The 72,089-nt window shown below is 40.8% G+C and overlaps 3 protein-coding genes and 1 long non-coding RNA gene across 5 annotated transcripts; 2 read left to right on the top strand and 2 right to left on the bottom strand.

Moving 5' to 3' along the window:
- Positions 1-25,066: 25,066 nt before the first annotated feature.
- LOC121984152 (protein argonaute 1B-like) lies at positions 25,067-38,200 on the top strand. 2 transcript variants are annotated; one of them, XM_042536959.1, is made up of 23 exons: positions 25,067-25,214; positions 26,451-27,169; positions 27,263-27,468; positions 27,573-27,722; positions 27,805-27,938; positions 28,953-29,062; positions 29,285-29,391; positions 29,485-29,623; positions 29,868-29,984; positions 33,808-33,915; positions 34,036-34,107; positions 35,627-35,749; positions 35,862-36,027; positions 36,172-36,293; positions 36,358-36,495; positions 36,577-36,719; positions 36,818-36,880; positions 36,946-37,009; positions 37,083-37,218; positions 37,345-37,418; positions 37,521-37,615; positions 37,703-37,734; positions 37,822-38,200. In XM_042536959.1, exons 2-23 carry the CDS (start codon positions 26,459-26,461, stop codon positions 38,034-38,036), a joined length of 3,225 nt encoding a protein of 1,074 aa, XP_042392893.1. In that variant the 5' UTR covers positions 25,067-25,214; positions 26,451-26,458; the 3' UTR covers positions 38,037-38,200. The 2 variants fall into 2 exon arrangements, with proteins under 2 accessions (XP_042392893.1, XP_042392894.1); XM_042536960.1 differs by having other exon boundaries at positions 25,126-25,317.
- On the bottom strand, positions 38,161-42,296 carry LOC121984153 (sucrose synthase 7-like). Its single transcript, XM_042536961.1, has 16 exons — positions 42,203-42,296; positions 41,866-42,111; positions 41,651-41,783; positions 41,432-41,586; positions 41,152-41,344; positions 40,959-41,077; positions 40,648-40,864; positions 40,464-40,559; positions 40,197-40,370; positions 40,013-40,129; positions 39,782-39,948; positions 39,492-39,716; positions 39,093-39,414; positions 38,788-39,032; positions 38,568-38,706; positions 38,161-38,495 (listed from the first exon to the last, which is right to left on the bottom strand). The coding sequence occupies exons 1-16, from the start codon at positions 42,268-42,270 to the stop codon at positions 38,343-38,345; spliced, it is 2,769 nt and encodes a 922-aa protein (XP_042392895.1). The 5' UTR covers positions 42,271-42,296; the 3' UTR covers positions 38,161-38,342.
- LOC121984154 lies at positions 40,736-42,256 on the top strand. The gene is made up of 2 exons (XR_006112796.1): positions 40,736-40,875; positions 40,993-42,256. It is a non-coding gene; the product is annotated as an uncharacterized LOC121984154 (long non-coding RNA).
- Positions 42,297-43,501: 1,205 nt separating the features above from the next.
- On the bottom strand, positions 43,502-55,244 carry LOC121984150 (tobamovirus multiplication protein 3-like). Its single transcript, XM_042536958.1, has 11 exons — positions 54,860-55,244; positions 54,642-54,732; positions 54,496-54,548; positions 54,319-54,411; positions 54,159-54,230; positions 52,635-52,707; positions 52,507-52,552; positions 46,416-46,479; positions 46,290-46,343; positions 46,109-46,186; positions 43,502-43,946 (listed from the first exon to the last, which is right to left on the bottom strand). Exons 1-11 carry the CDS (start codon positions 55,007-55,009, stop codon positions 43,854-43,856), a joined length of 867 nt encoding a protein of 288 aa, XP_042392892.1. The 5' UTR covers positions 55,010-55,244; the 3' UTR covers positions 43,502-43,853.
- Positions 55,245-72,089: the final 16,845 nt, after the last annotated feature.

Below are 72,089 nucleotides of genomic sequence, written 5' to 3'. Positions count from 1 at the left end.
GAGTCTAAGCTTAATTTAGCCAACACCGGGACTAGTGCTTCACCGTCGTATCACACCAGTCGCCTCCTTCGGGATCATGCGCAGGGCCCATAGGATGCTAGGGAGTTCGTTGACCCCAGCTGCTTCTTGCGTGGTCGAGCCGAGCTCGCTATCCTCTGAGAATCTCCCGATTGGTGACTTCCACCTGGACGTTGCTTTGGGGGTAAGCCACTGAGGTGAAGGCCTGCTGGATATCATAGCCTTCGCACCATTCTTTGAGCCTCCAATCAGTGAATTACCTCTCGTTGTCTGAGACGAGCCGTCGGAGGATGCCGAACCGACACAAGATATTTTTCCAGACGAACTTGATAACCATCTATTCACTTATCTTTGCCAACGGTTCGGCCTCCACCCATTTTGAGAAGTAGTCTACAGCGACGAGCAGGAACCTCTGTTGACCGATTGCCATGGGAAATAGTCTCACGATGTCCATGCCCCATTGGTCAAACGAGCAAGATGCTATGGATGTTTTCATTTCCTCGGTTGGTCGATGCGGGATGTTGTGATATTTCTATCACGGCAGGTAGTTGGCCACCATTTGTGTCACGCCCCAGAGGAGTCTCTGTCCGAAGAAATTTCGGCAGCATCTCCCCTGTACGGCGGACAATCTGAAACTTTCTACATACATAAATACCTCAGCCACAGGCGGCTGGAATAATAACAGTAAATAAAACTAATCACCACGCAGTTTATATAAGTATTCAGCATCCAAATCCAAATATAGTCAAGTGAGAATCAAAAACAATACAAACGATAGCAAATAGCTAGAGGTCTGCAGGGGACTAGCAACTGGAACTCCCTCCTGACAGCATCAACCTGAAAATAACAACAATGGAGGCGGGGTGAGTCCAACACTCAGCAGGTACAGTTGATATGCAAAGTAAGGAAATAACACCTAGCACTAATCATGCGTACAGTCTCCTGATGAATAAAGGTAAATACCAAACTGAAGTAAGCAGGAGAGAAACTGTACTAACCAGGACCCGGTAAAAGGACAAACAGTCCGAAAGGTATAGAAGACCTGTATGCATGTTGATCCTGTCCGAACCAGGAGCCAACGGACACTGGGCACGTGGCACTCCCTGCTGAATCCTCGAGCGCTCCGGCGAACCTGCAGCAAAACCGAGCCGGGAGGGGTGTCCCGGCGACGGCCCTCCGACGCTCAAGTCAGGCGAGGAAATAGCAAAGAAGTGGCTTTTAAGTAGGAGACCCTCGTACCTCCGATGAAGAAATGGAGGCCTTATATAGACCTCTCGAAGAAGCCTAGGCGCACCAGTCAAAGCAACCACCTGCCTTCGACCATGCCCAGGTATGGGTCTGTCAGAAGGGCCATGCCCAGATATGGATATGTCAGGAAGACGTCCAGGAGGCCATACTACTACTGTAGCAACCTTCCCCTGATGTGACGGCAAGATCCTCCATCGTGTGACCTTGTGTACGGCCTAATCATCAGACATGCTTCTGCTGACATCCCATAACCCGTGCCGAGCGCATAGGCCGCTCGGCCACCTTTGTACCCTCGCCTCTATCCTGGCCGAACGGACCACCCGATCGGCCCTTCGGTCCCAGCCGAGCGGACTTCCGCTCGGCCCTTCGATCTTCCTGCCTTGGCGTCGGAAACCCAAGCCCATGGATGGGTTATCTATAGCTCCGCTCGGACCATTATTCGCTGGGCCAGCCCTCCATCCTTCCTTAGGCTGGGACCCTTCAGAGGGTGGGCCCTCCCTTCTTACCGCCGGATCACTTGCCTTCCCTTCAAGTCTAGTAGAAGGAGGCAGTGAGTCCGACTGACTGGACTATGTGTCTGAGCGGGCGTTCGTCGCCTTTCCGTTGCTTATAATATTCGTGGGGCCGTTCGGCCCTTCCTCCAAATTCAGCCGCTCGGCTCTTCGTTATGGTGGTCTTGTCGCTCAACAGGAATGTTTGCTTGTCTAAATCTTCTTGAAAATCACACAAATCCTCTCCATTAAGTCGAAGCATGCGCAGTATGGGCGCATTAATTGCGCTTGGTGACAGAGCGCCACGTGTCGACCATTGTGTGACGGCGGCGTCACTTACGATGGGACGCCTCCGTTTAAAATGGACGACCCGATGGCGTCTTTGTTTCCCGTGACCTGGATCGGACGGTGGAGGCCCATCGACTTCGGCCGTATAAAGCCTTAGCCCTCCTCCGCCTACGCATCTTTGCCCGTGCTTTGCCCCCCTGCCTCTTCTGTTGCTGCGGCCTCCGGCCATCCAGCTCCTGTTCTTCGGCAGCTACCATCTCACCGGCGATCTTCTCCGCCCATCCCCTTCTTAGTGAGCCTTCTTTCCTCGCTTACCAGGTATTTCCTAACCGTTTTACCTCTCTTTCGTTGCTATCCTTTTGTCTCTTCGAGATGGCGAGCTCTTCTGACCCCTCTACCCATGCTCACGGTCCATGGTATATGAGTATGGAGAGTCGGTTTGACGAAGAGGGCGCTCGGCGTCTGGTTCGGACGTACGAGATCCCAGATGACCATGAAATAATTATAGTCGGCCCAGCCGATCGGCCCCATGACCCGCCGACCGGCACCATTTGTTTCTTTCTGGACCAATTCCAGGGCGGCCTTAGGTTTCCCACCCATCGATTTATTTTGGAAGTTTGTAACTATTTTCGTATCCCGCTCGGCCAACTTGTGCCGAATTCCTTTAGGCTGCTGAGCGGGGTGGTCGTCCTCTTCAAGCTGCATAGTATCCCCCTTAACCCCAAAATATTCCACTTCTTCTTCTACCCCAAACAATCCGAGCCGGGCACCTTTATCTTCCAAAGTAGAATAGGCTTTAGATTTTTTGATAATATGCCGACCTCCAACAAACACTGGAAGGAGTTTTTCTTCTATATCCGACTTCCCGAGTGGCCAGCATTCCGAACCAAATGGCAGACCGCTGTGCCGCCTCAGCCGGAGCTAGGCAAGTTCAGAAGCAATCCAGCTTATCTCCATGCGGCGAACTGGTTGTCCGGTCAGTGATACAAGATCGACCAGTTACTGCTCAAGGGGGTGTTGTATATTTTCGGATTGTCTCCCGTTCGGGCAAATCTACCCTTCCGCATGAGTAAGGATTCTTTACTTTCTTACTCTTTTTTATCTAACTGATTTTAATTTCTTTTACTGTAGCTGAAGTCATGTGGCGCTCCAAGGCTACCGCTAATTTGAAATTAAAGTCCGTGGAGATTGAAGCGGCCACCAAGAAAGAGCTCGCCGAGCGGGGTCTTATCCCCAGCCGCCCGGCAGATGCAGGAGAGGGGGGAGCGCAGTCCGCCCCTGAAGCAGAAGCTGCCCCATCCGCTTCAACGGAGGTTGAGGCGGATCCTGTTTCCTCAGCCCCCGCCGAGCTAGGCGTTCCCCCGGTCGGGGATCCCCCATTGGATGTTCGGCGGAAACGTCGAAGAGACTCCAGCCGTCCGCCGACCCAAGAGGCGAAAACACAGGCGCCAATCGACGTGACTTCGCCGGATCGCACGCCATCACAGATCGGGACCCCTGTGGTTTCGCCCACCGCACAGTCCTCCGGCTCTCCTCCCCGAACTCGCCGCCGCTTACGTCGGTTGGGCGAAACTTCCACCATAGGGGAGTCCTTGCATCAGGCGGCCGCGACTGAAGAGGCGCCGTCCAGCCATCCGACTATCAAGACTACCCTCCGATTCCCATCGGAGGAATATTTACTATCAGCCGATCGGCCATCGAGCCCTGTCCACGAAGTAACCCTGACGGGTCCACTCGCCAAGCTCTTTGAGGACGCTCAGATTCAAGTGGCCCTCATGACGCCCAAGCAGCTCGGCGACAACAATATGCAGCAGGCCACTCAGGTAAATTCATTTTTCTTCCTGTACCATGCCACTGTTTGGTTACTGACTTCATTATTTCCTTTACAGCGCTGGGCTGAGCAAATCGCCACTAGCCATCGGCTAGCCGAGTTGGAGGATCTCCTGGAAAAACTTCAAGTATCGGGAGGTCCCACGGCCGAGCGGGAGAAACAAGCTCTTGAGGCCGAACAGAAGAAGGCTGTCGATCTGGCTGCAGAGGTGGCCCGACTCGAAGACTTGGTGAAGAAGCGGGACGGGGACGTGAAGCACGCCAATGGTCGGAAGAGGCGAGCAATTGCTGATCTAGATAAAATGAAAGTCGAAGTCCGTGCGCTAGATCAGCGATCCAAGGATCTGGAGGCCCAGCTGAACGCCGAGTGAGAGGACCGTTCGGCAGAACACACAAAGGCTGCGATGGACTTGAAGGCCCTCCAAGATTCCTTAATCGCCTCCCGGGCGGTGCTCAAAAAATATAAAGAGGGAGAGCCGAGTCGCTTAGCAGCAGCGCGCTAGGAATACCTCCATTCGGAGAGGTTCGGCGTAAAATTCGGTGGCAGCGTCTCCTCTACTTTCGCCGAAGCGGTCAAGGTCGCCATGGCGTACTTCAAGAGGGGTGGCCACATTCCTGAGGGAATGCATATTCCCGCCTCCGACCTGGCGGCCATGATCGATGATATCCCGGACGCCTTTTTTAATTTTGAAGACCCTGAGTGAGGCGAGTTAAGTGCTTTCTGTATTTCATCCGCTCGGCGGATGCAAAATTTTTGTACGTGCCGTTCGACCTAATTTTTCCTTTAATGCAACGATGCCCATCTGCTTTTGTCTTCTTACTCATTATCCATAATATTCTTTTGTTTGCTTAACGTGTATGCTTAGAGTCAGTCATGCTCTTAAGCGTTCACCGTCACGCGTCCGATCGGCTTGGCCCATTGCATAAAGTCCGAGCGGGGAGGCCTACTCGCTCTGCACGTATCTTGCATGCGTGAAGTTAACAAACGCCGAGTATCGAAGGACCAACCCCCAATCGGGCCTGAATGTTTTAATATTTGTAGTTTCCGCGGTTTCTTACTCTGATGTTCGTTCGTCTGTTCGGGGTATTTATAGTCGCCGGTCCGACTTGATTTTTAACGACGGTGCTCGTCGGCGCGGATGTTTATAGCCGGTCGGCGCGGCTCTCGATCTTTAACGACGGTGCTCGTCGGTTTTCCGCTCGGTTTTTATAGCCGGTCGGCGCGGCTCTCGATCTTTAACGACGGTGCTCGTCGGTTTTCCGCTCGATTTTTATAGCCGGTCGGCGCGGCTCTCGATCTTTAACGACGGTGCTCGTCGGTTTTCCGCTCGTTTAACGACGGTGCTCGTCGGCGCGGATGTTTATAGCCGATCGGCGCGGCTCTCGATCTTTGACGACGGTGCTCGTCGGCGCGGATGTTTATAGCCGATCGGCGCGGCTCTCGATCTTTAACGACGGTGCTCGTCGGTTTTCCGCTCGGTTTTTATAGCCGGTCGGCGCGGCTCTCGATCTTTAACGACGGTGCTCGTCGGTTTTCCGCTCGGTTTTTATAGCCGGTCGGCGCGGCTCTCGATCTTTAACGACGGTGCTCGTCGGCCTTGAAGGCTAACTCCTTACCAGGTCGAGCGACCTTGGCCTTCATAACTTATCTCGCGTTTGGACAGTCTTTGTGCCCGGCCGAACAGCACGGGTCATTTGCTTGCGAATATAATCGGCTGGGGGGGCCTTCGCTATTCGGGCGCCTGGCTCGGATAATCCATATGCCCCTTCTACCCAGCTTGGAGAACGTACTCCTGGCCGAACGGCTCAGGGTCTGCTGCGTCGAGCATTTTGGCTCGGATAATTTACCTCCGTCCGAATGGTACGGGGCCTTCAATTTTCGAGCGCTTGGCTTGACCCACTTACCTCCGGCCGAGCGGCTCGATGCCTTCGTTCTCTTGTTGGCGATGTCTTATTTGTTCTCTTGATTTTTCGTTTCCAGATGATCATCCGGGTCCGTTGTTCCGTTGTACTCGCCGATCGTCGGAGGCACGTAGTGCTTGGGTAGAGGGTCTCGTAGAATAGCCTCCGAGAATTGGCGATTGATCCGCTCGGGAGATGAGTCCGCCCGGGGAGCTTTCCCTTTTCTGTCATCCCGCCTTGGCATCTCGTCTGAAGATGATCCCCTATCTCTTCGAGCTGGTACGGCTTCAGGGGTGCGAAACAAGGCTCGATGGAATGCGACGGTGGCGCTCGGCCACCTGACGCAGATGTTGCTTGTTGCTCAGGCCGCTCGGCTGCTGCTTTCTGTTTTTGTTCCACAAGTTTGGCGGCCCTTATCTCGACCAGAGCTTCGAGTTCTTCCGTCGAAAGCGCCACCGTATGTTGTCGTCCAGCTTCGTCCATTGTTTCCAGTCGGATGCAGGAGCGTTCCCACAGACGGCGCCAATTTGATCCTGTCCGAACCAGGAGCCAACTGACACTGGGCACGTGGCACTCCCTGCTGAATCCTCGAGCGCTCCGGCGAACCTGCAGCAAAACCGAGCCGGGAGGGGTGTCCCGGCGACGGCCCTCCGACGCTCAAGTCAGGCGAGGAAATAGCAAAGAAGTGGCTTTTAAGTAGGAGACCCTCGTACCTCCGATGAAGAAATGGAGGCCTTATATAGACCTCTCGAAGAAGCCTAGGCGCACCAGTCAAAGCAACCACCTACCTTCGACCATGCCCAGGTATGGGTCTGTCAGAAGGGCCATGCCCAGATATGGATCTGTCAGGAAGACGTCCAGGAGGCCATACTACTACTGTAGCAACCTTCCCCTGATGTGACGGCAAGATCCTCCATCGTGTGACCTTGTGTACGGCCTAATCATCAGACATGCTTCTGCTGACATCCCATAACCCGTGCCGAGCGCATAGGCCGCTCGGCCACCTTTGTACCCTCGCCTCTATCCTGGCCGAATGGACCACCCGATCGGCCCTTCGGTCCCAGCCGAGCGGACTTCCGCTCGGCCCTTCGATCTTCCTGCCTTGGCGTCGGAAACCCAAGCCCATGGATAGGTTATCTATAGCTCCGCTCGGACCATTATTCGCTGGGCCAGCCCTCCATCCTTCCTTAGGCTGGGACCCTTCAGAGGGTGGGCCCTCCCTTCTTACCGCCGGATCACATGTCAATCAAGGTATCCAAGCAATGTGCAGCATATAAGTGCAACAAACACAAACACAAACAATAAATGCATCATGCATATGATGCCAATGTCATGGTCACCCCTGACGCCAGTCAGCCGACTCACAACAACAGTGGGACCGAGTGGGTAGGGCTGTAACGACCGTGCACTTTGCATCACTACTCCTGATGAGTGACCGAGTGGACGGGATGCTGTCGGAGTACATACGTACTCCTACCCCAAATCATAAATGGGGGAGCACCATGCTCTCATCTCCCGGTACACTGTGACGGGGAGGGATCTCTAACGTGCTACACGCTGCGTCACACTACCCATGAGCGGACCAACGGAGCACCGGAAGAGCCAAACTGACGTGCTACCACGCTGTGTCCCGCTACCCATGAGCGTCACAACGGAGCACCGAACAGTGATGAAACTGGTAAAGTGCTCGACAATAAAGGAGCAATCAATCACTCAGCATGCAATCATACGAATTGTGCATGTCACTAAACATGGTAATATACTAAACCAATCTCTGGACATATTATAATGTGCACCAAAGCGAATGAATCATCTAAGGTATCAAACCTAGGTCCTGACATGGTAAAATATGGTTATATCACTACCCATGAGCATGTGGAATCAGGTACATATCCATACAAGATGTAAACAAACAATCAATCAACAGGTAGCATGTATTGGGCAGTGATTAACCGAAACAAGTAAGAAACACAATTAATGCATCTTGTTAATTTAATTACTAAGCATATCAAAGACAACAAGTCAAAAGTACCCGCCTCCGATAAAATAGAAAGGTCGTATCCAAAATAGATCCCTCGTCGAGACACCGTCTCGAGTCAAAGTCCTGTGATATCAAACAGATAAGGTATTTAGCTATATAGCTAAATAAAAATCTCCAAACCTATTTAATAATCTTATCCATTCCTTAATTCAACACGTATACTTAGGTTAACATTAGTTATTAACCTATTTATCAATCATCAACAAATGATCAAAACCCAAATTCACTCAAACCACATATCATATCACGATTATGTAGAATTAGGGCACCCTAACCAGTCCACAACAAAAATGAAATATAGTACATATACAAAATTACCTCTACAACTTGTCCAAATCTGATTGGAAACGTTGCTTCTGTAAATCAACAGTCAGAGCAAGGTTAAATTGCCAATATCCCAAACAGATAAACCTAAATCACAATTAACACGACCAAAATTAATATCAGACCCAATTCCTCAAGGATCACACCCATAATTCAAACAACTTACCCTAATCTGAAATTTCTCCAGAATGAACTAGATCCAAGTACTATTTTGGTGAACACAAAACTCTTCCTCTTGATACCGAAGAGGAGAGGGTGTCTCAAAGGTTCGTCCCTCGTTGAATCTGGAAGAAGCCTCGTAGGAGAAGCAGTGGCGTTGGCCGTTGGCCGTTGGCCGGCCGGCCTGGCTTCGGGCGGTGGCAACACAGAAGTGAGAAGGCGTTGGCTAGGGCAGCAAAAGTAGCAGCCGAAAGTGAAAGGGACTCGGTTGCCGGTGAGGAGGCGTCGACCGGAACTAGGGCACGGCTTGGCACCCGATCTCCCGGCGAAGAGGGCTCGGCTGTGGCGCGCAGTGGCCGGCGTTGGGCTGTGCTTGACGTCGCTGCTGTGGAGAAGAAAAGGAAGGGCGGCGAGGAAGAAACCGCCGGCCCGGCGGTTAGGGCTCGGAGGAGAATCGGGCGGCGTCGGGGAGAGAAGAGGGGCGTGCGGGGGGTCTCGGCGAGGATGAGATGAGGGAATTCGGCGACACAAGTGAATAAAAAGAAATAAAGGAAATAAAAGGAAAATATATATAAATATAATCTTTTCCTCGCTTAAATGGGGTAGCCTAAACAGACTTTTCCGGGCCCCGTTTTTATCCCCGTTAACTCGTCCGTACGAGCTCCGAAAAATTCCCGAAATTTTTTTAAAAATTCCGGAAAATTCTCTTATTAATATTCGTCTATTTCCAGTATTTTACATTCTCCCCCACTAATAAAAATTTGGTCCCCAAATTTCAGTATCCACCATCAGCAAGTACTAATAACAGGTAACAATAATAAATGCTGAACGGTAAATAAAATCACATAGCTCAAGTGAAAAGATGGGGATATCGAGCTCGGATAGTATCCTCGAGCTCCCAAGTAGCCTCCTCGTCTGAATGATGCTGTCATCCGACTTTAACCAGCCGGATAGTCTTGTTCCGCAACTGACGCTCTTTCCGGTCGAGTATCCGTACCGGAACCTCCTCATATGTAATGTCAGGCTGAACTGGAACTGGAATATCTGCCAGCACATGCGTCGGGTCGGGCACGTATCTCCTCAGCATAGATACGTGGAATACATCGTGAACGACTGACAAGGACGGTGATAGTGTCAGTCGGTAAGCTACCACTCCGATCCTCTCCAAGATCTCGAAAGAACCAATGTACCGCGGAACTAGCTTACCTCAGAGACCAAATCTCTTCACCCCTTTCATGGGTGAAACTCGCAGAAATACATGGTCACAAATGGAGAACTCTAAGAGTCTCCGACTCCGGTCAGCATAACACTTCTGGCAGTCTTATACCTCCAACATCCTTCGTCTGATAGTATGGACCACTCTGCCTCACGATGAGCTCTATGAGGTCCCAACAACTGGGTCTCTCGGATTCTCTTCCTGATCGACGACTGAGCAACCATCGTAACAAGAATACCCTGCTCTGTCTGTCCCTGCTCCTCAATGTCTAACTCAGAGAAATCCTGAATCAAATCTGTGACCACAACTCGCTGGCAAGCTAAAGTCCCTCTGGACCTCTAGCTAAGTGCATCGGTAACCACATTAGCTTTTCCCAAGTGATAGCTAATGGTACAATCATAATACTTCAGGAACTCCATCTATCTCCTCTGTCGGAGATTAAGTCCCTTCTAACTAAACAGATCTTTGAGACTCTTATGGTCAATGAGAATCTCAAATGTAACGCCATATAAATAATGTCGTCAAATCTTCATGGCAAAAATAATGGCGACTTACCCAGATCATGCACAGGGTAGATCTTCTCATGCTCCTCCAACCGACGAGAAGAATAGGAGACTACCATATCGTGCTACATCAGAACAACGCTCAAACCCTGAATAGATGCGTCGGTGCAGAGGACATATTCGTCCTCTCCAGATGGTAAAAATTCAAAATCGGAGCCAACACTAGTCTCCGCTTCAGCTCCTAGAAGCTGGTCTTGTCATCCTCAGTCCAAGTAAACTTCACGCCTTTCCAGGTCAGGCGTGTCAGTGACATAGCAATCCGTGAGAAACCCTCAACGTATCTCCGGAAATATCGAGCCAAACAAAGGAAGTTGCAAACCTCTTTTATAGACTCCGTCTACTCTCAACGGTAATAACCTCGATCTCCTGTGGAACTACGGTATACTCCTACTGGTGACCGTGTGTCCCAAACATCATAACAAAAGACAATCCAAACCAGCACTACTGATAATCACATATAGATGTTCTCGTCGAATCATCTCTAGATCTATGCAAAGGTAGTGTACATGACTCACCTCGGATCCGTAATAGATCACAACATCGTCCACAAAGATAATGGACACCTATCCAAACATCCTCGACATACCAGGATCATCGAGTCCCTGAAAACATCTAAGGCACTGTGAGCCTATATGGCAAAAACCAATACACATAATGTCCGTATCGCAGACATTCCTATCCATAAGATCTCCAATAATAAATCAAAAAAAAATCTGATCATCAATAACATAAATCACAACAAAATAAATCCTCCAGGGTGAGAGCAACGCTCCATCACAGGAAACACCACATATGTGGGAGCAACGCTCTACCACAAGAAATCCTCAATATGTGGGAGCAACACTCCACCACAAATAATCTGAAATATGTATCTGCAATAAATATAGGAGCAATGCTCCACTACCAGCAATCCGTGATATGTGGGAGCAACGCTCCACCACAAAACAATACCTAAGTACCCCAAGGCACCTAACTATCCAGCTAGAGGCTGTACAAGATCTCCCTACCACAATTCACTGTGGTTAGCCTAGGCTATAACAACCTAGTAACTAATCAAATCCATCATCAACTCTATCAGCATCCTAGTGGGTCATCCACTGATAGGAAAATTAATTGATGGTTAATTCAACAAATGACATAATGCAGTCACTCCACATTCTGCATTCAGTATAAGTAGAATCATCATACTGCTACCAATGTATACACCTAGCACACATGCTCACACAACATATGTATGATCAACAAAATCCTCCAATTATTATACACCAAACATACTCACAACTCAGGTATATTCCGTATGATACCTCTAACAATACATACCGAACACGTGTGCAAAATCAATGTAGGTAAAATCAACAATACACCACAAACAACACTCACATGACATATCTTCACCTATGCCAAGAGTATAACCAACATATACTTCCAATAAAGCATACTAAACTCAGGTGCACTCACAAATCAAACATAATCAAAAAGATACCTCAGATACCACACCAAACACATATGTACATATCACAACTCAGATTAAATCGACAAAATGCCTCCATCAAAACACCACCGAGGTACTTATACTACATCTCAGACTTAATCGACAAGATATCTTCAATCATACATCCAGATACATACACCGAATTACATATCTATGATCCACAAGGAAACTACAAATCATATCAGAACATGGATACATATACTATTTACAAATGGACAGTCTACCACAGGACTCCTACAACACATAACAATCATAATATACATCCAACATCAGCATACCAGCTCAATCAAAAAGACCAACCTTATGCTACCAACACTCATGGGTTACCGGTATATCTAAACAAAATTCATGCATATGTATCAAGCATGAATACATCAATCAAAGGCAACCCAAAATAAAGCAGTCTAATCATCCAGTAACAACCCTGCTCTAGGTTCAAAGGAACTGGTATCGGACAAGAAAAATATACACACCGTGGTATAACATTGCCAGTCAATGTCATACACTACCAAGACTATATCCAATGGGAAAAATTTTATCATCATAAATCCAAATGTACTCTCCCAGTTTACACTAGTAGCGATTGTATCTCATAAGTGTTAAGCAATTAGCTCTACATTTCCTTACACCAGCGGGGTCACATAACCCAACGCACCCTCTAAGTTATCCCACCAGGTATATACAGTCCACGGTCAAAGTCTTCATGGAATAGGATACATCGATCCTTTATAAACCATCCAAGCTGAAAATGATTTCTGACTAAATCAGTCCTTCCCACGTCAGTACAAAAACATGTACTCAAAGGTGCTCTAGATACATAACTAAGCACAAATAACCTAAAGGTTCAAACCTCTAAAAATAGAATATGGCAATCCTCTACTGATCACCCAACAAAACTAAATCATTCATCTACTAACTAATCAAGAATACCTTAATCCTCCACAAACAACTAAGGTATATCCAACCACATAATATCATATGTATAAATGTGTACAACCCAAAAGAAAAAGTCAATATTTAGGAACATCAAGACACTCTCATTTTCATCCTCAAAAATATCAGCCCACATAATATCAGATGAATCAGTCTCTACTCCCCATGAGGGCAAGTTAGCATTCAAAACATCAAATCATTATTTATCCACGAAGTCTAATATCAGAGGAAGCAATTATCCATTTTATCATCCTTTTAACTAACCACAATTAACCAGATTATTAAAATCTTATAGGCACACTCAACCATAAACTCTCTAGCACCCAATTTATAATCTGATCACCAACCATAATCATCAAACCTGTGAATATTATAAATGACACTCACTATGTCACCATCAATGACAACCCAAATATAAATCATCAAAATAGTTATCCACTAATAGATCATCAAAACAAATATCTAATAATGGATCATCAAACAACCACATAACATTTACTCTCATAAATCATTAGAAATCAACACATCACAATATCTGATCTTCCAATATCCCTCAACCTCAAATCATTCTCAACAATGATCAAACATGATAACTCTCCAATGCCCAATTTTCATCGTATCGGATACCCTATTATCCAAAAGATACGAGTATAAAAAACTCTACTGGCTAAGTCCACAGGAATATATAGGTATCATCCATTACCCAGCTAACAATAGCAGAGGCTGATATGTGCCTCCATCTCCTAGTAGTAGTAACAGAAACTAAAACTACTGATGGTATAATATGAAAAATCACTAGAGACTATAATCCTTGATCTCTATGAGGGTCGACCCAGATCAGTGGCTAACCCATCACATGTAATATGGCTACAACAACCAGACAGGTACTAAAGATAAAGTGCTAATACATGTCATAACTATCATAAAATAAACATCATACCTATTTGTTGTCTGGAGATGTTCCGTCGCTGTCCTGTCCCCAACCTTTGACCTCAAACTCCGAACGAGAAACATCGCCGGAAATCCAAATAAATCCGAAACGGAAATCCGAAACATAACCATATCGAAAATTCGAAAATGCCCAGTTTGACTCGCAAACCTGGCTAACCCAAATATCCAGAATATTAACAACAGGTATCCGATAAATCTCCAAAACACCAAAAGCTGGTATCCATAACCTGCTCTGATACCAATAAATTGGTATCAGATAAATCCCGAAAATCCAAAATACAAAAATCCAACAAGTATTGCCAAACTTGGCGCTCTGATACCAAGTAAATAAATTGGTATCAGGTTATCCCAAACATCAAAAATACGAAAACAAAAGATCGTATACCTGTGCTCTGATACCACTAAATTGTCACGCCCCAGAGGAGTCTCTGTCCGAAGAAATTTCGGCAGCATCTCCCCTGTACGGCGGACAATCTGAAACTTTCTACATACATAAATACCTCAGCCACAGGCGGCTGGAATAATAACAGTAAATAAAACCAATCACCACGCAGTTTATATAAGTATTCAGCATCCAAATCCAAATATAGTCAAGTGAGAATCAAAAACAATACAAACGATAGCAAATAGCTGGAGGTCTGCAGGGGACTAGCAACTGGAACTCCCTCCTGACAGCATCAACCTGAAAATAACAACAATGGAGGCGGGGTGAGTCCAACACTCAGCAGGTACAATTGATATGCAAAGTAAGAAAATAACACCTAGCACTAATCATGCATACAGTCTCCTGATGAATAAAGGTAAATACCAAACTGAAGTAAGCAGGAGAGAAACTGTACTAACCAGGACCCGGTAAAAGGACAAACAGTCCGAAAGTTATAGAAGACCTATATGCATGTCAATCAAGGTATCCAAGCAATGTGCAGCATATAAGTGCAACAAACACAAACACAAACAATAAATGCATCATGCATATGATGCCAATGTCATGGTCACCCCTGACGCCAGTCAGCCGACTCACAACAACAGTGGGACCGAGTGGGTAGGGCTGTGACAACAGTGCACCCCCTGATGAGTGGCCGAGTGGACGGGATGTTGGTCGGAGTACATACGCACTCCTACCCCAAATCATAAATGGGGAGCACCATGCTCTCATCTCCCGGTACAACGGGGAGGGATCTCTAACGTGCTACACGCTGCGTCACACTACCCATGAGCGGACCAACGGAGCACCGGAAGAGCCAAACTGACGTGCTACCACGCTGTGTCCCGCTACCCATGAGCGTCACAACGGAGCACCGAACAGTGATGAAACTGGCAAAGTGCTCGACAATAAAGGAGCAATCAATCACTCAGCATGCAATCATGCGAATGGTGCATGTCACTAAACATGGTAATATACTAAACCAATCTCTGGACATATCATAATGTGCACCAAAGCGAATGAATCATCTAAGGTATCAAACCTAGGTCCTGACATGGTAAAATATGGTTATATCACTACCCATGAGCATGTGGAATCAGGTACATATCCATACAAGATGTAAACAAACAATCAATCAACAGGTAGCATGTATTGGGCAGTGATTAACCGAAACAAGTAAGAAACACAATTAATGCATCTTGTTAATTTAATTACTAAGCATATCAAAGACAACAAGTCAAAAGTACCCGCCTCCGATAAAATAGAAAGGTCGTATCCAAAATAGATCCCTCGTCGAGACACCGTCTCGAGTCAAAGTCCTGTGATATCAAACAGATAAGGTATTTAGCTATATAGCTAAATAAAAATCTCCAAACCTATTTAATAATCTTATCCATTCCTTAATTCAACACGTATACTTAGGTTAACATTAGTTATTAACCTATTTATCAATCATCAACAAATGATCAAAACCCAAATTCACTCAAACCACATATCATATCACGATTATGTAGAATTAGGGCACCCTAACCAGTCCACAACAAAAATGAAATATAGTACATATACAAAATTACCTCTACAACTTGTCTAAATTTGATTGGAAACGTTGCTTCTGTAAATCAACAGTCGGAGCAAGGTTAAATTGCCAATATCCCAAACAGATAAACCTAAATCACAATTAACACGACCAAAATTAATATCAGACCCAATTCCTCAAGGATCACACCCATAATTCAAACAACTTACCCTAATCTGAAATTTCTCCAGAATGAACTAGATCCAAGTACTGTTTTGGTGAACACAAAACTCTTCCTCTTGATACCGAAGAGGAGAGGGTGTCTCAAAGGTTCGTCCCTCGTTGAATCTGGAAGAAGCCTCGTAGGAGAAGCAGTGGCGTTGGCCGTTGGCCGTTGGCCGGCCGGCCTGGCTTCGGGCGGTGGCAACACATAAGTGAGAAGGCGTCGGCTAGGGCAGCAAAAGTAGCAGCCGAAAGTGAAAGGGACTCGGTTGCCGGTGAGGAGGCGTCGACCGGAACTAGGGCACGGCTTGACACCCGATCTCCCGGCGAAGAGGGCTCGGCTGTGGCGCGCAGTGGCCGGCGTTGGGCTGTGCTTGACGTCGTTGCTGTGGAGAAGAAAAGGAAGGGCGGCGAGGAAGAAACCGTCGGCCCGGCGGTTAGGGCTCGGAGGAGAATCGGGCGGCGTCGGGGAGAGAAGAGGGGCGTGCGGGGGGTCTCGGCGAGGATGAGATGAGGGAATTCGGCGACACAAGTGAATAAAAAGAAATAAAGGAAATAAAAGGAAAATATATATAAATATAATCTTTTCCTCGCTTAAATGGGGTAGCCTAAACAGACTTTTCCGGGCCCCATTTTTATCCCCGTTAACTCGTCCGTACGAGCTCCGAAAAATTCCCGAAAAATTTCTAAAAATTTCGGAAAATTCCCTTATTAATATTCGTCTATTTCCAGTATTTTACAATTTGAGCGACATCTACTTGGAGCGTGGGCTAGAAATATCCGGCGAGAAGGATCTTTTGGGCTAATGAACGGCTGCACGAATGATTCCCACAAGAGCATTGATGTACTTCTTGGATAATATACTCTATGTTTTCTGATCCGACACACTTAAGTAGGGGCCTGGAAAAGGCTCGCTTGTAGAGTTGATCCCCGATCAACGTAAACCATCCAGCCCTTTTCTTTAATAGACGATTGGCCTCCTAATCAATCAGTGTTACACCCGATCGGAGAAATTCTATGAGTGGCATCCTCCAGTCGCTAGGGAAGGAGAGGCCTTCTATCTGATCAATGTGTGCCACCAATAAAACCTGCTCAATCGGGCACTTAATCACGACCGGCGTTAACGAGCTAGCCAATTTGGCTAAGTCATCTGCCGAATGATTGTCTGATCGGGGGATCTTCTGTATAGTGACTGATCCGGCGGTAAGGACGGGGGACCCCCTCTGGAGGGGAGTCAACGTCACGTGGAGGTCAAAAGTCAAAAGGGTCAGCATGAGGTCCGGCCGATCGGAGAAAGGGTGGGTCGATCGGCCGAATGGGTCCTGGCGGAATCAAAGACAACCCGACAGGGAGTCGGGTTTCCGACGCTCATGGTGAACAAGGTCGCCAGGCCGAGCGGGTGGCCCGTTCGGCCGAGGCGTAAAGCAGCAATGCTGTGAAGGAACAGTCTCAGCCGAGCACGCGACCGGGAATCTTCCCGGTCGGACCGATACCTACGCCCGGTCGGAAGTGATGTGCCTGCCGAGCGGCTGGACACTCGGCTCGGGGAAAAAGAGACAAGGACAAGGGGACATTGGGGAACATCTTCTGACAACAGGCATGTTCGACGACCAGGCCATACGCAGAATCCTACGACGGAAGGTTCTGCTGTCCCATCAGAGAGGTGCTCAGACTGTAGCAGTATGGTGTCAGACATACTCCTCTGGTAAGCCCATACTGAGGTATGGTAAAGGACACGTGTACGCCTCGACAGGTGTGCACAAGCCTCCCTAGAGCTCTATATAAGAGCCCACAAACTTTACCGGAGGTACGAAATCTATCATCTTTGGAGCCACTTCATCGTTTTCCTCTTGCCTGACTTAAGCGTCGGAGGGTCGTCGCTGGGAAACTCCTCCCGGCCCGACTTCCTTGCAGGTTCGCCGGAGATCCACATCACTAGCCGGAGACAGCGGAGAGCGCCACGTCCCTAGCGTCCGTCGACTCAGCATTCGGATAGGATCAAATTGGCGCCATCTGTGGGAACGCACCTGCATCCGAACGGAAGAGATGGACGAAGCTAGACGACCTCACACCGTGACGCTCTCCCAGGAGGAGCTCGACGCTCTAATCGAGGCAAGAGTAGCTAAGCTCGTGGAGCAACAGAAATAGAAGACGCAAGCCGAGCGACTGGAGCAACAAGCGACGTCAGCGTCAGGAGGCCGAGCGGCAGCAGAGTTTCGACCGGAGAACATCTCAGCATGGGGCCGAGATAAGGATCCGATCGGCATCCAAGGAGAAGCACCGCCTGCCCCGATTCCATTTCATCGGCCCTATTCCGTACGTCTCCTAAAGTCGCACCAGCTAACCTTGATCGAGGATCTTCATCCGATGAGGTGGCCAGGCGAGACTACAGAAAAGGCAAGGCTCCCCGAACGGCAACTGGATCAACCATGGAGCGCGAACCACCTCCAGCCTTACCGGGCGGGGTGAAAGGTGCGCCAATGTAATGTATGCTGTATACTTTATGTTCGGCTATATATTTGAAATGCAGGAGTAAAAAATCAAAAAAAAAATAGCGCAAGTATAGGGCATTGTCAACCGAATTGGAAGACCGTCGAGCTCCGACGTTAAATATCGAGAGTCGGACCGGCGACTATAAACCCTCCTGTTGGAATACCGTCGAGCTCCGACGTTAAATATCGAGAGTCGGACCGACGACTATAAACCCTCCGGCCATAAGACCGTCGAGCTCCGACGTTAAATAGCGAGAGTCAGACCGACGACTATAAACCCTCCGGCCGGAAGACCGTCGAGCTCCGACGTTAAATATCGAGAGTAGGACCGGCGACTATAAACCCTCCGGTCGGAATACCGTCGAACTCCGACGTTAAATATCGAGAGTCGGACCGACAACTATAAACCGTCCGGTCGGAATACCGTCGACCTCCGACGTTAAATATCGAGAATAGGACCGGCGACTATAAACCCTCGGTCGGAATACCGTCGAGCTCCGACGTTAAATATCGAGAGTCGGACCGGCGACTATAAACCCTCTGGTCGGAATACCGTCGAGCTCCGACGTTAAATATTGAGAGTCAGACCGGCAACTATAAACCCTCCGGCCGGAAGACCGTCGAGCTCCGACGTTAAATATCGAGAGTCAGACCGGCGACTACAAACCTTCCGGACGGAAGACCATCGAGCTCCGACGTTAAATATCGAGAGTCGGACCGGCGACTATAAACCCTCCGGACGGAAGACCGTCGAGCTCCGACATTAAATATCGAGAGTCGGGCCGACGACTATAAACCGCCCGACCGAAAGACCGTCGAGCTCCGACGTTAAATATCGAGAGTCGGGCCGGTGACTATAAACCCTCCGACCGGAAGACCGTCGAGCTCCGACGTTAAATATCGAGAATCAGACCGACGACTATAAACCCTCCGGCCGGAAGACCGTCGAGCTCCGACGTTAAATATCGAGAGTCGGTCGAGCTCCGACGTTAAATATCGATAGTCAGACCGGCGACTATAAACCCTCTGGCCGGAAGACCGTCGAGCTCCGACGTTAAATATCGAGAGTCGGACCGACGACTATAAACCCTCCGGACGGAAGACCGTCGAGCTCCGACGTTAAATATCGAGAGTCGGACCGGCGACTATAAACCCCCCGGCCGGAAGACCGTCGAGCTCCGACGTTAAATATCGAGAGTCGGACCGGCGACTATAAACCCTCAGGACGGAAGACCGTCGAGCTCCGGCGTTAAATATCGAGAGTCGGACCGGCGACTATAAACCCTCCGGCCGGACGACCGTCGAGCTCCGACGTTAAATATTGAGAGTCAGGCCGGCGACTATAAACCGCCCGCCCGGAAGACCGTCGAGCTCCGACGTTAAATATCGAGAGTCGGACTGGCGACTATAAACCGCTCGGCCGGAAGATCGTCGAGCTCCGACGTTAAATATCGAGAGTCGGACCGACGACTATAAACCCCCCGGTCGGAAGACCGTCGAGCTCCGACGTTAAATATCGAGAGTCGAACCGACAACTATAAACCCTTCGGCCGGAAGTAATGCTGTTTAGCGGTAATTCCAGTTAAAGTTATGCATGTATTCAACTAAGCGAGTCCGGCGGACCAAGTGTGCAAGCGGGCGGATTACAAATAATACCTCGTAAACTTCTAGCGAAAATCCTATTTGTGAAACGGGATATACTCCGCCGAGTGGCTCCGCTGGGTAAAATACTTTGTGAAAAATCCCTTTCAAACACAAGAGAGGTGGGATGAGTGGCGAATAACGAGGAGAAGTGGAGGAACGTGAACAACGGTGGTTGGTGAGCCGAGCAGACATCACATGTATTGATTAGCAAAAGACAAAGCAAGCAAAAGAATGGCATATCATTAAAGGTCGTTAAAGCCGATCGGAACGGTTACAAAAAGGCCTTCATTCAAGGAAATCATAAAGATCCTTCGGGATGGTACTGAGGAGTGTCGTTTGGTCTTGGGCTGGAATGATGGCTGAATCGAAAAGTTGACCCTTGGACTTCAGGTAGTTTATCGTGGCCGTCATGGCGAGCTCAAAGGCAATGTACATCCGTTCGCACACTTTCTCCGAAAATTCGACCGAACGGATGTAATTTAGCCTCAAGGCGGCGACCCGGCCTGGCTCGGCCTCCTGGTATTCCTTGAGGGCCGCTCGGGAAGCATCGGCGGCTGCCTGGTGTTCTTGCAAGGCAGCCTCAAGCTTCGTCACCTCATCCGATCGGGCAGCCTTCTCGCCCGCCAACTGCTCCATCAACTCCTTAACTCGTTGCTCCAAGCCCCGAGCCTCGACATTTTTCTTATCCAGATCGGCGATAGTCGTCTTCTTCCGATCGGTGGCAAGACTTATTTTTCGCTCGAGTGTCTTCGCCTGTCTTTCAAGTTCTGCTAGAGTATAGGCCTGATCGGCCGTCTTCTTCCGTTCCGCCTCTACCAAATCCTGGGTCTTCTTGAGCTCTTTCTACAGCTCGGCGTATGAGGGGCCTTGGGAGCCGGACGGGCCGCCCAAAGCCTTCAACTTCTTTATCTCTTCTTCCGCCATAGCCAAGCGGTTGGAGACAGCAATCTCCTCCACCCATCTCTGGCATGAGCAGGAATATTAACAGCCGATCGGAATTACGGCATAAAAAACTTCGGAAGAAAACACACTTACCCCAGTGGTCTGCTGCATATGGCTATTGGCCAAGTTGCCGAGCAGAATCAAGGCCACCCGAGCCCTAGCATCGGCCCACATCTCGGCTAGGGGTCCCTTCATAGTAATCATGTGCTCGGGCACAGTTGGCCGAGTGGACTCGGCCATAAGCTCCTCAGTGGGGAGATGCAACGTGGCCCTGATGGTACGACGCCGACCGGGAGTCGTCTGAGCGGAAACTGGGGAAGGATCGGAGGCCGGTGTAGAAAACTGGGACAAAATGATCGAGCGTTGGACTCGGCGGGGAGAGGGCGGAAGGGCGCTGACAGGTATGGCCTCGAGGGGGTCCGCGGATGTGTCCAGTTGGGATGGGGTCCGATCGGACGAGATCGCCTCAACCTCTGGGGCTTTGCCGCGAGAATGCGGTGGTCCGTTCGGACGGCTAGACCGCGGAAGTGGCCGATCGAAGTGGTGTCCCCATTCGGCGCCTCTTTTGTCGAAGCGGGCGCTCTTCCTCCTGAATAGAACCTTCCTCCCGGACGGAAGGCCCTCGGCCAGAAGTTGCGTCAACCGCTGGCCCCGGGAGGGAAGCCTGAGCGGCCGACTTCCCCGCATTCGTCTCGCTCTCCCCTTCGTGTGAGCCGACCGGCTCAATGCCGAGCGACTCCATCTCTTTGGCAACTGCGGCCTCAAGCGCCGCCGCTTTCCTTTTCAAAATCCCGGCCATCACGGACTCCATGACAATGTCCGCTGCAAAGGAAAAAAGGAGAAAATCAGTTAGTAATCAAGGCGAATGCACAAGTAAAATTCTTACCGAAGCCGCTCGGGAGGGGAGTCCGGATCGGACTCAGACCAAATATGTACATCACCCCTTCGGGTAGGAATTTGTTGATGTCAAGCTTCAGACCGGCTAGCATGTTGGCAGCGTGAAGATAGTCTGGTCGGGTCTTGAACCTCTTTAGCTAAGGGGAGATTGGTGGTTCGACCTGCCACTGGGTTCGGAAAAGGGCCCGCTCGGGAAGACGAAGATAGAAGTAGTACTCTTTCCAGTGTTTATTGGAAGAGGACAGTTTATTAAAGAAGACTAAACCGGGTCGAGCCTGGAACATGTATGTACCCAGCTCGGACTGTTTAGGATAATAAAAATAGTAGAAAACCTCCGGTCGGAGGGGAATGTTGTGGATTTTGAACAAGACAACAACGCCACATAGAAGGCGAAAGGTGTTAGGGACTAAGCTTCCAAGCGGAATGCCGAAAAAATTACAAACTTCTATGATAAAGGGATGGACTAGAAAGCGCAGACCGACTATGAACTGGTCGCGGAAAACACAGATAGCTCCGCGCGGCGGTTTGTGTGGCCGAGCGGAGGGGGAGGGTAAGATAAGTTCAAAGTCAGAGGGGATGTCAAAATTGTCCATCAGAATATCGACGTCGCGCCGATCGAAGCGCGACTCCATGGTGGTATACCACGGGTCGAGGGCTGGATTTTGAGGCTGAGAGGAACTAGCCATTGTCCGAACGGGCGAAACCACAAAAGGCGAGGAACGGCAAATGATAGAAGGAAGAAGATGACAAACAAAACAGTGCCCAGAGGACCAAAACTCGGGAAAGAAACGCAAAGAAAATACAAGAACCAAAGATAGAAAAGGGGTAAGGACCTTACAAAGAAGTTGAGGATCGAAAGGAGGAGGCTGGAGATCGCCGGAAACGGGAAAGCGGGATCGCCGGAAGTCTTAAACGCCAGAGGAAGCTGTGAAGCACGAGAAGGCACAAATGCGGCGAGAAGGGGGAGAAGGCGAAGACTTTATAGGGTTAAGCCCGAGCGACCTCCACTGTCGGATGCAGGTCACGGGAACCGAAGCACGCATCGGGCCGTCCATTTTAAACTGCCTCGGTCTCGTCGCCCACGACACCGCCGCCGTACGATGATGGCAGCAGCGCCACGTGGCATTCGGCCACTGGAGTGCATTTAATGAGTGCATGCCCGGCCTTAATGTCGAAGATTGGCGCAAATTTCGAAGAGATCCGAAGAATGTTGGCGTTGACTGACGTTATAGCTACCCCCGTGGGGGTCGAGCAGAGGATAGTTTCACAGAGACGCCGCTCGGCATAACTGGTGGTCCAGTCAGTCGGACTAATCGCCTCCTTCGACTAGACTTGAAGGGGAGGCAAGTGATCCTGTGGTAAGGACGGGGGACCCCCTCTGGAGGGGAGTCAACGTCACGTGGAGGTCAAAAGTCAAAAGGGTCAGCATGAGGTCCGACCGATCGGAGAAAGGGTGGGTCGATCGGCCGAACGGGTCCTGGCGGAATCAAAGACAACCCGACGGGGAGTCGGGTTTCCGACGCTCATGGTGAACAAGGTCGCCGGGTCGAGCGGCTGGCCCGCTTGGCCGAGGCGTAAAGCAGCAATGCTGTGAAGGAACAGTCTCAGCCGAGCACGCGACCGGGAATCTTCGCGGTCAGACCGATACCTACGCCCGGTCGGAAGTGATGTACCTGCCGAGCGGCTGGACGCTCGGCTCGGGGAAAAAGAGACAAGGACAAGGGGACATTGGGGAACATCTTCTGACAACAGGCATGTTCGACGATCAGGCCATACGCAGAATCCTACGACGGAAGGTTCTGCTGTCCCATCAGAGAGGTGCTCAGACTGTAGCAGTATGGTGTCAGGCATGCTCCTCTGGTAAGCCCATACTGAGGTATGGTAAAGGACACGTGTACGCCTCGACAGGTGTGCACAAGCCTCCCTAGAGCTCTATATAAGAGCCCACAAACTTCACCGGAGGTACGAAATCTATCATCTTTGGAGCCACTTCATCGTTTTCCTCTTGCCTGACTTGAGCGTCGGAGGGTCGTCGCCGGGAAACTCCTCCCGGCCCGACTTCCTTGAAGGTTCGCCGGAGATCCACATCACTAGCCGGAGACAGCGGAGAGCGCCACGTCCCCAGCGTCCGTCGACTCAGCGTTCGGACAGGATCAGTGACATTTTGAAAACTTGCCCTTAGTTTTCCGAAGGCTTCTGCGTAGAGCTATGGGCTTTAGAGTCGCCAACGACATCTTGTCTAGTTAGTCGGACTAGCATCTTCCTTCGATTAGACTTGAAGAAGAGGTTTGTGATGCGACGATAAGGAAGATCCTACCTAGCACGAGTCAATTGTCATGATGTAGATCAAAGTCAAAGGTGGTTAACACCAAGGAAGAATATCATTGGCTGATCGGAGAGACCTTTGTCCGATCGACCATCTGAGTAAACAAGTATAATTAGTCCTGTTGGCAGGAGAACAAGCTACGCGGGTCGGGAGCCCGAGCCGAGCGGGCCACCCGTCTGGCTCGAAGAAGGGCATTAACATTATACACTTAATGAAGCAATAAAATGATAAAAGATGAAAAGACGGATAATTAATAAAGGAAAGAGAAAACTAAATAGAATACTTCATCTATCATTAAATGAGAAGAAGTCAAGACAAAGATATCCTCTGTCGGTAATCAATATCATTAAATAGGGGAAGATAGAGAGTCACCAGAAAATGTATAAAAGGGGCACACTAGGTACGAAGAAAGGCAAGAAAAATCTTTACTCTTAGTACTCACTTTTTTCCTCTCCTGTTTCTGACTTGAACGTTGGAGGATCAGGAGCCTCTTCCTTGATTTTGATTTTGTTTTACAGAACGTGAGGTTTTTATTTAGTCAGCGGAACTGTCACCTCCCTAGCTTTCTAATTTACACTTTTAGACCGTATCAAATTTTGATGAGTATTTTCTCGTTTTTAAGAATGGTAGGTGAAAATTTTTAGTAAAATTAAATTAATTATTTTTTTAGAATCGGTTCGGAGAATTGACACCAGTATTATAAAAAAAAAATCAATATTCATGGCCGGGTCTCTCTACTCCGGCGCTTTGATTCCATCTCGCCCGTCCATTTCCGTCTCGGGCCATCAGAAGCATCACGAGAAGGGTCGGACCTGTAACACTGGGAATCGTACGGACTCTCTCAAAGTTCGACACGTAAGTCCGGCCGCGATAGCAGCACCAGGTCGAGGCGCTGCCTGCTGCGCCGCTTCGTGCACCGGATCCTCGTCTCGGCACCACGCCTGACGTACGGCGCAGCCAATGATGCGTCGTCCGGGATGTGGCGGGAAGCACGTGCTGGCCCAGCCTGTCGCCGCTCCCCCCTATCACCACGCCGACGTACCTCCCGGTTCCCCTCGCTCTCCGGTCCAGACCGGTCCATAGGGCCGTTCGGGACAGGGCTTTGTCGCTTCCGCTGGCCCGGAACAACGTGTCGCTTTAGATCCCCAGTGTCCGCGAAATATTGTCGATTTTCACGAACCGGAAGCGTCTCCCCGTTCTGGAAAAGTAAAGTTGCGCGTTAAAAGAACACTTTACGAGGTGGTATCTAGGCCGATCGGCGGTTTTCCACCATCGTCTTCTAGTTTCTGATCAAGGTAAAGCGCTTCCTCCTCTTCTCTCGACGCCCCTCTTCCTCCCTGCCGAAGTTGGCTTCGTGTGGTCTACTTCCGCTGCTTCTTCCAACTGGCTGTATCGCGAGTTTAGTTCCGAGAGATGCTTCATCGTTATTTTTGTTTGTTTTTAAGCTGCTTTCTTCTGGTTTTGCTTGGCCTTACTGGTTTGGTTTTAGTGCGTTCGGTTGCCATTGTGCTCGTTCATCCGGTTCTCTAGTGTAGGATGCGAGGAAGATATAATTTCTGCTAGCGTTTTAGTGCAGGATATTGTAGATATGCCGTTCCACTGCTGATACTTGCAGATCTTTGGTTGCTTTTCGTTTTCTGCTCTTCTTTTTAACTTCAATCTGCGAGTTATTTTTTTCTGGCACGGATAGGCAGAGATGTTTGTGTTTTTGACGTTATTTAGGAGCGTAATGACTTGCGCTAGCTCGTTTACTTGTTCCATAAATGTTGACCTTTAGTGACTGTACATTGGATGTATTTGATTTCTGTGCTCAATTTTATTATTTCAACGGTGCTTGTCCAATGGCTTTTCCATAGTCCTCTTTTCCCTTTGAATGCTTTTGTTGTGATCGCACATGTATCAGAAAATGTGACAGTTCGAAGGTTCAGTAACTGTTATATGGAGCTATAGGGTACCTCTTAGATAGCCATGAGGAGTCATTCTAGATTTTGGGCTTATGTGCATTCCATTTGTGTTGGCCATTGGTTGTAACATTTATATTCCTCTTGGTCCATATGAAGTCAACTTTTGTAAAATTCTTAACATACCTCTTCTGCATTTTTCTTATGGACTTAGCTTTCTTAGTGAGTTTATCTACAAGCAAGGAAGCTATAAGGAATTTTCTGTGGTAGTGCTTGTACTCAGTATATATCAATTGTGGTGGTCTGTTTAACTGGTTTCAAGTTCTTCCTAGTTTGTCTTTCTTTCATTGCCTTTTGAATTCCCCCTATTTTTAAAAAAAGTAATCCAGCTTTTGGTCATTGAACTGAAATCAGTTCTTGTAGTAAATTTTGTTTATTCAAGTTTTGTTTGTGGTAGAGTCACAGCTTTGCATTTCAGCAAAATTTGCATCTCGTTAATTGTTTCAATGTGGAACTACAATGATTGTTTCAATATTTCATTTTGAATATAGATCATCTTACTAGTAAAATTACTTGTTTTTGACTGTAATTCTTTGTTTTACTTATTTTAATTTCTGCATTGTTTTGCAGTTCACAATATGGTGAGGAAACGCAGAACTGATGCTTCTGGCACAGGTGAGAGCTCAGAATATCAAGAGACAAGTGGTTCTGCAGAGCGGACAGGGCCTCAACGACCCTCAGAGCGGGGGCCTGCTCCACAACAGCAGGGCACTGGTAGAGATAGAGGTTGGGTTGCTTCTGGTCCTCAGCAGACACAACAAGGTGGCCGAGGTGGTGGTGGTTATTACCAGGGGCGAGGCAGCAGCCCCCAACCTCATGACCCAGAGCAGCCTTTTACTCCATCTCAGTACCAAGGTCGGGGTGGGCCTCAGTTTAGAGGTGGAATGCCCTATCAGCAACAATATGGAGGACGACGTGGTGGTCGTGGTATGGCTGGGGGACGAATGTTCAGCCCCTCTGCTGCAGGTTCCTCTAGGCCACCGGTTCCCGAGCTGCACCAAGCAACGCAAGCTCCGTATCAACCCACTCAACCTGGACCAGTCCAGGCAACTTCTTCACGGCAGTTGGAAATGTCTCCTACTGAGATTGCAGAACCATTTCAGCAACTCTCTGTGCAAGGTGAATCTTCATCTACTCAAGCAATCCAGCCAATAGTTCCGCCTGCTTCTTCAAGCAAGTCTGTGAGATTCCCTGTTCGTCCTGGGAAAGGTACCCATGGAGCTAGATGTGTGGTTAAGGCTAACCATTTTTTTGCTGAACTCCCTGATAAAGACCTTCACCAGTATGATGTGAGTTTTCTTTGTGTTCCTAATACATGTGCTTTACTGGCTATTTTTCATGTGCTCAGTTTTCACTTGTATATTGCACAAATTTAATATCAGGTATCAATCACTCCTGAAGTATCATCACGCAGTGTAAATCGTGCTGTGATGGAACAGTTGGTCAGGATTTATAGGCAATCATATTTGGGAGGACGTCTTCCAGCTTATGATGGAAGGAAGAGTCTATATACTGCTGGTCCTTTACCATTTACCTTAAGAGATTTTCAGATCATTCTGGATGAGGATGATGGTTCTGGGACAGAAAGGTGTTTTTATCAGACCAATTGATGAGCATGTTTATAATTGTTTTAATCTACTTTACTTCTTTACTGAAAAAGTAATCCATCAAATAATTAATTTTCTTTTCCAGGCGCCAGAGAACATTCCGGGTTGTCATTAAATTAGCTGCTCGCATTGATCTTCATCACCTTGGGATGTTTTTAGCTGGGAGGCAGGCTGATGCTCCTCAAGAAGCATTGCAAGTACTGGATATCGTACTTCGTGAACTACCTACTGCCAGGTCACATCAGAAGGATTGAATAATTTGAATGTTTCACTTAGGACTCAAAGATCTATGGTGGCTGTATGTTGATGTTTTGCAGATTTTTGCCTGTCGGACGGTCCTTTTATTCACCTGATTTGGGAAGAAGACAACAACTTGGTGATGGACTTGAAAGTTGGAGAGGTTTTTACCAGAGCATTCGCCCTACTCAAATGGGCCTTTCTCTGAATATCGGTACTGATTCCACCTGTCCATTTGCCAGTCTAATTGTGTTTTGTTTTCTACTTTTGCTACATCGTTTGCACCAATTTTTTCTTCTAACATTTCTTTTCATTCTTTTTCATAGCTGACAATGATCATCAGCACTGTGCTGCTTCAATGCAATGTTTAATTTGTTCATGTTTTAGTGATGACCCTATTGAGTAGGGCATAATAAATGAAATCTTCTAAACTAAAATAATATGCTCAATTATTCATTTATCTTTTTATGCTGAAGTTTCTCTGTTCATACTCTACTCACAATAAAAAATCAATATTTATACTGAAATTCTTTTTAAAGTTTTCTGTACTACGGTGACTCATGGCTAAATGAGGCTACACATTCCCTTAGAATTATGCACTTGCAGGTTTGCTGCTGAAGCTTCAGGGAAAACACAAAGTTTGCATCATATAATGCAATTTTATTAAAATTGAGTGCTTATTTTATTGTCTAAAACATGCAAAATATTGGTTAATCATTGAGATCTAGTGAGATGCCGACTTGTGTGAATATACATTAATTAATCCTTACCAATGCTAGGCTTTCTGTAAATTTGTCAATTTATTGGTTTGTGTTCTGACTGCTTATCTTTAATTGAATTCCAGTTGATTCAGACTCCAGATGACTGGGTTGTTGTTAGTGTGGTTCTCTCAAATTTAAATATATTTTTGTCAACATTTATTTTCTCTTGCTGCATGGTATGACCCCGATCTTCTAATGGGTCTAAGAGTTGATTTATACTCAATTAAATTCCTGATTATTCGGAATTATTTCACTATCCTATAATTGCTTCAATTTATCCACATTGGTTTCTTTGTTTTTCTATTGTCACTAATATATTACTGGATCTAATTATAAATTTGCGAAGATGAAGCTTTCATATTCAATATGCTGATGCAGCTTCCTATAACTAATTTATTTCTTTTTCTATAATTCTTCATGTATTTAGAGTTGTTGATTGGGCTTTCTAAAGATGCTCTGCTATGCAGATATGTCCTCCACGGCCTTCATCGAACCATTGCCCGTTATTGAATTTGTTACCGAGCTTCTTAATAGGGATGTCCAATCAAGACCGCTTTCTGATGCTGATCGTGTGAAGGTTTGGTTTTGATTTATTTTTATTTCTTAATAGACAATAAGAAAGTTTTTTTAGCTTTTCTATTTTTCAAATTGATTTGCTTTACAATAAAATAATTCCTTTGATAACTTCAGTTTGCGCTTCTCAATCTCAGCCATTTTCTTTACATATATATTTGCTTCATCCATTACTTGATGGTAATCTAGGTTTTATTATAGCTAGTCATTTTATGTGCTCATGCAGATCAAGAAGGCCTTGAGAGGTGTGAAGGTTGAGGTCACTCACCGTGGGAATATGCGCAGAAAATACCGTATATCTGGTTTAACATCACAGGCAACTAGAGAGCTAACGTAAGAATTGCTTTGGTTATTCAAACTATCACCTAATTATTGCTAGAAGTTGTATTAATATTGCCTGATTTTTCGGGAATATTTGAATGACAGTTTCCCAGTTGATGAGAGGGGGACAGTGAAGTCTGTTGTACAATATTTTCAGGAGACTTATGGTTTTACTATCCAGCACACAAATTGGCCGTGCTTGCAGGTTGGAAATCAGCAGAGGCCAAATTATTTGCCTATGGAGGTCAGTATCTGTCATAAAAATGCTGTGTCGTCTTTTTATCCATGTAACCCAAATTACATATTTATTGTTGCATATGCTTTCTTTTAAACACCATAATAACAAATTCAGTGCGTATATTTGCATGTAGATATATGAAATATTGTTGAAAAGGGGACTGCATGATAATTGCCAGGACCTCTAATTGTTTGTAGGCTTGTAATTAGTAAGGAGGGAAGTGTCAGCTGACCTTTTCTTATCTCTGTAGGTCTGTAAAATTGTGGAAGGTCAAAGATATTCTAAGAGGTTGAATGAGAGGCAAATTACTGCACTCTTAAAGGTGACATGCCAACGGCCTCATGACAGGGAGATGGATATCTTACAGGTTATATTCATCTTGAACTTTTGATGTTAATTTATTTTATGGTTGCTGTTTCAGAAGAAAGCAATATCTGCTTGATAAACTTGTGCTAATTATTACTGCTGGCTCCATTTTACTGCTTCGGTGACTAAATTCATGTGATGTATTATTAATGGTCTGGGTTTTAGGGCCATGTTGAATGACTTGTTTTAACAGGAACCATGTTTGATGATTGGTGATCTTGCAAGTTTTCTTGGTTGCCTCGGAACTCTTATTTGAGTGTTTCGTTCATTTTTAGGTTGGTAGAATTTTTCAGAAAGTTTATCCAGATGACTCTGGTGCTGCTCCTTACAGTGAAGTACACAGAACAATGATAGATCACTTGTGTTAGTGGTCTACGAAGCCTACCCATATCTGATTCACTTTCTACGTACACCATGTTCAATTGATTTAATTTCCTGATTATTTCTATCAATTTTTAGTTGTGGGCTGTACATCTATTATGAATTCATCTTGACTTGATTTAATTTTTTTTATATTTTACATAAATTGTTTCTTTTTCCTTATGAGATAAGATTTTTTTTTTTTTTTAATATCTAGAGTTAAACTTATAACTCCATGACGAATCAGTTATGGCCGGTTCCAAGCCCTGATAAAGGAGGGTTATGTTAGGTTGTTAGTCAGTGTTAAAATTATGACAAACGTTCAATGAATGGATTTATTAAATTATTGTGCTAATGCTAGGTTATTCTCTGAAAGGAACGGCGTTGCATGGTTCGACTATAATGTCTCTGCAAGGACCACTATATCTCTAGAACTCGGGTGTATTTCTAAATATGCAAGAGTTTGTGTTGTAAGGTCCGATTGTAACGTATCGGCAAGATCGCTACATCTCTATGAGAACTTAGTTGTAGTGTTAAATAGGTAAGAGTTTTCATATCATAGATTAGATAAGAACAAATATGATAAGAAAATTAATAGTCTAATATTTGGAACCTAGAATATAGGAACCTTCATTAGTAAATCAATGGAGGTAGTTGATATGATGATTAGGAGAAGAATTCGTATTTTATGTGTATAAGAGACAAAATGGATAAGTGAGAAGGCAAAGATGATGGAGAACTCGGATTTTAGGTTATGGTACATAAGAAAGAGTAAAGCGAGAAATGGAGTGAAGGATGAAGTTGTAGTGGTTAGAAAAAGGGATTGAATTATAGGCCTTAAGATAATAGTGACGAAAGAAACTTAGATGAAGCTACCAAATCAAGGTTTTGGGATGACTTAGATGAAGTATTACAAAATAATTTATCCAATGAAATGATTTTAATAGGAGGTGATTTAAATGGACATGTCGGAGTGAAAAATGAGGAATATGAGAGGGTATACGGGGGTTATAGGTTTGAAATGAGAAATGAAGAAGGGAAAACTATATTAGATTTTGCGATAGCATATGATTTTATATTATCTAATACATTTTTTTTTAGAGGAATACTTAGTCACGCTCAAAAGTGGGATTAATAAATCGTAAATTGACTTTTTTATGATTAGGAAGAAGGATAGAAAGATTTGTAAAGATTGTAAGTTCATCTCGGGAGAAAGCTTAACTATTTAACATAAATTAGTAGTGTTAGATATATGTCTCAAGCATAATATCAATAGAAAGAAAATATATACGACTCCTAGGATTAAGTAGTGGAAGTTAAAGGATAGGAAACAAAATATATTTAAGGAGAAGGTAGGAGGATAAGCATTAGGTAAAATATACGGTGATTCTAATACGGCATGGGATAAGATGATATTAAAGTTGAAAATGGTAGCTAAGAATGTGTTAGGTGAGTCAAAGGGACATACACCACTAATGCACCACTAAATAAGGAATTTTGGTGGTGGAATGAGAAAGTACAAGAGAAAGTGAAGAAAAAACAAATAACTTATAAGGAATTATATATTTATAAGAACGTGAAAAATTTTAAAAAATATACAATAGCCAAGAAAGAAGTTAAGAGAGTAGTGAATGAAGTAAAGAATGAAATTTTTGAATGATTATATTAAAAATTGGATACAAAAGAAGGGGAAAGAGACATAGAATAATTGAAGTGAGAGAAAGGAAGACATCTTATCCAAATCTAAATAAAATGTATTAAAGATGAATGTAATAAAGTTAAACGATGGAGAAATAAAAGAACGGTGGAAGACGTATTTTTATCAATTTTTTAATGAATGTTTATATGACCAACTTAACTTAGGTAATTTAGTGGGTTAAATGAGAATAGAAATTTAAATTTTGTCGTAGAATTTAAACTTTAGAAGTAAAATAAGCTTTAAATGAAATGCATAATGAAAAGGCCGTTGGATCAGATAATATTCCGATAGAGGTATGAAAGTGCCTAGGGAAATAATGTATTGAATGATTTATAAAATTATTTAACATGATATTGAAAATGAAAAAATGCCTAATTAATAAAGGGTAAGTAAGTTATATCATGAAATTTTGGAAAAAAGTAATAGAAAAAAATAAGGAGATCAATCGAAAGTTAATTTGGGTTTATGCCTGAAATGTTGACAATAGAAGTTATTTATCTTTTTAGATAACTAATTGAAAATATCGGGAGCAAAGATAAGATTTACACATATTCATTAAAAAAAAAAAGGGCAGCCTCTCGTCATGCGGGGTCCGGGGGAAGGATCCATTGTACGCAGTCTTACCTTGCTTTTTCCAAGAGGCTGTTTTCAGGATTCGAACCCGTGACCTTTTGGTCACATGACAACAATTTTACCGTTGCGCTAAGGCTCCCCTTCATTTACACATATTCATTGACTTAAAAAAAGCTTATGATAGAATACAAGAGAAATTATATGTTAAGGATATGTACAAGGATGTAATGACCAGAGTACTTCAGACGGAGTAACTAAAATATTTCCAGTAAAGATAGGATTATATCAAGGATCGACTCTAAGTCCTTATCTTTTTTACACTAATTATGGACGAACTCACTACACACATTCAAGACACAGTAATGTGGTGCATGTTGTTTGCAGATGATATTGTTTTAGTAGATGAAACACGTGAAGAAGTAAATCCTAAACTAAAATGTTGATAGGGAACATTAGAAGAGAAGGTTTTAGGCTTAGTAGAATAAAGATAGAATATATGAAATTTAAGTTTAGTAATATTAGACGTAATGAGATAATTATTAAGATGAGAGATGATAAGTTGTCCGGAATCGAGACCTTTAAATCTTTAGGGGCATTTTTGCAAAATAGAGGGGTTGAGAGATTTCTTATAAAGAATACAAATAGGATGGTTGAAATGGAGGAGAGCGTCAGGTGTTTTATGAGACCATGAAGTACCTCTAAAATTTAAAGGAAAGTTCTACAAAACTGCAATTAGACTTGCTATGTTATATGGAGTTAAATGTTGGGGCTTGGACTCGAGCACATGAACATAAGATGAGAGTTGCAGAGATGAGAATGTTAAGGTGGATCTGTGGACATATAAAGATAGATATAATAAGAAATGAGAGTATTAGAGAGAAAGTTAGAGTTGCATCTATTAAGAGAAAATTCTGAGAGACACGTTTAAGATGGTACGTGCATGTACTTAGACGATCAATAAATGTTCCCATTAAATGAGGAAGAGGAAGATCAAAAAAGACTTGATTGACATCAATATATAGATAATAATATAGTAAGAGATAGAACTCAATGGCGTAAAATGATTTATATAGCCGATCCCATCTAGTGGGATAAGTCTTGGTTGCTGTTGTTGTGTCTAGAGTTAACTTGTCATGATATATTTGCATATTTGGTTTGTGTAGCTTTAACTTGGAATATAAAATTTGTGCAGACGGTTCGCCACAATGCATATCATGAAGATCCTTTTGCTAGAGAATTTGGGATCAAGATTAGTGAGAAACTTGCATCAGTTGAGGCCCGAGTGCTGCCTGCCCCTTGGGTAATTAGATGACAGAAATGAATTGTGTTATTTGTACCTTCATTATTCCAGTGACTTGGTGCTCTTGCTGTCCTAAAATGGTCCAACATTTTGAAGTTCCGTAACCTTGTGGTTATGCAGCTTAAGTATCATGATACTGGCAGAGAGAAGAATTGCCTACCAAGAGTTGGCCAGTGGAACATGATGAACAAGGTAATGCATCTGATTGCAACTTTTCTAGGTTTTGCACTGAATAATGATTTTTATAGAATTCTGCTATAGTGAAATCTACTATCCTATATGCATGTAGCAAATTAAGTATTTTTTCTGAAGCTTATGCATTTAAAATTTTGGGTAAGTTAGCTCCAAGAGACCTATATATGACTAATACATTTGAGTATAATTATTCTCATTCATGCTCTAGATGACAAATGCATCAATGGCAATTTCACTCCTAGCTGCTAGAGGATCACTAGATGGCTGCCATGTTCTATTCTAATTCTTATATTATTTATTCGGTACTTCTATGTACAAGGATTTGGCGGAGAGGGTTAGGAGAAGAAGGTAATCCATCTCGTCATTAACTTGGTCAGAATGAATTTGAAGGAATTGTGAAGCAAAGAAATTTTTTGTCATCCCTATTTTTTTCCCTACACATCTACTATTTTGGATGAGTGAAAATGGAGAGTAAATAGATCCTCTGCATGCTCTTCTGCCCTCCTTTATACCTTGTTTCTTTGGGAGGATGATGAATGAAAAGATGGATATCTAAAAATCATGGAAAATGAAAGGGAAGAATGTGAAAAAAAATTATTCCTTGAGTTGTTTTTTTTTTAAAAAAGTTGGAACCTAGGTTTCCAACTTAATCTGACTAATCCTGGAAGTGACGACCCTGTCCATATAGGTTTCTCATTAGGGTAAAATCGGGAAGCATTCGCAATGACGGTCCATCTGCCTAACATTCTTAGATCAACCGTCCGTTAAGGGAAATTCATTCATTAATTTGCTGAAGTTTGGACTCGATTCTTAGATGCATTGAAATTGAGAAGGTGCTTTGCCGCAGCACCATTGCCTCGGGGCACCTTGAGTTGTTTCCTTGAAAGTATATATAGGATGGATTGATAAATTTATCATACTCAGCAAATTTTATTACTTATTGTCTTGTTTTGTGCTGTGAGTTACAAAAGGTAGAGAAGCTCGTGCTTAAAGTGGAAGATGCCTTGGTATTTTCCCACAAGTTGATTAAACTTGGTCATTTCTTGGTTTACAGATTTTAACAATCATATTCATGAGATGAGTTTAACCATACTGGTATCTCATTCTATCTAATTCTTCAGGTCATTTATTTGATATGTGTTCATTGATTTCATTAGAACTTCTTTTTAATTACCCCAATAGTAAGGAGGTAATATAAGATCTTTGATTAATTTACCATGTTAATGGTTCTCCTTCATTTCTAATTGGCTGCTGATAATCCATGTTGGGATTTGATAAGTAGCTTGACCTTCCAATTCAGAGAATCAAAAAGTAGCCTAGTTATTGCTTTCTTTCACTAATGGTTACATTTTGACATATCATCTTAATTAAAGTGAAATCTAAGATTTGGTAAGAATGCTCTCTAGCTTAATTAGTTCAGTGTTGCAATAGTTTTTTTTTTATGATGCAGATATATTAGAATAGATGGTTATTTGGATGATTTTAGCTAATTTGTTACTTGTTCTAAAATTTGCAGAAAATGGTAAATGGTGGGAGAGTGAATAGCTGGATATGTATCAATTTTGCAAGGAATGTGCAAGATAATGTTGCTAAGAGATTCTGTCAGGAGCTTGCCCAGATGTGCCAGATATCAGGAATGGTATGTTAAACAATTTACTAGAGCATTGTTTATTACATCCTTACTTAAATTCCGAATTAGCATATCAGAAGGAAAGCCCACACACTATTATTTCTTTCTAAATGTTTTACAGGAATTTTCTCTGGACCCTGTACTTCCTCCTTTAAGTGCTCGGCCTGATCATGTTGAAAGAGCACTGAAAGTGCGTTATCATGATGCAATGAAGATACTCCAACCTCAGGAAAAGGAGCTTGATTTGCTGATTGTAGTATTGCCTGATAATAATGGTTCTCTTTATGGTATGATGTCTTGCACTTGATCTTGTTTCTATACTACTTGCTATCATTGCTTGTTGCGAAACATCAATTGGTTGAACCTTTTAGCTTTCGTTTTTCTTACTGCTTATTCTCTTACTGTACGATGATATTTCATGGTGATCACAGGTGATTTAAAGCGGATATGTGAGACTGATCTTGGTTTAGTTTCACAATGTTGTTTGACAAAGCATGTTTTCAAGATGAGTAAACAGTACCTTGCCAATGTTGCTCTCAAGATCAATGTAAAGGTGAGTATGTGGAAAGTGGATCTGTTTTTCTTGTCTGTTTGTATTGCTAAGTCTTGGTCCATAGGTTGGAGGAAGGAACACAGTTCTTGTGGATGCCTTGTCAAGGTGCATTCCCCTTGTTACTGACCGGCCAACTATAATATTTGGTGCTGACGTAACACATCCTCATCCTGGGGAAGATTCTAGCCCTTCTATTGCTGCTGTGAGTAAATCTTTCTCATCCTCTTGCTTTATGTATAGTTTCATTGTATTCTCATCTTCTTGAAGATATTTGGTTCCTCAGGTTGTTGCATCTCAAGATTGGCCTGAGGTAACAAAATATGCTGGATTGGTCTGTGCTCAGGCCCATCGACAAGAATTAATTCAAGATCTATGTAAGGTCTGGCAAGATCCTCAGCGTGGAACTCTTACTGGTGGCATGATCAAGTATGAATTACAACCCATAACCAGTGCTTAATTAGAATGTTGGTTCTCTTTTCTAATTTACTCGGCTGAGCAAAGCATCTGACACGTGATATACCCAGAGAGCTGCTGATTTCCTTCAAAAAGGCTACTGGACAAAAGCCTCAACGGATTATATTTTACAGGTATGAATCTTTGGAAGTTGACTTATAATTACCTCTCTCTATATTAACATACTGACATCTTTCAGGGATGGAGTGAGTGAGGGCCAATTCTATCAAGTTTTACTATATGAACTGGATGCAATCAGAAAAGTATGTTTGCTCATTTGTTTGTACTGAGGTTCTTATTTCAGTGTTTTTGTACTAATAATCATTTGCGGTTTAGGCCTGTGCCTCTCTAGAACCAAACTATCAACCTCCGGTGACTTTTGTGGTGGTCCAAAAACGTCATCATACTAGACTGTTTGCTAATAATCACAATGATAACCACTCTGTGGATAAGAGTGGAAACATATTGCCTGGTTAGTTTATTTGATAGCGCTGTTATGATTGAATTTTGTGGCGTCATTTAACTTATCACTACATTACTATTTTGTATTTTGTTCAAAGTTTGTTTTCATATAGAGATTTATACATTCAAATTCCAGGGACTGTTGTAGATTCTAAGATCTGCCATCCAACAGAATTTGACTTCTACTTGTGCAGCCATGCTGGCATTCAAGTAACTCTTCTCATAACTATCACCTTTTTGTATGATGTACTTATTGCATAAAATTATGTGAACCCATTTGACAATGAGGTTTGACCATGTACTTGCTTGAAGGGTACTAGCCGACCTGCCCATTACCATGTCTTGTGGGATGAAAATAAATTCACAGCAGATGCGCTGCAAACTCTGACAAACAACCTCTGTTACACGTAATTATTCTACTTCAATTTCGCTACTGGTATTTATAATTTTATCTATCCCTTTATACCAAGTCTTGAAGCTTCATAAATTTGCAGCTATGCAAGGTGCACTCGTTCTGTATCTATAGGTACTTATTCTACCTTTTTTTTAAGACTCTCTCTCAACTTTCACATCTTATGGCTTAATTGTGTATGCTTTTTTTTTGTTTGAGCAGTGCCGCCTGCTTATTATGCTCATCTAGCAGCATTCCGTGCTAGATTTTACATGGAACCTGAGACATCAGACAGCGGCTCTCTGGCAAGTGGAGCAGCTGCTGGGCGTGGAGCTCCGCCTGGAGGCCCACGGGCAACAAGGGGTCCTGGTAGTGCTGCTGTCAAACCTCTTCCAGCCTTGAAGGAGAACGTTAAGAGGGTCATGTTCTATTGTTAAGCCTACAACTCTGCTGGTCTATATATTTTGCCGAAGTTATTTCTTGCACTGTCATGTTTAAGCTATACGCTTATGTTTGGCTGATACTTTAAACTTTGGGGAGAATTGTATGCGTACACATATATAAGACATACTCCGTGCCCATCTCCAAGGCATTATCTTTACATTCTGTTTGATTAAGTATTTGTGGATGCACGAGATACACTATCCGTTTTGACATGATCCTAACACAAATGGACAGTGACATAGATAGCAACATCAAAAGATAATGAAATGGTGGCTTTGCTGACTCGCCTGGGCCAGTGATCAAGCTGTTTCATTTCGTTTGCTTTGCTTGGGTTTCCATGTAAAAATGCTGAAGAAATTTCGAGCTGGCCTTTGCCCCGGCTTTGATGCAGTTTTAGCCAAAGGTTGTGGTGCCTGTTGTGCTTCATCAAATGCTAATGGAACTGCTTTAACCTGAAATTTCTTCTAAAAATTATAACTGTATGAAATTCCTCACTGCTTATCAACTATCAACTGCAGACTGACCAGTTTCCTGTAATGGACATTGTAGAACAGCTGCAGGTACTTATGTTTGATATTCTTCTCGTCCATGATGAGCTGCCTCCAGAATCCATAGACCGATCCCATGTTCAACACTTTGGTGGCATATATCTTCCAGGTATAGCTACAAATCACAGTTCATTTTTCTTCAATCTGCAATAGTTTGATCACTTATGGCATAAGCTGGAAAGACGACGCAAGTTACCATTCATATATGCGTTGGAGGCCGGCTGTGGAGATCTTGTTCCAGTAGCTCTTGTCATCCCTGCATGTCTCGAAAAATTCTGCCATTTTGCTGCTTGCTTCGTCTCCTTTGGCGGGGTTGATGTGGAAGCCTGAAACGCCGTCGACGATGATCTCTGCTGGCCCTCCCTGATTCGTCGCGAAGGTCGGCAAGCCACAGTTCATGGCCTCAATGACTGTCAGCCCAAACGCTTCGTACAAAGCTGGCTGCAGGAGAAGAAGGTAAACCTCTCATCCATACTAGCAGGCAGAGTGTGGGTGGCAAACCTGCACGAAGGCTCCTCCGGTGTCGGCGATGCACCGGTAGAGCTCGCCGTTGCGAGCGCGATCGGTTTGCGCTGCGATCCATCGCATCTGACCCTTCATCTGGTACTTGTCGATCAAAGAATGCATCTTCTTGATTTCGCTAATCTCCTCCCTGTCCTTCGATTTGGAAGCATCAAAGAAGCCAGCCACTACAACTAGGTTGACGAGCTGCCTCAGCTTCTTGTTCTTACCGTACCACTCCACCAACCCAGTTATGTTCTTTACAGTGTCGAGCCTCGCCATCGAGAAGACTATGGGCTTGTTTCTATCTTCAAGGTATCCCCTGCGTCCATCCCAAATGTTGTCAGATAATCAAAACCAGAAAGAGATGCAAGAATTCTAATGGAACAGGAGGACTACATGTGCTCATCATTGTCCGTTTTGCTGTACAGCAACTCCTCAATTGCCGGACGAAAGGAACTTAGACGCTTCTGTTTTTGGGTGAAAGGGAAGTAGATAGATTGATCAGCTCCAGGGGAGGCTATGTTGAACTTGGGATCGAAGACGTTGATGCCGGTGGCAAATCGGCAAAGCTTCGGAAGTGTAAACGCATAGTGGCTTTCATACTGCCCTACCTTGTCCTTGCTGCAAAGATTTCCCCTTTATTATCTAGTGTCACAAAGCATCACAAGCTATGCCATAGCAATTACCTTCCTGCGATTTCTTGATATGTGCTCGTGATGATGAAATCGGCGGCATTCATCGAGATCATGTCGGCTGTAAATTGGCATGAGAAATGGTACTTTGGATCAAGTTCTTTCCACTTGACATCAGAATCTTCATACTTTGTCTTCTCAAGAGCATGCGCAATGGTTCCCTGGTTGGCGTGACTAGTTTAGACTTTAGATGCCATCTATTAGATGCTATACAAGATTGCTCACCTGAGTAACTCCGAGATTGCTCGCCACGAGAGAGGCCACCAAGTTTCCATCAGTGTAGTTTCCGATGATAAGATCTGGTTTGCCTTCTAAGATGTCAACTATTTTAGCAGCAGCATCCTAGGGAGAATTACACAAAGTCAATGATTTTTTCCTATTTGCTCAAACCAAAGGGTGAACGACTTGCCTGAGCATATCTGTCGAGGTAGGGATAGATGTCGAAGCGAGACACCCACTCGCGTAGAACACTGGATCCGGTCATGAATGGTACGCGAAGGATGTGTGAGTGATTGGTGTTGAGAATTGGCTCAAGCTCTTGGTTGCATTTGGTGCCCTTTGCTTCTGGAATCAGCCTAGTTACCTGTAATTCGCCTAAGTTTTGTCAGCCTTGTTTCGTGTTAGATTATGATTCCCGGTTTACAATTTTCCAATGCAGCATCACTAGTTAAATTACCACAAGAATCCGAGGTTTGAATGACAATCCTTGCTGCTTGATTCTTTGTAGCAGTTCCTCCTCAAAAGCCTTGACTTGATCAAGAATATAGACAACCTTGTGCAAAATAGCAGCATATAGCCATAAGACACTAGCTCAGATGTGAAGTCTACAGATTTTGATTTACGTCCATTAACACACATACCTGTCCGCCGGTGTCGGGCAAGCCAAGAACATCTGCTTGTCCAAAGTAGCCATGGGGTGAGAAAATGACTATGTTAAAAATACAAGGGACTCTGGCAAAGAACTTCTCCATATTGACAGGATCTGGTGCTTGAAGAACCTCTGATAGATAATTCAAGGAATCCTTCACTGTTCCTGCCGTGTCGCCCCATCCTTTCACCAATCCCCACTCCTCAAATCTGCATATTTTGTAAGTCTTATTTCTTTGCTAGCAAAACTGCACGATTGTTTCTTGTAGCTCCTATTCTATTCAGAAATAAGTATCCAGATCACCTGTGTTCGAACTTTTGGAATGGTGTGTTCTTAGGAAGACCGCCGACAAACACTTCGGCCAGGAGCAGCGCTGTCTGAAGCTTGTTCACGGTACTGAGAGTTTCATTGATCATCAGCTTCTGCAAACATCAGTCAGGAGATTAAAAACCTTTAATTATATGGCTTTAAGAGTATATCGTCTGGCTCTTCTTACTTGGCCTCGGTGATTGAGCTTAAGCAAGTAGTCCAACAACGGCCTCAAGCTTTCAGAGTGCTCATTGAGTCTTGATGACATGAATCTCGATATGAACTGCATGCCATTTCCTATAGAAGACGGCAAGGTGATGAGGGGCGTTGATTGGTTGAACGCTCCAAAATCTACTTCCAGCGAGTTCACATCTCTTGCCCTGCCATTGTTCCATGGAATTTACAGAATGCTGTTCAATTTGCAGTTAACTAACTGTCTGATTCTTAGCTACAAAAGGAATACCAACCATTTCTCATTGAAAATAGTTTCTTTGCACTTCAAGTATTCAGAAGGTGTGATTTCTTCAACTGAGAGGTCTTCTGAATGGACCTTGACAAACTCCCATATTCCCGGTTGAACCCTGACTGCAAATGCGACGAGAGGGGGGAGAACAGCAGCTTCCTGTCAGTTAATACTGTTAGTACTGCTTGATCGAACAGAGAACACAATGAATGTTGATTGTTACCTGAGTTGAACCAATAATGTAACCCAGAAATCCTTCCATAAGTTTGGTCTTCTCTACCTTGTCATCCATGGACTTGTCCAATTCCTCCATCAACTGTGGGTTCTTCATGAGCCTTCTTCCCTTGGAGACATACCTGATACCCCACATGGAAGATAAAGAACATGTGCATCTAGCTATGTCTAACAGATATAACTACCGTACACAACAAGAAGTACCGCGAGAAGCATTTCTTCATCTGGTATCGGCTCTGCTTCAATGCCTCGGGCATGCCCTCGGCGATGCTGTCTGACCTCTTGAAGCTAAGCGCGGTGGTGGCAGTGGCTGCCATGGTTGGTTTTCTGGATAGCTTTTGAAGCCTACACAGAAGGAAGGTTGGGTTGGCACATTTTCCTGAGAGCCAATTTATAGGCAATGAGTTCCCTTTCTTGCTCCGGCAGAAAGATGAAGCACATTTCTCTTCCCTGAGGAAAGAAACCAATAGGAAGGAAGCTAAGTAAGGCATTTTAAAACTATTTGGAGATTCCTTGTTTGGCTTGCTTGTAAACAAACTACCTTTGCAACAGTGTCAATCTTTTTTTTATTTTTTCGAAGTTTGCATTCAAAATATACCTATCCCTCATGCAATCAAGTATCAATTGGATTCACTCAATCAGACCAGCATCTGGACTCACTAATCCTGGAAGCAAGGCGGATCCAAAAATTTTATCAAAGAGGCAAGATATTATATATATATATATATATATCACATAATAAAAATTAAAATATAATAATAAAATTTAAATAATATTTTTTTATTTGATAAAGACTACCGACAAAGTGCATTTCTAAAAAAAATAATTTCTTTTGATTCTCAGGACAATTCAAGAGTTTTCAAACTCTCTAGATAGATGAAAAATGTCCTAGGTGAAATTTGAATTTTTATTGTCTAAGAAATCCATCCCAACTCTTATTATCATATCATAGCCTGGGAAATGGATTAGTATAATTTTGATTGATTAGTATGTATTAAAATGCTAAAATTCAATGGGATTATTGTTTTATTTTTTTTTGTCAAGCCCAAGTTTTTTTATCACTTCTCTTTCTTATCCTTTCAAATAAAACGTCATTAGTAAAATGAGTGATTAGTAAACTTTCCTCGAATTGAACTATTAAAGGTTATATTTATTTGGCATTTTTTTCTTTTCAAAGGAAAAGCAATTGTTGATAAGTTGATAGCAATTAATTATTAAAAAAATAAAATAAAGACTATTACGTTTGCCTTTTTTTCCACGTTTTTTTTATTTTCCTTCCTTTTAGAAAAAAAATAATAAATCATAAACAAATACACCATTTTCTAGGATACTTACAAAAATCAAATCGAAAAACTTTAAATCATTGATTTGCTAGGTGAATCAGTGAAATTAATTAGTGAACGATGAAATTGACATCCATGAGCTAAAGGACGATGGGAAAAACTGGGAACCACCTACAACCAAACATTCAACCCTCAAAGGAACGACTGGTAGCTCAAGTAGTAAAAACTGGGAACCACCTACAACCAAACATTCAACCCTCCAAAGGAACGACTGGTAGCTCAAGCAGTAAAAACTACAAAGCTCGAGAGAGAACAAGCACGACAATGCAATTCCTTCTGTCAGCTGTTGTCTTGAAGCCCCTTCCATCCTCTGGAACATCAGGTCTGTCCGATATATTTTTCTTCTCTTTTCTTATTTTTTGCATCATTTATATGATGATTTTGTACCAGTACCATAATTTGGAGTGCATAATCAGTTTAGATTTGGTTGCAAGAATTGCAACCAAAGCCTCTACACGACTACAACACCTGACTTGGATCATAAAACAAAAGATGGATTGAATACTGCAAACAAATTAACTGTGGTTGAAAAGAATGATTTCTACATGATCCAAACTTCTACACTTCATTTGTATCTGTAAACAATGAAAGCCAACGGGTATGCAACAAGAAAAATATTAAGGTCAGAGTTACAGAATTAGTGCAGCCCATCAACCTACAAGGTGAATTTTTTTAGTTTACACGGCTACATGAAACTTGAACAGATCATCCACACTGGACTTCATAGAAGCAAACTTAATTCTTTGAAAATTTACACAACTCGAGTATGCCAAATATGTTCAACTCCTTTCTGAGAAATTCAACATGAAAACAGTTAGTTATCCGCGGCGGGGCTGTCATCTCCTAGTCTTAGTGGATCGGGTGGTATTGAGTTAGCCCCCGTTTAGGCGGTAACTTTCTTAAGATGAAAAGTACAAAGGAAGATGGCAGGATTTCAACTAGCTGTAGAAGGCAAAAAGACAAGACGTGCGTCATTGAATAATAGATAACAGTAGCATATATGTCGTGGAATTATAAAGAAATAACAACTGATTGCGCATAGCTAGCTTCAATATTGCACTTTACAATGTGATTGATGATCCATGAAGCAAAATATTGGTCTTTCGTGACCTTTAGGGTAGCTTGTGCTTCTATAAATAAATAGTTGGAAAAAACACAGCTGGCTTGTTGATTTTAAAATGGATTGAAAAATTAGGTTTTTGGTGTTGGATAATGTTAAATAAAATTATTTACAATAATCGTCCCCAAGATTATCTATTTTTTGCACAATTTTGGATAGAATTAGTATGTCTAAAATATATATACTCGTGCATTTTAATCCTATCTTACCATAAGAATGAAATATCAAGTTAAGCTTGGTATCAGAACCTCTCTATCCCTCCCCTTTCTCTTCCATGCAAGCAGCCCCTGTCCCTTTACCCTCTGTTCTCTGCTGATTATCTCAATCTACCACAATTCTATATGGTGGAAGACTCCTCTCTTCCATCCTTTTCAGGCCACTGCAAGTTCTCTTGAGGCCCTCCCTCCATGTTCGGTTCTCCCCAGTGACATAATATCTCCCTTCTATATTACATATATAATGATATTTTGAAACAAGATGCTTGTTTTATATTAGGAATATTCAATTGTTGCTCTCTGAGGCAAGTGAGATGAACCAGTATATTACTTATTTATCTTAACATGAAAGTTACAATTCACAATTTGTAAAATCACTAAAATAATTCACAATTTTGAACTTCAATTCGACAACCTTGATCAATGCTTAAATACAAACTCGTCAAGACTCCAATTATACAAAATCATAATCTATGATCTAAAAATGATAGCTTTGATGACATTCTAGTTATTGAAGACTCATACAATAATTATAGGCCAAATATTACGTATTTGGTGTTATGAGTGAATTCATAGACCTAATAAATGTCATTGAGCAACATTCTTAAGAATCTTTCAATGTATTAAAGGATCTCTATAGAAAAAATCACTTTATAAGAATAATGAACGCTATATTTTCTCTAATGTTGATTATACTAGGGCTAGTATTGATGGAAGGTCCACTTTAAGATTTTGTTTGTATGTCGGAGACAAACTTGTAATGTTGAAAAAGAAGCTAAGTGTTGTGACGAAATCTAATGTTGACGCAGAATATAGAGTTGGTATACATAGCTTGTGAGATAATGCACATAAATCCTTTCCTTTCTTGAAGATAACATTAACAAAGTAATGAATGTGCTAGGACAATAAAATATCCATGTACATTGTAAACAATTCAATGTTCCAACGAATCCACTAATCACATAAAGGTATACTACCACTTTATTTGTGATCCAATAATGTTTAAAAGGATTAGTACACCAATACACCATACGCTTCTTCCAAATACAAATTGTCATCATCTTTACTAAACCTCTTACTACTAAATTTATGTTTTTGCATACCCAGCTAGAGCATGATAGATATTCATGTTATGGTTTGAAAGAGAATATTAGATAAAAAATATTAGAGATATCCAAAGTCCAAGTCATGGATTGTAATTCTCCTTTATAAGTTAAGAACAAGATATCAAAATCTCAACAATAGAAACAAAGATAGAACACAATTATGATATGGGTATGAAGGTTACTCATAATTCTTTGGCAAAGAATGCGCCTGCTCAAGTTGTTGAGTAGTGATATCAAGCTGGTTAGACACCTTGAGAGAAGGCTTTACCTAACATGTTTAAATAGGACCACACATGGCCAGTTGGGAATATCCAAAAGGTGTCAACACGTCACTTTCTTGGACCAATTTAAGCTCTCAAAGTGACATGGGTGAGCATGATATAACATTCAGGCAAGTCCAACATAGTACACAAATGAAACCTAACCTATCCCATTGTCTACAAACAAGTGTTTTCATATAGGAAACACTAAAAACACAGAAAATTTACTTCTTGACTTCTAATGATCAATAAGACCTTAGTTATTATTCACACTAGCATTGCTCGTATAAGATGAGACACCTGAAATCAGTCACATCTTTACTGTTGTAACTAAGATTTTGCAACGCACATGATCATGCAAACTTCATCTGTGTAAATCAGTACAAAAGAATATAGATCATACCATGTAGTAGATGAAGTTCAGAATTGGGTGGTCTAGAACATCCAAGTCTGCAGCTTTATCAAAAGCATTGATGCACATCTGCAAAATCAATAATTAGGATTGATAAATCCAATATACTAGAAAACAGATTATGAAGCAAAACAAGTTTTTTAGTGCAACTGTCTATATTCTGTACGCTTACCATAATGCATCTCAATAAGAAACAGATGAAACATATAGTCGTGACATAACCAACCTATACAAGGAAAACAGGGAAATCAGTATAGTCCAATGCTCAGAGAAATGAACATTAGTAGCTAAGAAATACCTCCTCTAATTTCTTTCGGCGCCCTTTTGACTCCACGGGGAAGCGTTTCAACATTAAGAAAAGCCTATCAATAACATGATATCAGTTCATAAAGTAAGTCTGCTCATGGTGCAGTGAGTTCTCATGATAAGGTCATCAGGTGTGAAGATAAGTTGAACTATTTCTGAAACTAAAAACAAGATGCATTTGACATTTCCTGAATGTTCTTAGATATACATATGGAAAAATGCACTACAATAACATGCAACTTTTGTTCATATAATAATTAATAAGAAAGATAAAAACATCACGTTTATGTTTATTTGTTTCAGAAGTTTGGCCTGTTTCTAAATATCATGCATGAGAAAGACACCAATACTAGAATGAGTAAAACCTTTGCATAAGTTTTAGCTGCATATCCAGTGTTAACTAGCAGGACTAAATATGCATTATTCTTTTAATATTTTAAGCCGAAACCTTCTACAATTCCCTATCAAGAATCTATTTGCAAAATCATGACAATAAGAAAAGGCATTCTTATAGCTAAAAGCTACCATAACTTTGACCAAATCTCAAAAGGAGCTGTAATAATGAAGCATTGTGCATTCATATAGAAGAAATTGTTGTAGCAACACACAAGAGATTTTTTCCCTCGAGATGGCTGGAAACATGTTGAAAATAAAATATTAATTGCAAGCATGCTTCCCCATTTCCCTAGATGTCCTTTGGGTTTCCTTAGCTTCCTTTAATGTCTTTTTGGAAATATATATTTCATTTACTTTTCTCTTGCTTTACATTGTATTTATAAAATCTCTCTTGTACATTTGCAGAAGCAAGATATAGAGCACTAGTCCTATTATTTTCTCATCTCTTGGCATTCTTCATGGTATGAGAGAAATTCTCTACCAAGGAACTATCTCTCTGTTGAAATCTCCCTAACTGGCTGCCTTTCTTCTTCTCCTCTTCATATTATGTCATCAACCAATTTACCCATCGTTGACACTTCATATATCTCTAGCTTCAAATTTAATGAAATATATATTTCATTTACTTTTCTCTTGCTTTACATTGTATTTATAAAATCTCACTTGTACATTTGCATAAGCAAGAAATAGAGCACTAGTCCTATTATTTTCTCATCTCTTGGCATTCTTCATGGTATGAGAGCAATTCTCTACCAAGGAACTATCTCTATGTTGAAATCTCCCTAACTGGCTGCCTTTCTTCTCCTCCTCTTCATATCATCATGTCATCAACCAATTTACCCATTGTCGACACTTCATATATCTCTGGCTTCAAATTTAATGGCCAAATTACCTTCAATGGTCCAACTCTATTGAATCTTCAATTGCGGAAAAGGGAAAGAAGATTTCCTTACTAACGAACCCAACCACCTCCAATCGATGATCCAAATTTCAAGTATTGGAAGGTCAACAACAGCCTTGGAATGACCTGGTTGTTGAACTCCATGACCAACGAAGTAGGTGAACAGTCCCTACTTCATCAAACTGCAAAAGGCATCTGGGATGAGGTGAAAGAAACGTACTCCCAAGTTGACAATACCTCCAAATTATTTGAAGTCGAGTAGAGCATTCACGACCTCAAACAAGGAGACCTTTCGGCAATCCAATATTTCAACATTCTATCTTGTATCTGGCAGCAAGTGGACACATTTGAATCACTGGGATGGACATACAAAAATGACGCACCAAAAGCTCACTAAAAAAAGAACCTTCAAGTTCCTCTTCGGATTAAACGCCACATTCGACAGTTTGCAAGCACAAATTCTAAGCCTTAAGCCGCTGCCTAGCGTGTGAGAGGCGTTTGCTGAAATTTGCCGAGAGGAAAGTCGGCAAAAGGTAATGCTTGGTCCAACCACACCCATCGAGTCGTCGAGCTCACTGACTCTCTCCACATAGCAATTCCAGCAACGTCCTGGAAATGAACTGAGGAGTATCAACCTCACTGAATTCGCCTCAAGTGTGATCACTGTTGAAAGGCTGGCCACACAAGGGAGAAATGCTAGGTCCTTCATGGAAAGCCAGTCGATTGGAAGCGAATGGCCGATCATTCCCACCATGCGCACACTGCTACTCCGCATATGGGAACACTGCCTACCTCGACCACTGCCCTCCAAAACCAGATTGAGTCCCTTATGAAAAACCTCCGAGATGCAAGACTTACACCACGGGGAGAATGGGCCTCCTTCACTGGACAAAATGGACCGTGACTTCCAACAAAGGCAAAATGGTGCTCCTCAAGCCCAATTTGATGGGGCCACTGCTTCCTCTACCCACTTAAATCCCGTGGCCCACTCAGGTATTTTTCTGATATTTGAAAAGAAAACCAGGGCGTTTGGGCGATGGATTATCGATTTAGTAGATCGGAACATATGACGGGTGATATATCTTTACTCCATAACTTTGTGTCACGACAAGACATGTCAAATATTCGTATTGCTGACAAAACAATGGCTAAAATCACCGGTGTTAGTTCAGCTAAAATAACACCAAACATATGTTTGAAAAATGTTCTTTATGCTACCACACTAAATTGCAATTTATTATCCATCAGTAAATTGACTCGTGATTTAAAATGTCGTGCTAAATTCTCCCCTCATCATTGTGAATTTCAGGATAAGAAGACGGGGAAGAGTCGACTAAGCTATGTTTAGGACTCTACATTATTCACGAGATTTCACCTCTACCTAGTTGTCATCTGACTTTCAATAAATGTGAGGAAATCATCTTATGGCACAAGAGGTTAGGTCATCCAAATTTTGCTTATCTTGCCATGTTGTTTCCAAATCTATTCCTTAATGAAAAAGTATGTTCTTTTCAATGTGAGATTTGCCAACTTTCTGAGCATACACGGTCCCATTCCCAAAAATTGTTATAAACCATCCAAATCTTTTGCACTCATTCACAGTGATGTTTAGGGTCCATCCCGAATCAAAACTCTCACAGGAAATCATTGGTTCATAACCTTTGTCGATGATCATACACAACTTACCTGGTTGTTTCTAATGAAAGACAAAACAGAGGCCGGTCACATATTCGAAAAATTCTTTGCCATATCCAAACATAGTTCCATACATCCATCCAACGGTATCATTCATCTCAGTTCTTGCGTTGATACTCCAAAGTTGTCGAACGTAGACACCTCTTGGAAGTAACTCGTTTTCTAATGTTTTCCGCCCACACACCCAAAATCTTCTAGGGTGATTTCGTTTCTACTGCCACATACCTTATCAACTGTATACCATCACGCATCATGAACTTCCAAAGCCCAGTACAGCGTCTTCTCCAATCTTTCCCACACACCAAACTTCTTCAGTTACTCCCACAAACCAAAATCTTTAGGTGCACATCCTTTGTCCACATTCACAAACATCATCGGGGTAAACTTGACCCTTGCTCCACCAAATGCATTTTTCTTGGATATTCATCCCTTTAAAGAGGATATAAATGCTACTCACCTACCACCAAGAAAACCTACATCTCCATGGATGTCACATTTTTTGAAAATCAACCATACTACCCCAAGTCTAATATTCGGGGGAGAACTTGAGAGAATATCATCCCAAAGAGCCTGAAATAATCCCTAACACAAATACTATATCTGAGCCTACTCCTGACACAAACATTGTGCTTGAGCTGACTTCTGACATAAACACATCCCCTATCGAACTTACACCACCAGAAGAAGTTCATGTATATACTAGACGAAAAACACACTCAACACCCGTCCAAAAGTTGGAACTAGATCAAGATCTTAAATCAGGTACGACCTTAAATTATGAGTCTAATTTACCCACAGCAAATGATCTGGAGATACCAATTGCTTTACGTGGTCAAATCATGCAAAATGCACCCCATTTCCAATTTCATTACTTATGAAAGGCTATCCTCAAAATACCGATCATGTATAGCCTCCTTTGACAACATTCAGGTCCCATCCAACATTAATGAAGCTCTAAATCAGACCGAATGGAAACACATGTAGTAAATGAGGAGATAAGAGCACTGTAGAAAAATAGCACTTGGTCCATCTACGAACTACCAAAAGGAAAAAAAAGACAATTAGGTGCAAGTGAATATTCAAAGTCAAACACAAGGCGGACGAAACAGTTGAAAGATTGAAGGTCGATTGGTCACAAAGGGCTTCTCACAATCTTATGGAATAGATTATTAAGAGACCTTAGCTCTAGTCGCTAAACTTAACACAATCAGGATCCTCCTTTCCTTGGCCGCTAACAAGAACCGGCAGCTCCACCGATTGGATGTTAAAAATGTCTTTCTAAACCGAGACTTGGATGAAGTCTATATGGAAGTTCCATTTGGAATTAAACCATACCCTAACAAAGTATGCAGATTACACAAATCCTTGAATGGCCTCAAACAATCCCTTAGAGCGTGGTTTGACAAGTTGCCACATCTGTAACCAAATACGGGTACAAACAGTGCCAAGCATACCACACTATTTGTAAAAATCTCGACTGACAAAAAAATCTCCATTCTTATTGTTTATGTCGACAACATCATTGTCATAGGGGACAATGAAAAAGAAATAGCTACTGAAGGAGCTCCTCACAAGAGAATTTGAAACCAAAGATCTCGGAGATCCAAAATTTTTCTTAGGAATGGAACTGGTAAAGGTCGAAACAAGGTATTTTTCTTTCACAACGAAAATACACTATGGATCTACTAAAGAAAACTGGAATGCTCAGATGCAAACCAATGGATACCCCAATGGATGGATCAAATTAAATTGGTTTTAAAAAGGACCATGCATCAACAAACAAGGGGAGATATCAACAACTTATAAGCAGACTGTTGTACCTATTGCACACTCGACTCGATATCGGATTTTCTACAAGTGTGGTAAGTCAATTCATGAATCATCCCACAAAAGAACATATGAAAGCCGATTACAGGATTCTCAAATATCATCAAAAGTACTCTGGGCAAAGGGCTACTATTCTGAAAAACTGAAGACATAGACATACACGTTTACACTAATGCAGACGGGTTCGGAAACGTTAATGATAACCAACCTTGGGCTATTGCACGTATGTAATGGGAAGTTTGGTGACTTGGAGAAGCAAAAAGCAATCTGCAGTGGCTAGAAGCAGTGCTGAAGTTGAATAGAGGGATCTTGCTCTTGGAATCTGTGAAGGAATATGGATCCAAAGAATTATAAATGACCTCGGAATCTCCACGGAGAAGATAGTTAAACTACGGTGTGATAATCAAACAGCTATCAGCATCGCCAAAAATCCGGTTCACCATGATAGAATGAGAATGAAGCACATTGAAATTGACCGACAACTCATTCAAGAGAATGTAACGAACAAAAATATGGAACTCTCATATATTTCATCTTGACATCAAATAGCTGACATTCTCACAAAGGCTCTCCCACACAACTAACTTTGAAGAGCTACATGGCAAGTTGGGCATGTACAACATGTATAACCCAACTTGAGGGGGAGTGTTGAAAATAAAATATTAATTGCAAGCATGCTTCCTCATTTCCTAGATGAAGCATGCTTTCCCATTTCCCTAGATGTCCTTTGGGCTTCCCTAGCTTCCTTTAATGTCCTCTTGGAAATATGTAGTTCATTTACTTTTCTCTTGCTTTACATTGTATTTATAGAATCTCTCTCTTGTACATTTGCAGAAGCAAGAAATAGAGAACTAGTCTTATTATTTTCACATCTCTTGGCATTCTTCAAAACATTTTGACACTTTGCATGTTTGTTTACTAATTTTAGACTGCCCATAAACTAGGAACTGGATGTGGGCCAAAACCAACAACTGACAAACAAGCAAACACAAAAGACTCGAAAAGCTAAGGTCCAAGCCTTGCCTTGGCTAAACTGGATACAGGAGCAAACAAATAGTGCATCTATGACACTTAAAATCCCCAAAACATGTTACTGACAAAATAATGATAAAAACAAAATTTTAAATCTCTAGTTCACATTTGTTCAGACAGCGTGTTGAGGAGACTTAAATCTCCAAAACATGTTACAGAAAAAGAATGATGAAAACAAAAAATTGAATCTCTGGTACGCATCTGTTCATAAGGCAGATAAGATTGAACATACCTCCCTCCATATAGAAGAAAAGCAAGTGCAGCAAACAATGAGACAGCTGCCAAAGTGGAAAATGTTTCCATAATACATTAACACTTTACATGTAAAATGGGGAGTTGAAAATTCAGTATCAAGCAAACCTGCAAAGAATATCTTGGCAACAATGACCATGGCTGGGACTGGCTTCCACCACAAAACCAACCATAGAGAGATCTGCATACAATTGAAATAAGATGCTATCACTACAAAAAGATAAGGTTTACCACCCAACAAATATTAGATAGTTGTCATTAAAAGTATTTTAGTTGGCAAAGATATTATAATGATTATATTTGTGATGAAACTTCTTTCTGTCACAGTTTCTATCTTGTATATGATACCGTAAAATAACTTATCAATTAGTAGTGAAAAAAATATCGCTAATGCTACATTTACTAACAGATCAATTAATAATATCATTGACAGTTTTAACCACGAGACTTAGACCAATGAGATATAGAATGAAATTGGTATCACCAAAACATTAGTGACAAATTAATAAGTTTAGTGATAAAATTTTGACATTAAAATACACTCTTTTTTGTTAGTGTATCCTCTTAAATCTTACAAATGAACATGCAACAATCTTATGAAGGTTTTAACATTTCCTACAATAATAGGATAATCATAGAAAACATCCTAACTTCCCTCAAGCTTGAATCTACCCAAAAAATTTCATTCCACGGTCAATAAAACTACTATACTACAAATCATTTGAGTAGTTTAGAGTAATGACAGAGGTATGCATCATCCATATAATCAAAAGACATAAAGAAGAGACAATCACAAAGAAGAATTTATATAAGCAAAATAACCAAAGAAAAAAAAGTATATATTATCATTTGGAATAAACATTTGCACATGATATAATTACTTGAAAAAAGATTTTCTGACCTCTCATAAAAAGAAACTAGAAGTACCTCAGCTTGAGGAAAAGAGGAATATGAAAAATAAATGCTTCAGATCCATATCTTCTTTTTACTAACGTCAAGTTTTTCCAAGTATAACCCCTCCTTTTCTTAAAGTAATTTTCCTACCTCTCTTTTTTTTCCCTCTTAAAATCCCACTCCCCCAATTTTTTTTTTTCTTAAAGTTGCTCCCTTATTTTATTGAATCAATCATGGTGTCTACTTAAAAGTTAGACATTGGATTAGACCCCATTGGAATTGAGATGTGGGATCTAGGACCTATTACATCAAGGAATAGGGATTAGAAGGACATATTCCTTCCTTTAGACTCAGAATATGATCAAGAACATAAACTAGCTACGACAAGAGAATGCCTTCAGTCTTCATTAGAGGCAGTGTTCTTGCCATTCACAATCTGAGGAGAAATTTGTTACCTGAGAGGGGACATGAACCGTTACCATGTTCAGAGAAAAATGTTGTGATGTATTTATAAAAGAAAGCCGTCAAGGTACAGACAATTGCTTAATATGATACCCAAAGACTAGACCAGTGATACCTATTAACATAATTATTCTAACACCTACAAAAGGGATATTGAAACCACATATGGAAAATAAAAGACTATTAACCTGAAACCTATATAGAGGCTAGAAGAAATTCCTTCCAATCATAGAAGGGATTACTATATGCACTGTAGAAAATAATAAGTGAAATTACCTGTATAACATAGATAACCGCATTAATTGCATAGAAAGCTGGTCTAAGCCCATCAGTAGATACTGAACGTGCCTGAAGATAACAGCAAAAAAGAAAAACCCACACACACAACTCAGTTGGAATTCTTCGTAAAATTACTAGCCAAATCCTGAATACCAACCTGATAGTAGATTTCTGCCCAAAATAACACCAGTAAAGCGTAGGTAGTGAAAAATACAAGACCAGGAAAATCTAGAAGAATATGCTGAATTATCTGAAAGACCGACAAGCATATTTAGATAAGCTCGAGAACCATCGAACACTCGTCAGAAAAATCCAAACGAGACCACAAGCGCACCTCAGGGTGTATTTTATCAACGTCCCAACGAAATACAAAAACCAGTGACCTAACTGCGATGCAGGAGTAACAAAGCGGCAGCAGTGAATCAGTGCATCATGACAAAGAGTATATGAATATGGAGGCTAGAAAAACCGAATAATTACCCCCATTCACGAGGAAGTTCAATAAGTGGAAGACCTTCTGCGTCGTCCAACCAAACTCTGACACTCTACATTCAATTCTAATTAATTGAATCTGCAATTCAAGAAACATGAACAATGATCACGACGACGAATCATTACGAGGGAAGATCAACTTAGGCACCGAAACCGCAGCGCGCAAGATCCGGAATGTAATTGAAAAATAAGGAGAGGGAAATTACGAGCGCGACAAAGGACACGAGGCCATAGAGGACGGCGAGGGTGTGAAAGGTTCGATCCTGCCACAAGGGGGAGCTGTTCACCTCGTCCCACCAATCGGGGCCGCTCCAGAGCAAGAGAAAGACCGACGACGGGGCCATAAGCAGGCGCATCCGCCGATGCTAAAAATTTCCGGCGACTGGAAGCTTCTCGGCGGATCTGAGGGCGAGAGAGCCAAAAAAGGGACAGCCAAGGAAAAAAAAATAACGATAAAAATGGATGGGAAAGGGAAAGAGTGAGGAGGAGGTTATCAAATGCATCGCGGAGAGCGCGGGGCAGCGGAACGGAGCCGGAGTCGACACGTTTCTGGTCGTGGGAAAACATTTCCGACGGTCGAATGATCTGAAATCGGCCCATAAGATTGTGAACCCTCGACAAATGCGGACTCGGTGGTTCGGTTGGACGGTTTAATCGAACCGGTTGGCCCAATAATAATACAGTGTGTTACCGAAAGGTCTAAGTGACTTTGTCAAGTACCTAAATCAAGTACGTGACTTTAGATATTACCGAATCATGTATATGATATATTTTTTCATAGTTGGACCAAATTGGTCAATGATATTGTATTAACAGGGAAAAAGGTCCTAAGCAGATGTGTAATCGAGTCGAGTCGAGCTGAATCGAGTCGAGTCGAGCCGAATACTTGAATATTTGAGTTTGCTTTATCTATAAGCGAGCCGAATCGAGCCGAGCCGAATACTTGAATATTTGAGTTTGCCTTGTTTATAATCGAGCCGAGCTCGAACTTTATTTAACGAATATATTCATGGTTCACGAACTTATTCGAGTTTTTATCGAGTCTAAACGAGCTTAATAAATATAAATTATAAATTTAAATATTCATTAAAAACTAAATTATATATTTAAATACAATTATAATATTCTTATTAAAATTTATAATTTTATTTTAATAAATAAATTTAATATATTTGTCTATATGTTTCATAAGTAGAGTGTAAAATCTATAAATTTGATATCAAAACTATTATTTTTTTATGTAAAAGTTGATTCATGAGCTTAACGAACATGTTCACGAGCTAACGAGTCGAATATTGTAAAGTTCAAGCTTGGTTTGTTTATTTTAACGAGTCTCATTAAACGAGCTCAAGCGAGCATTTATCGAATCGAGCTTTGAATAGCTCATGAGTAATTTAGTTCATTTACACCTCTAGTCCTATATGATGGGACAAGTCTCTTGAATGTATCCATATCCTTAAAAATCATTACGATACATTATATCGAGAGCAACGATTTTTTAAACATGATTCAAGCATTAAAAATTATGTTAGAATCTCAATATAAATGATATGTCGATGATGAGCACTCATACATATCATATTTGAGATTTTTTTATCTCTCCTATTTCTTAAGATATAAGGGGGTGTTTGGTTTGCATTTTCCATGCCGTTTTCTGTTTTCTGAGAAAATGGAAAACGTGTTTGGTTTGTGTTTTCCACGTTCATTTTTAAGAAAATGAGAGAGCGTTTTATAAGAAAACGAAAAACGTGGAAAAGTCATTTTCTAAAAAACGAAAAACGCGCGTTTTTCAGAAAATGAAAATGAGACAAACCAAACGCAGCCTAAAATTTTTAATTTTTAGAGTTACTAAGGTCTATCAGCCAGTTTTGACCAAAATCGACTAATGGACCAAACGATATTAAATTGGCATGAGCCTAGTCTTATGTGCTCGAGTGGGTGTCTTGAATGTATCCATACCTTCAAACATCATTGTGATTCACAATATCGAGGGTGGTGATTTTTTAAACATGATTCGGGCACCAAAAATGATGTCAGAAGCTGAATATAAATGATACGGTGATGATGATAACTCATTCACACCATATTTGAGATCTTGATCTTCCATTTTTCTTATGATATGAAATTTTTGATTTTTTAGAGTTGCTAAGGTTCATCAGCCGATTTTGATCAAAACTGACTGATGGACCTAGTGACATCAGAATAACATGGGACCTAGTCCTATGTGCTCGGGCTAGTGTTCTAAATGTATCTATGCCCTCAAACATGATTGTGATACTCCATACCGAGAACAACGATTTTTTGAACACCATTCGGACACACTTTATAATGGTTTGATAAATATATCATGTCAATCAAATACGAATATCATTTTACAATAGTACACGTCTCATCAGGCCTGGCTGAAGGCATAGGCCAATAAGGCCTATGCCTAGGGCCCCAATAAAATTGGGGCCCATTAATATTAATTTTTTAAAAATATATTTAATAATTGAAATTTAATTTTAATTAAAACTCTTATTGACGTTTCGATTTCCGCTTTTGATTTCCGTGCACAGTAATATACACTGTACCGCGCCGTTGATTTCGCACTGTGCACACTGTAAACTATCTATTGAAGATTGCCGCTTCGATTCCATGCACAGTAGTGCACTGTACAACCACCTATTCCAACGGAAAAACGAAACTTCAATTAATTATATACTTCTCCTAGAATTCTACATAAAACTACCACCGCAGAATTTGATTTGCTCATATTTTCATTCTCTAAATCTCATCCTGCTCATATTTTCATTCTCTGAGTTTCATCCTCTGTAATCTATATTTTTTGTCCCTTATCATCTCGATGGTGATTCTTTCAATCTCAGAATACGATAAAACGTCCTTCGTATTCCTCAATCGCCGGGTAATATTTTTTTTTTCTTCATTCTTGAAATGTTCTTTATTGTTTATACATAATAAATTATGGATGAAATGAACCCAAATATGGTTGGAAAAATAGATTATTAGCAATTGTATGAAATTTTTTTTTCTCATTTTTCCTCTCTCTCAAATTACTAACATCACAAACCTGATTTATGCACTTATCTCATTTATTATATATTTGTTAAGTATAGTTTATTATAAAATATAAATTACTTAAATTAACCGATTCAAATCAAATTTAATATTTTATATTTTTTATTATATTTGTGCAGGTAATACTCAGTAATCAGTTTGAAATATGTGAAACGTATGTAAAAAAGAAAAATAGAAGAATTTATTCAATTTCAGTCGATAGATTTATTATTAATAATCAAAATCAAAACTCAGAAAATAATATAATTCAAAATTTAAATGAAAAACTAATTGAATTTTAACCGGAAGATAATACTTTAGGACAAAAAGAAATCTATCAAGAACTTTCTAATGATCACAAATCAAATTCATCAAATATTAATATTAATGAAAAAATAATTATAATTTAGAAGAAGAAAAAGACGACTTAATAGATCATGAAAATAATTTTTTTAATAATATTGATGAAACTATTATTCAAAATATATATGATCCAGCACAATGAAAAAATATAAATACAAATTTAATAGATTTATTAGTTGAAAAGGGTTTAATTAAAGAAACCAATATTTCTTTTCAAAATTCTAGACATTTTTCTATGATTCATTATATTCGAAAATTATCAAATGGAGAAAAACATGATAGAAAATGGTTAATATGTTCAAAAGAATTAGATAAAGTATTTTGTTTTTGTTGTAAATTATTTAGTCAAAAATCAATTACAATTCAATTAGCAAAAGAAGGATGTCGTGATTGGAAAAATCTTAGTGTCAAGCTTAAAAGTCACGAAACAAGCAGTGAACATATTATAAATATGAATATTTGGTTTGATATTGAAATGAGATTGCTTAAAAATAAAATCATTGATCAAAATTACAAGAAAAAATAAATAAGGAAAAAGAACATTGGAAGAATGTATTAATGAGAATTATTGCTATAGTTAAAAATCTTGCAAAAAATAATTTGACATTTCGTGGTACAAATGAGAAAATTTATCAAGATAATAATGGAAATTTTTTAGGTTTAATTGAAATGATAGCAGAATTTGATCCTATAATACGAGAGCACCTTAAACGTATTCAAAATGATAAAATTCATAATCATTATCTTACTTATAATATACAAAATGAGTTAATAAATATATTAGGAAAAGAAGTAAATAATATTATAATTGAAAAAATAAAAGAAGCAAAATACTTTTCAGTTATACTTTATTGTACTCCTGATGTAAGTCATCAAGAACAAATGTCTCTTATATTAAGATGTGTAGATATTTCAACAAGTCCAATCAAAATAGAAGAATATTTTATAAAAATTTTAAAAGTAGATGATACATTAGGAAAAGGTCTTTTTGATACGCTTATTAATATAATAAAGAAAATTGAACTGGATGTAAATGGCATAAGAGGACAAGGATATGATAATTGGGTTAATATGAAAGGTAAACAACAAAGTGTACAAAAGAGATTGTTAGATATAAATTCTAGGGCTTTTTATACACCATGTGGTTGTCATAGTCTTAATTTAGTACTATGTGATATGGCTAATTCTTGTCCTAGTGCTATAACATTTTTTGGTGTGATACAACGTATTTACTCATTATTTTCTTCTTCTACAAAAAGATGGAAAATTTTACAAGACCATGTTTCTAATTTAACTCTTAAACCATTATCACAAACACGTTGGGAAAGTCATCTTGAAAGCGTTAAAGCAATAAAATATCAAGCTCCACAGATAAAAGAAGCCTTATATAAACTTGTAGAAACTAGTGATGATCCTAAAACAAAAAGTGAAGCAAATTCTTTTGCAACATATGAGTTTGAAAATTTTGAATTTTTATTAGGTATGATTATTTGGTATGATATATTATTTGCAGTTAACACTGTAAGTAAATTTTTACAATATAAAGATATGAACATTGCTATTGCATTAGATAAGTTAAAATGTCTTATTTCTTTTTTTAATGATTATAGAGAAAATGAATTTATATCTACTGTGATTTCTGCCAAAGAGATTACAAATGAAATAAATATAGAACCAAAATTTTGTGAAAAAATGTGTAATTAGAAGAAATAAACGATTTGATGACAATAAAATTAATGAAGTGAAGCTTTCACCTGAAGAATCTTTTAAAATTAATTACTTTAATTATATTATTGACCATGTCATTTCTTCACTTCAAAGTAGATTTGAACAATTTAAAATATATGAAGATAATTTTAATTTTTTATATGATATAGAAAAGTTAAAATTGCTTGATGACGAGTTTTTAAAAATAAAATATTTAAATCTTGAAAACTTTTTAACACATGACATGTTATCTGATATTGATGGTTTAGATTTATTTTTAGAATTAAAAGTTTTAAAAAAAATAATAAATCCAGAATTAAAAACCGCACTTGAGGTATTGAATCTTATAAAAAAAAATTAAATTCTTTTCCTAATGCACGGAATAGAATATTATTAACTATACCTGTTAGTGTAGCTTCAGCAGAAAGAAGTTTTTCAAAATTAAAATTAATAAAGTCTTATTTACGTTCAACAATGTCTCAAGAAAGATTAAATAATCTAGTAATTTTATCAATTGAAAAAAATATTATCAAAACTCGAATATAAAAATTTAATTAATAATTTTGCATCTCAAAAAGTTAGAAAACTAAATTTTACATAAAAATTTATTTTTAATTAATATTTTATTTTTTTAAAAAAAATTAAACCCACTATTGTCGGTCCCAAGTCCGAATGAAAAAGGGAGAGGGAAATTTTTTTAAAAAAAAATATTAAAGGCCTAAATGTTTTTTTTGGCCTAGGGCCTCATAGAACCTTGAGACGACCCTACATCTCATAAAATCTCAATAAGAATTCAATACCAACATAGATTAAGATAAAATAATTGCCATAAAATCATTTTATAGCATACCAAATGCCAATTTACAATTACATGTGATTTGAACAACAATAAGAACAATTTAGAACATGTAAAAATAAATGTCAAAATAATCCAATACAAATAACAACAACACAAAACAACAATTTTACACAATCCATAAAACAATCCAATACAAGAACAACACAATAATTTAATACAATCCAATACAAGAACAACACAACAATTTAATACAATCTAATACAAGAACAACACAATAATTTTACACAATCTATGATGCAGGAAGGATCTAAAGTAGATTTACATCTTTTGTTTTTAAAAATTATTTATTCGTTTATTAAGTTTAGTTTGTTTTTTTCCCTTAATTATAGTGAATTAAGTCTTGTTAGTTAATTTATTCTAAATCTTAAGAAAAATCTAGTTGGTTTTTTTTCATTTAAATATTTTTTGAAAATTTTGAGAGCAATATAAACCTATGTTTAGATAATATTTAGGATACGTTATTTTTGACATTGAATCAATTGGTTTCTCTTAAATCACGTTACAGCTACATTTTTTTTTTTTTTTGCACTCTTGATTTCATAATAGGTTTAAGCTTAATTTTAGTTACATTTTTTTGTGTTGCTCTCTTTTGTTTTCTTATTAATCCCTCTACAACTACACGCCCCAGAATAATATACATATTCTGCTTAGTGTCAGTTGGTATCAAAGCTCATTACGATCCAATGGAGGGTCATCGTGGGAATGGTCGTGATCGCAACAGGTAGGTTCTGAATGAGGAAGGCCAACTCCGTGGTTGTAATATCCAGGATGTAATGATGATTGAGGATTTGCAGAAGCAAGTTATGGAATTAACCCAACGTTTGGCAGCACGTGATTTTGAAGATCGTGAGATCTTTGATCATAACTCTAAGTCTACTTTTGAGAACCCATATCACCATCAAACTACGTACCAAGTGTTAGGACCTTCGGATGTGGCTAGAGAGGGGGGGTGTGAATAGCCGACCCCAAATTTTCGTTTCTTCCTACAATTTAGGTTAGCGCAGCGGAAATACAATGTAGAAACGACACAAAGAATAGCAAACCTTAAACTCGACGATGTAACGAGGTTCGGAGATGATACTCCTACTCCTCGGCGTGTCTGTAAGGTGGACGAAGCCTATCAATTCGTCGGTGGATGAGACCCCGGATAACCGGCTAATATGAACTCCTTCTGGGTGGAGAAACCTCACCACAAACTTCTTGCAACAGCAAGATAGGAGTACAAAGATACAGCACAATACAAAGGTAGTAAGAATGTAAAAACACAGCTTGCCTTCTCGTCGACTGGATGAAGCAGCAACTTCACGAAACACCTAACAGCAGGAACCAGCCGAAGGAAGCTTCCACGAAGCTTCAGGAAGATGAGAGCTCAGCAAAGCTCTGATTGCAGTAAGATCAGAAAGAAGGGGAGCGGCAGTCTCCTGTAGCCCTCGACCTGTTATATAACCTGCGAAGAAGAAGACACATAAACTAGCCGTTGTGTAGCAACGGCTAGGTGATGTGCGTAGATTATATACTCTTTTATGCATGTTTTTACGCACATTTACATACTTTGAGCATGCTTGATCTATGCATTTTTATACTTCCAGCTTTCCTTTTAGCATATTTACTCTTTTGGTTTGGAGATCTGCTTTTTGTGCATTTTATGTACACAGGAGTCGAAATTGGTGAAGATTATGCGTCCTCGGACAAGCTTGGAAGGAATTGAAGGGAGAGAGCATCAGGCCGTGTACCACACACGGCCGTGTAGTTTTAACAGGAAGGGAAGAGGACATGGCCGTGTGAATCTCACACGGTCGTGTCTTGATTTGAAGAAATTAGAGCAGATGCCTTACATGGCCGTGTAGATCTACATGGTCGTGTGAGGTTTCCAGAGGCCAAGCAGGTGGTGGCCGTGTGCACCACACGGCCGTGTAGCATTTCCAGAGAACCGTGCAGCTTTGGCAGAGAAGGAACTGGACATGGCCGCGTGAATCTCACACGGCCGTGTCATGGGGTCGTGTGGCGCTCGATTTCCTCCTCTATTTAAACCCTCCTTCATGAATTGAAAGGGGATCTCTCCCCCTTTGGGAGAAGGCAAGATTTGGTGGTTTCCTCCCATTCTTGGGAGGATTTCTGGGCGATTCGAGGGGAGTTCTTGACGATTTCGACTCCGGAGCGAGGATTGGATCCGAAGATGAGGCTTCTTCGTAGATAAGTTTTCTCTTTTCCCCTTTTCTTGGTTTCTTGGATTGGGGATTTAAGAAATGCTTGTAATCTTTATTTCTTCGGGTATTCTTCCTCGATTCATGGAGTAGATCTTGTATTCTAGGATTAAGGGAGTATTTGTATGATGGATTGATGTAATCTCTTGTGGATTTGCTAATTTCTTGTTTCAATGACATTGTCTTGCTTGTATCAATTAGATCTTGAATGATTAATGGTGATTTGTGCTTAATTCTCATTCTTGATTGATTGTTTGGATTTCTTGTGGACTTTGTAAAGATAAACTCTCACTCGATCATCCGAGGGATCCACGTGACAGGTGCAAGCCCGCGTAAGGACGTTTGAGAGATAATCTTGAAGAGGAAATAGGAATATTCAAGAGTATGATGGATCTTGTGATTAGTTTCTTGTATCTTGATAGATTAATAAGTTGTGGGCTTCTATGTTGATATCCGAGGAAGGCATAGTAATAGGTGCGCTTTTGTGTAACGACAACGTAGGTTCACGTCTAATTGATCATATTTAGATACATTTCTTAGTCCTTAGCTGGTTATCTATTGCAAGAGAGAACCGACAACTTTCTACTAGTGTTTGGCAATTGAGGGATAAGAATTGGTGAACCATTTACATTCAAGAAATCTTACAAAGAAATCGAAACTCCTAGAATCTCCCTTTATCATAACCCAAAATACTAAACTCTTGTTTGTTGATCTTTAATATTAGATTTGTTTACCTTCACTTTGCATTTGAAACAATTGGATAGTTGTTTAGCTAATTCGCATTGAGACATTTCTAGTGCTTATTCCAGTCCCTGTGGATACGATAATCTTTTATATTACTTGCGACATTTCCGTACACTTGCGGAGCGTAACAAGTTTTTGGCGCCGTTGCCGGGGACTGCGCTATAACATTAGGAATTATCAATTGAGTTAGACTAAACATAACATTTGTTTTCCTTTTATATTGCATAGTTGTAACTAATTTTTTTTTTTTTTACTTTCTTGTATAACTTTTCTTTTTGTTAATTCTTGTACAATTTTTTTTTTATTTTTTATTTTTTCTTTTGTTGAATTGTCATTATTCTATCTTTGTTCTTGTTCTAGAAGATCTAACTTTGCAGGGGAATTCTTTCCTTTTGACCTTGAGATTGACAGAACTTTCCATAAAAGAAGAATTCTGCAAAGGCAAATAGAAGAACAAGAATATCTAAACATGGTGTGCAAGTCACTAGGAGATTATGGAGCTCCAAAGTCTGCAAAACAAATGGGAGCAATTGTTTACCCTAACATACAAGCAAGAAATTTTATACTCAAACCATCTTTTGTTTCCATGGTTCAGAAAACTCAGTTTGGAGGATTGGAGATTGAGAACCCTTATTCCCATTTGATGGAGTTTTATAGATATTGTTATACTTTGAAATATGAAGAAGTTTCATCTGATATTGTTCAGCTGCTTGCTTTTCCTTTTAGTCTGAAGGATGCTGCAAAAAGATGGTATAATTCTCTAAAGTCTCAAAGTATCAAAACATGGGATGAGTTAGAACAAAAATTCCTTGACCAATATTTCCCTCCAAGGAAAACTACTTATTTGAGAAGTCAAATTTTAAATTTTAAGCAATTGGATGGAGAAAAATTATACCAAGCCTGGGAAAGATATTCTTCTCTTCTGTAGTTATGTCCACATCATGGAATTGAGAAATGGTTAATTATGCATTTGTTCTATGTTGGGCTTTCTTTCTCAAATAAGAATCAACTGGATTTAGCATCTGGAGGATCATTTTTGAAAAAAAAAGTCTAGAAGAAACTTTTGAGATAGTTGGCAGAATTACGCAAAATTCCAATGATTGGGCAGGGCAAGATAGCTCATTCTTAACAATGGATATCATTAGAGAAAAGGATGATGTTGAAAAAGGGCTTATCTTGAATCAAAACGATTTTCAAACATTATTTCCTTGGTGCTGTGAATCATTATCAAAAATGTTTGGTGAAAAAGCATTTTCAACAGAAAAGGGGGTATGTCTTGGTGATCATAAGGAGGATGATCTGTCTTTAGATAATGAAGAGTTTTTAGAAGAAAGCTTGGCTAAGGAGGAGACTATGTTGATAAAACAAGAGCCAGTTTTACCAGAAATAGTACCACCTCAACTTGAACTTAAAACCATTACCACCAAATCTTAAGTATGAATTTCTTGGGCCGAATTCTACTTATCCAGTTATAATTAATGCTCAGTTAAATGAGTTTGAAACAAAGAGACTGTTGGATGAGTTAAGGTTGCATAGAAAGGCCATTGGATATACAATTGATGATATAAAAGGGATTAGTCCATCTCTCTGTATGCATAGAATTTTACTTGAAGAGGGGTACAAGAACTCAATTGAGCATTGATAATCACGATTTTACTGCATTATTTTGATTCATTTATGCATGGTTTTGATGTTGGTTTCATAGTTTAAATCATGGTTACATCACATTTTGTGCATTATATAGATTTTGGACTTAATTGCAAATTATATTATTTTTGGTGTTATTTGATGCTAATATTTAATTCTTATTTTGTAGGCATCAAAGGATCTTAGATTTGGATCTATTTGGACCGAAATTGGGCTCGAATCAGAGTCCAAACAAGAAGATCAAGCTTTGAAGCATTATGGACCGTTCATCAAGAATAGGACAGATCTGAACCATCCGTTGAAGATCTGGCCGATCCAACCTAATGGGGAGCAGATCTAAGCCATTGATGAAGATCCAGAAGTTTTGATCTAGATCTGAGCTCATCCAGCCATTGATCCAGCCGGATTAATCTGGGCCGTTAATTGAAGATCGGCAGATCTGGGCTATCCAGTGATGATCTGATCGATCCGACCTACAGGAGGGTAGATCCAGACCCTAGATCAACATCAGTACCTTCAGATCGGATTTTGGGCAAACTTTCACCGTTGATTTAGCTCCAAATTGATCTCAGCCGTTGGTTCAGATCTGGGACAGATTCAAAACAGAAGCTACAGTGTTCTTTCTGCTTCGTCGATCTCCTCACGCAGCTGCGCGTCCCGCGGCGTTCATCTCCGAGATTCCGGCCCCTTTCCTTCTCCAATCGTTCTCTCAAGCTTCAACCTCGGTGGATAACCTCTACAGCAGTTCATCCCGATTCTCTGGAGCCTCCGGTGGGTGTTTCCGCCGGTGGAAGTCTTCTCTTGGCATTCCCTTGTTTCCGCTAGATTTGGAGGTGGTCTTCCAAATCTGAGTGCCGATTCTCATCAGAAGCGTTCGGCGGTGGTCCTCCGACGTTGCTGAGCCTCATCCATCCACAATCCGCAATCCACAGCCTCCATCCAGATTCCGAGACCAGATTTCCAGATTTTCGGCACTTGAGTGGGTTTTGGGATGTTCTTAGCTCGCCGGGGGTTGGTCCGTCGACGTTCTTGAGCAATCCTGGAACTGATATGCTCCACTGAGGTCCAAAGTTGGGTGGTCTCGACTTTGGCACTCTTGTGTGACGGCAAGAGTGTGAGCTTGTTAGATTGGTTGAGAGATTGGATTGGTTTACCTTTTCAGTTCATTTCATTTCTGTTTTATAGCTTAGATTGGATCCATTAATTGTTTGTTATGTTTTTAGCAGTAATTTAGTATTTCATTACTTAATTGAAGCTTAGTTTAAGTTAATTTGATGCTTGGTTAAGTGTTTAGAGTTTAAGTTCCAAATTAGGGTTTAAATGATGCTTTAGATTAAATTTTATTTCTGTCTTGTATTTCATTCCTTAGTTTAAGAGTGTGTCAATGATTTAATCTCAATGTAGGAGTGACAATGCGTTAAGGTTTGATTGTTGGCACATAGGTAGGTTTTAGTTATGTTTTAGGTTAATTTCTTTACTGCTGTGTTTTCCTTTGTAGATTTATATTCAAAGCTTTAAAACTCCCAACTCCATTTTTATATCAAAAATCCCAAAAATAGGAATAAAAAGACAATCCTAGATTACATCATACTGTTGATTCCTCGGATCGATCCTGGGCTCGTTACTACGACATTATTGTTTAATTAAGGGGTTCAGTGAAATATTAAATTGTTAATTTGATAAGCCTATTTGTGACATTTAATATAGATTTTGTGGCTTACCAAATTTTGGCGCCGTTGCCGAGGAGTTTATATACATTGTAGTAATTTTAGGATTGTTCTTTATTTTGGAAAACTTTAAAAAAATTTGTTTGTTTTGATTGCTTTTATGTCATATATCCATGTGTTTGATTTTATTTGTTCCTGAGTCTTCTGATTTTATTTGCTAGTGTTTCAGTGTAAGAACAGGAAATTCATGTGACCGTGGATCCATATCATCAGTATTTTGGAGATGGGACGGAGACTTATTTTTATCAGACTCAGTTCTATCAGTCCTACCTACCTATGGAGCAACGGAATAGGTATGAGGATGCACAAGAACAAATTGAAGAATCAATGTGGAAATGCAATGAAGTTATGCAACAAATGAGAGAGCATCAAGAGCAGCAATTTGCAAGGATACAGAATATACAGAGTCAGTTAGATCAGATAGCATCATCTATTAATCAGTTACAAGCACAAAGAGCCAGTGAGGAGGTGGATTGTGGAGATCTTGTCAGACCTGACACTACTTCTATTTCTTCACAACAATTTTCTAGTTTTATTTGTGATGATGATGTAGTTATTAAAATTTCTGATTCTACTGATGTTGTTGCTTTAGATGATGTGAATGATGCAGGTCTTGTTGCAGAAAATGATTTAAGTGTAGGGGAATGCTTACTAGAAGCATTACCTCAAGAATCACCAAGAATGGAGGATGTAAGTGTAGGGACTTGTGCTATGGAGCCAAGCACCCAGGAATCACTACATAAAGATGTACATGCACCAGAACTAGAGTCTGAGCCATTAGTTGATGAGAAGGAGGTAATAATCACCACTCCAGGTACTTTTCAACACAACGAGGTGAGTATTTCTTGTGATTTTTCAGAAAATTTAATTAAGGTACCAATTGTAGACTTTATTAATTGTGATTCAATTCTTGACATATCTTCTATCAAGACTAATATTCTCCTATCTTCTTTTTATCCCACATGCGTGTGGGAGGTGTTTACTTTTATTGATGTTGTAGGAGAACACAAGCTTCCGGAGTGGATGCTTGAACTGAACCGCCTCCGACCTCCAGAAAAAGTTTTGAAAGGAAAAATAAATAATAAAAAGAATTTCAGTAGAACAACAATTACTCCATTTCCGGCATGGATTCTTTTGTTGAATCTTCTTGGACCTCCGGAATTAAAGGGGAGTTGGTTCTAATTTTGCTTTATCTTGCATTTTAATTCATGCTTAGTTAATAAATTCTTACTTTATACGTTCCTCTAGTTTTATACTTTGCAATTTGCATTTTACTTCCATATTTGCTTTCATACTTTGCATTTTGTTAGTACATAGCATTTTCAATTGGAATAAAATCCTCTATGACTTCTTCTAGTGATATTTTTAAGATGGTAAAAGTTTCTTAAATTTGATCATCAATTTAGGTCATTTGACATAATTGGATGCTTTTCTTACATGTTATTGGTTAATTTGGTGGTGGATTCCAATTTGATCAATTAGGCATGATTGCATAAATAATACCTAGAGAGGACCACTATAAGCCTACTCTCTATTATATTTTTGTGTGGCATGTACTCATAGCAATTGAACTCTAAAACTTGCTTAGCTTCTTTTCGAAATCACAATAGCATAAGTATGCATGGAAATTGAGGATTTTGTCAATTCTTGTTCCATCATACTTTCCATTTCTTTCTCCACAATTTTCTTGAAACCTTCTCATCTAGCATTTTAATTCTTAATTCTCTTTGCTTGTCATATTTCTTTTATTTCGTTGAGAGTTTGGATTAATTGCTTGATGAGTTAGCTTGACTAGATGAACAAAGAATTAAGTGTGGGGGAGAATTGTGAATGCTTAAAATTTATAAAGTTTCTTACTTCAAATTGTTTGAAAATTCTGAAGTTGTCAGTTCAAGTTAATGTTGCATTTCAATTTGATTGAAATCTGAGAAGTGCTGCTGGAAATGCATTTAATTGAATTATTTTGTGCCAAATATTAGTTGCAAGAGTATGTTTAGTGAATGGCCAAGAGGAACATATTGCTTCTTATTGATATACTATCCATTTCTAAATCCATTGATGATTAAATATGGGACTGTTGAGAAAGGGATTGAAAAATACTATATTTTTCATTAGTTTGAGTATTGGACCATATGGGTTATTCATCAAAATGCAAAGAATTTTTATGAGACGAGTGGAAAATACATTTGTACAATTTGATTAGCGGATGTGACAGATTCGTCCTTATGTCAAATGACCTAAATTTGATGATCAAATTTAAGAGACTTTTACCATCTTAAAAGTATCACTAAACAATTCATGGAGACTTTTATTCAAATGACATGCTATGTATACCAAACTAAATGCAAAGTATGGAAGCAAAATGCAAAATGCAAAGTATGAAACTAAAGAAACGTATAACGAATTTATTAGAGAAAAACTAAACACAAAGCATGAATTAAAATGCAAGAGAAAACAAAATTGAAACCAACTCCCCTTTCATTTCCCGGTGGTTGAAGAAGGTTTAGAAGTAAAATCCACCCCGGAAGTGGAGTAATCATGGTTCCACTTAAATTCTTCTTATTACTCATTTTTCCTTTCAAAACTCTCTCCGGAGGTCGTAGGCGGTTCAGTTTTAGCACCCACTCCGGGAGCTTGTGTTCTCCTACAACATCAATAAAAGAAAATACCTCCCACACGCATGTGGGGTAAAAAGAAAATAGGAGAATATTAGTGTGGGTAAAATATATATCAAGAATTGCATCACAACTAATAAAATCAACAATTGGTACCTCAATAAAATTCTCTAAAAAATTACACAAAATACTCACCTTGTCATCTTGAGAGGTACCTGGAGTGGTGTTTGTTACCTCTTTCTCCTCAAATAAATGCTCAGACTCTAATTCTGGTGAATGTTCAACTTCATGTAGTGATTCTTGGGTGCTTGGCTCCATAGCACAAGTCCCTACACTTACATCCTCTATCCTTGGTGATTCTTGGGGTAATACTTCCAGTAAGCACTCCCCTACACTTATATCATCTTCTGCAACAATACCTGCATCTTCAACAACATCTAAAGCAACATCATCAGTAGATTCAGAAATTTTAACAACTACATCATCATCACAAATAATATTAGAAAATTCTTGTGAAGAAATATAAGTAGTGTCAAGCCTGACAAGATCTCCACAATCCACCTCTTCACTGGCTCTTTGTGCTTGTAACTGATTAATAGATGATGTTATCTGATCTAACTGACTCTGTATATTCTGTATCCTTACAAATTGTTGCTCTTGATGCTCTCTCATTTGTTGCATAACTTCATTGCATTTCCACATTGATTCTTCAATTTGTTCTTGTGCATCCTCATACCTATTCCGTTGCTCCATAGGTAGGTGGCACTGAGATTCAGGCTGATAAAACTGAGTCTGAGGCTGATAATAATAATTCTCCATCCCATCTCCAAAATACTGATGATATGGATCCATGGTCACATGAATTTTCTGTTCTTACACTGAAACACTAGCAAATAAAATCAGAAGACTCAGGAACAAATAAAATCAACACATGAATATATAATCATGAAAGCAATTAAAACAACAATCCTAAAATTACTAAACATTGCATATTACAATTTCCCCGGCAACGGCGCCAAAATTTGATAATGTCGAATCTGTCACATCCGCTAATCAAATTGTACAAATGTATATATTCACGAGACGTTCAAGACTAAGTGTGGGGGATTTGATAACCATGATTTTACTGCATTATTTTGATTCATATATGCATGGTTTGATGTTGATTTCATAGTTTAAATCATGGTTACATCACATTTTGTGCATAGTGTGTATTTTTAGACTTAATTACAAATTATATTATTTTTTGGTGTTATTTGATGCTAATATTTGATTATTATTTTGTAGGCATCAAAGGATCTTGGATTTGGATCTATTTAGACTGAAATTGGGCTCGAATCGGAGTTCAAACGAGAAGATAAAGATTTGAAGTATTATGGGCCGTTTATCAAGAATAGGAGAGATCTGAACCATCCGTTGAAGATCTGGCCGATCCAACCTAATGGGGAGCAGATCTGAGCCATTGATGAAGATCCAGAAGTTTTTATCCAGATCTAAGTTCATCTAGCCATTGATCAAGCCGAATTAATCTGGGCCGTTCAATGAAGACTGGGCCGATCTGGGCCATCCAGTGATGATCTGATCGATCCGACCTACAGGAGGGTAGATCCAGACCCTAGATCAACATCAGTACCTTCGGATCAGATTTTGGATGACTTTTCACCGTTGATTTAGCCCGGAATCATCTCAACCGTCCATTCCAGATCCAGATCTGATTTAAATGAGAAGCTACAGTACCCAGCTTCTTCGTCGATCCCCTGCGCTGTTCTTCGTCCCGCGGCGCGGCATCTTCCGGATTTCGGCCCCGATTCCTTCTCCGATCATCCTCCCGAGTTTCTACCTTGGTGGAAGACTTCTTAGCAGCTCATCCCGATCATCTGGAGCGCCGGCGAGTGTTCTTTCTGGCGCGTTTTCTACTTGCGGCAGTTCTCTGTTTCACCTCAGATTTGGAGGTGGTCCTCCAAATCTGAGCTCTGATTCCCATCAGTGACGCTTGGAGGTGGTCCGCCGGCGTTATTGAGGTTCATCCGATGCCCATCCGCAATCCACAACTTCCATCCAGATCCAGAGAGCTCCGGTAGTAGATTTCCAGCATTTTCGGCATTTACTTGGGTTTCGGGTTGTTCTAGCTCGTCGGGGGTGGTCCGTCGGCGTTGCGGAGCATACCTGGAGCTGATACGCCGCTTAGATGCTCCATTGAGGTCCAAAGTTGGGTGGTTTCGACTTTGGCACTCTTGTGTGACGGCTTGAGTGTGAAGCTTGTTAGATTGGTTGAGAGATTGGATTGGTTTACCTTTTCAGTTCATTTCATTTCTGTTTTATAGCTTAGATTGGATCCATTAATTGTTTGTTATGTTTTTAGCAGTAATTTAGTATTTCATTACTTAAGTGAAGCTTAGTTTAAGTTAATTTGATGCTTGGTTAAGTGTTTAGAGTTTAAGTTCCAAATTAGGGTTTAAATCATGCTTTAGATTAAATTTTATTTCTGTCTTGTATTTCATTCCTTAGTTTAA

Source organism: Zingiber officinale, chromosome 5B, assembly GCF_018446385.1.
Source record: "Zingiber officinale cultivar Zhangliang chromosome 5B, Zo_v1.1, whole genome shotgun sequence".
NCBI classification, from domain to species: domain Eukaryota; kingdom Viridiplantae; phylum Streptophyta; class Magnoliopsida; order Zingiberales; family Zingiberaceae; genus Zingiber; species Zingiber officinale.
This window is presented reverse-complemented; position numbering and strand designations above follow the sequence as displayed.

Excerpts from the sequence above, each read along its gene's own strand:
- LOC121984152 (XM_042536959.1), top strand. The coding sequence starts at position 26,459 with ATGGTGAGGAAACGCAGAACTGATGCTTCTGGCACAGGTGAGAGCTCA. Across the intron at positions 29,624-29,867 it reads CAAATTATTTGCCTATGGAG|GTCTGTAAAATTGTGGAAGG; the intron begins GTCAGTATCTGT and ends TTATCTCTGTAG. Across the intron at positions 37,735-37,821 it reads CACTCGTTCTGTATCTATAG|TGCCGCCTGCTTATTATGCT; the intron begins GTACTTATTCTA and ends TTGTTTGAGCAG.
- LOC121984150 (XM_042536958.1), bottom strand. The coding sequence starts at position 55,009 with ATGCGCCTGCTTATGGCCCCGTCGTCGGTCTTTCTCTTGCTCTGGAGC. Across the intron at positions 54,412-54,495 it reads TTGATAAAATACACCCTGAG|ATAATTCAGCATATTCTTCT; the intron begins GTGCGCTTGTGG and ends TCGGTCTTTCAG. Across the intron at positions 43,947-46,108 it reads TGAACTTCATCTACTACATG|CTAGTTGAAATCCTGCCATC; the intron begins GTATGATCTATA and ends TGCCTTCTACAG.
- LOC121984153 (XM_042536961.1), bottom strand. The coding sequence starts at position 42,270 with ATGAGGGATAGGTATATTTTGAATGCAAACTTCGAAAAAATAAAAAAA. Across the intron at positions 40,865-40,958 it reads TTCCAAAAGTTCGAACACAG|ATTTGAGGAGTGGGGATTGG; the intron begins GTGATCTGGATA and ends CAAAATATGCAG. Across the intron at positions 40,130-40,196 it reads ACCTCGACAGATATGCTCAG|GATGCTGCTGCTAAAATAGT; the intron begins GCAAGTCGTTCA and ends AATTCTCCCTAG.